This window comes from Trematomus bernacchii, unplaced genomic scaffold, assembly GCF_902827165.1.
Source record: "Trematomus bernacchii unplaced genomic scaffold, fTreBer1.1, whole genome shotgun sequence".
In the NCBI taxonomy this organism is placed as follows: Eukaryota; Metazoa; Chordata; class Actinopteri; order Perciformes; family Nototheniidae; genus Trematomus; species Trematomus bernacchii.
Window position 1 is genome coordinate 9,980,443 of NW_022987739.1, and position 60,948 is coordinate 10,041,390.

Below are 60,948 nucleotides of genomic sequence, written 5' to 3' on the forward strand. Positions count from 1 at the left end.
AGACTCTGCAGCTGTTTCACAAATCCCCTCAACATCATGATTGTTCAGTGGAGAATTGTCGGTATTATCTTTATTTCAGGGCTTTGACATATATTTAAATCACATTTTCTGTTGTTTTTTGACAATGACAAACATAGGCTTGTTGGATCGGGTGGTTATTCTGCTTTTGAATCCGTGAATGGACAAAAACCTCATTATGTGACTGAATTGATACATTACATCTATGGGGCAGATGTTGCCTGTTCCTTTCTTCATAGAGCAGCCCTGGCTTATAATAATTATCTTTATATACAATTATGGGAATTATGTTTTGACTGGACTTTCATGTGTTATCTTCAGAAGCAATGCAGGCTTTAGGGGAGTTATTTTAATCAGAAAATATTATTTGCCTACAAATGTGTAACTTATCAAGAAAAATAAACATACCTAGAGGTGGTTGGTAGGTTTTTATCGCTTTGTTGTAAACAAATAAAAGCAACACACTGTGTTTTGTGATTGTATGTTTTTATCATACTGTCAATGTTTTTGGCGTGATGCTCTGCACAGATCTGACAGCTGCCTGATTGATCAGGAACGACACATACACAAAACCCTTGCCAATCCCCAAACATCCCTAGTCTTCTACCTACAGTACATCTAACCATTTTCAGTCTTCTACCTTAACCAACCTTCTGGGCCAATTACAGCTTTTTAGCCCTTAAGTGTCACAAGTGTGTTGCTTGTTTCTCGAGGCCCAGGATCTCAAACCCCTGCACGTGCCATAACGCACTTCAAAAACTCAGGTAATATTTCTCACCGGAAGGCTGGCTGGCTAAGCTCCCCCTCTGTGCCTGGGAGTTTGTCCTGAGTGATTTACATTGTGTATGAAAGAGGTCGGCTGGCTATGTCTTAATGCAGAGTACCGTGAGGGAGGGAGAAGTGGCCCGTAATGAATTGGTGTTAATGAGCTGTTAACTTTGCTGTGGCCCAAAGCACCACAGTAACCCCTGCTGCTTGGCTTCCAACACAACACAAATATATACAATTCCACACCCACACACATCTAGACACAGCGGAATGCATACGTTTGCTGTGAAAGACATTTTTCAGCACAAGTCGTCCAAGTGCACACATAGACGTCACGTCACCCACAGACTCTCTCACACACTCACTCCTACACATGTTCACTGTCACGGGCGTACATGTACGTGCACACATACTTCCACAAGCACCCGGGTGCACACACACCTCCATCCCAACACATACTCAGTCCATCAGCCTCTCACTCCCAGGCTAACGGACCCCTGGCTCAGAGGCAGTAAATCTTCCTCATGCTGACATGTACTTGTGGATGGCGTACACCCAGCCGAGCTGCTGAGCAGATCAGAGTCGAATAACATTTGCAAATGATTCTCAGTGTTTGCTTTTCCCTAATGGAGCGCCAGGTGGACAGGGTTTACAACATTTCACATGGGGTCAAGTGTCAGACACCAGCAAAGAAGTGTTTCAACTGTATTTGTAAGTCCTTTTCACAGTCACACTAACATTTATAGCATTCACATTTTCCTACATTGAAACCTCATGTCTTCAATTTAAAACTACTAAAATGCGACAGAATGTATACACTACTGTTTGTGAGGTCCTTATGTCACTTTAATGTGTTTCAGGATGTGCTGGATTAAACATATTTATTTTTGTTTTATGTAGAGCAATCACTCCCTCATGTTCTTTATGTGCTGATCGTTTAAAACTCTCTCCAAAATGTCCAAATCACTAACGTCAAAATGTTGTTGACCTGAAATTCTTCAGCTCAGTGTGAGTCCTCAGCATCGGGGTAACACGTATTGCCACACTGTGCTTTTTGTTGAAAACTGGTCCCTGCCTGCACAGCACAAAGCTATACTTATCAGTGTTCCACATTTTTATTTATTTCTATAAAAAGAATCTACATCTACTGTCTGTTAATAGGACTTTATGAGGGATTTCACCACAATTGCAGTGCACCATTAGTTGCCTTTGCACAAACACAATCAAGAGAAGGTCCTCCATGTTTTACTCTGTATATTAATCACAGGCAGGATCCCAACTAGGAGGACAAAGGCGCTCTCTGTGCACCCGCATGATGCTGACTGAGGGCAAATCGACCCATAGCTGATTCTGAGGCAGATAAGCCTGCACTACACTTCCTCACACACACACACACTCACTCACTCAGTTCTGCCGCCCGATGCTTCTGCTATGAGAAACCAACTAAGGAAAAAAAGAGAGATCTGTGTTTTACTCACTGAGGGTGTGTGTGTGGTTTAATATGTGTGTGAGATCATTCTGTTGGTCTAAATGTGCATGCCTTTGTACAAATGTTTACCCCCACTTTAAGCCTGTTGGAGGGAAGAGGCCAATTAATGGAGGATGCTGTTAAGTGATTTTAGGGGCATCGCTGGAGATTGAGGGGAAGGAAGAAAGATGGCCGCCCGCAAGGTGCTTTGATAGTCCCTGACAGCGCTGGTGCTTTATAGCTAGCAGCTGGTCCAGGTGTTAGCCTCTGCCTGAGCACACATACACACACATGCACGTACACACTGCCTGCCTCATTAAGGCTGGCCCTTACAGGAGGGCTCTTTGCGGTTTAGAACTGACTGAGACGCAGTGTGTATTTTCAGCATGTGTGAACACACGTTAAACGAGCTGCTTGCCTGGAAGGGGAGGAAAAAGGGAAAGGAAGGAGAACTTGGGTTGGTTGTCATGCTTAGGCATTCAAATCGCCATTTGTTGTGGCATATAAAATACCCCCAGAAACAACTGGCACGTTTATAGTTTATTTTCCCAACGCTAGCCGGAGTTTTACTGTCTGATGTTTACAGTCATCACGACCACCAAATTTGTGTTGTTGTGTAAGTGACCTTTTACAACGTTGTTATTTTTTCTCTTTTCTTCACAAACCCGGGTGTATTACATTAGCATAAGCATCGACCATGTTTTTACTATGCAGTCTTGTAACGCATGCTGTGGTTCGAGGAAGTGCACACCCTCAAGTCCCTGGATAATTAAAGTGGGAGGGAATTGTTGCCATCTCATACAAAAAAAGGATTTATTCGTTTCCGTTTTGTAATCTCTTAATTCCCTGAACTAGACAACAAAATCCCAGAGAGTCACTTTAATGAAACCCTGTTGAAGCAGTTAAATGAAACTCCGATTAGATTTGTATTAGGGGCACCTCATCAGCAAACCCTTTCCCTATGATGGAAAGAAGTGTTGTGTGTGTGTGTGTGGGTGTGTGTGTGTGTGTGTGTGTGTGTGTGTGTGTGTGTGTGTGTGTGTGTGTGTGTGTGTGTGTGTGTGTGTGTGTGTGTGTGTGTGTGTGTGTGTGTGTGTGTGTGTGTGTGTGTGTGTGTGTGTGTGTGTGTGTGTGTGTGTGTGTTTCTGAGTGTGTGTGTGTGTGTGTTTCTGAGTGTGTGTGTGTGTGCTCTGGGGGGGAGACCTCCTCATGCAATAATTGTAATTTGGCAATAAGTAGCTTAACCAACGAGGGGAAGGAACGTGAGCAGGGGGGTTGGAAATAAGGAGCACCATGGGGGAAGGAATACAAGAGATTATCAGTTTGGAGGGTGCTATACTTCGCCTCCCCTCCTCACCCCCTGCGATGGCACTCTCTTTCCCTTAGTGAGGCCAACATTCACTTCAGGTCAGCCATATCTAATGTTACTGGACCTCTCCTGGCACAGGGTTACAGAACAAAGGTGCACCCTCCATTCATGACCGCGATTCTCTCCCCAGGTCTGCTAATGAACATTACAGACCGGTTCACTGAGAAGCTTAAGATGCTCGCTGCTGGTGTTCTCTCCCCCTGCCGTTTCCCAGGAGGATGACCATCCTCAAAGAAAGTGTTTTCTTTTACAGGCCTTTCACTTTTTGGAGTGTCCATCCTCTTAACGCCAATGTAACATGAACAGGAAATGGGATGTCCCGCCTTCACTGTGTGTGTGTGTGTGTGTGTGTGTGTGTGTGTGTGTGTGTGTGTGTGTGTGTGTGTGTGTGTGTGTGTGTGTGTGTGTGTGTGTGTGTGTGTGTGTGTGTGTGTGTGTGTGTGTGTGTGTGTGTGTGTGTGTGTGTGTGTGTGTGTGTGTGTGTGTGTGTGAGATTAACCTCATGATGTATTTTTTACAGTGGGAACACATAAGCATTTTTGATTACTAGAATATGTTGCAGTGTCTGATGCATAGTCACTTTATTCACTTACCTTTGACTACAGTTACAGTCAGGTGACTTTTACTTTTGTCCTCAAGCCACATCGCTCTTTGTATAAGGTGACAGGAAAGAGGATGCTTTCAATTATGTTTTCAGTTTTTCATGCCGTTTTTGTCATTTGCTGATTAAGTCAACTAAAATATGCATTGTAGTTATAGTATTTACAGAGATAGAGCCCATATTGCATTTCAATTAAAGTTCATGTAGTATACGCTACAATATGTGTACATATTAAGACCCTGGGACATATGTATATATTGGAAGAAATCTGCAGCCCATGATTCAGTGCAAGAAGCAGTGTGCCATAGCTGATGAAAATGCATAGTATATGATACAATATAATTGCATTTAATACCATCGTAAAAGGACAAAAACAAGGCAATGAATGACACAATGTGAAATGAAAAACATAAGAGATGTCGGAGCTCTCATTCATTTTAAGAATCATATATGCAAGGGTTTGAATGCCTGTAGTGACACAGATTCAGTAATGGTATAAAGAACTGAGTTCACAACACCCAGAGGCCAGTTGAGTCCAGCTGTCTACCTCTATTTTTAGTTGCATAATTTGCAACAATTACTCCTTTCATTCTTGACTTCTTGTCTAGTGTGAGGACAATAATGACTGAGACACAAACATCTGTGAAATCTGTCAGATGCGTAGGCAGGGAAAAGTCACCCGGCACCTCTGACAGGACAGATGCTGACTTTACAAACCAAACATAAGCTCTCTCTGTCTGCTCAGACAGCCACAAAATGTTTGCTTTGATCTCGGCATGAATGTGTCTATTTGTGTCATTTCTTAAACTTCTGACAGGAAGTCAAAGCAGGGTTATTCATTTGTTGAAGCAGTGAGTTTTTAGGATGTGGGTTTTCTGGAGGATTCAGATTTCAGATGATACAGTTATCCACAGACTGTCTTTGTTTGTCATTAGCCACTTTGATCTCTTATGAATGCTATGTGTTTTTACATTCCAAATGTGAAACTGTACACTCATCCTCACCAAGTTGAAAGCAGTTAATTATATCACAATATTATGATATTATGACCAGAAACATATGTTATGGAGAGACAGCAGATGTATAAGACTGTTGTATACGTTTGTAGTAATATATCACTTTAATAGCCCTGATATGTTTAACTTTATGTGCTACTGTACATTTTGGCAGGACATAAGACATTCTGCGGAAGCTTCAACAGACATGTCTCCCTATATGTAACTGCATGTGTAGGCGTGTGTCTCTTGATATGGTATGGGAAGACATGGTTAGGCAAAACCCTCGCAGACATGCAGGAACATAACAAAGTCCCCCGGCGTATCCTCACAAACCACAGCAGCAGCATTAATGATAAGCACCTGGATTCCCACAAGCTCCCAGTTAGGCCCAATTGGCGGTAACTGATAAATTGGAATGAGGGGGAGTCAGACTGTAGGGCCCGTGAATAAACCCTTTTCACATGAGGATGCAAAAGAGAGCCGAACGAGAGAGATGAAGAGATCCTTTATACTGGCAGTGTGTTCACATGAGAGGAGACCACACGCTTTAGAAAGAATGAGATAGAAAAAGAGAGAGAGGGACAGTGCCTTCAAATATACTCCCACGCGTCTGGGCTTGTGTGGCCGCCGCACACACACATGCACACGCTACACGCCACATGTGTCCGTGTTCATCCCCCTCCTCATAACATCTACCCTTCGCTCTCTCAATCCGGGCCACACTCCACGCCGACTTTGATGCATTTTTTACTCCATGTTGTACGACAATAATCTTTTTCACCCCTCCTAAAGAGCGGGCCATGGGAAGAAAGGCCCTGCTCTCGACGCTTTGCTTCATCTTTTGCCCCGGCTCTCTAGCGAGACAAAATAGCTTCACCAGCACCACAGTGCAGTTCAACTGCATCTGAAAGGAGACGGGGACCAAATCCCTCTCATACACAACAAAACAACACTGTAGCCTTTTCAGTGTGACTGCCCACAAGGAAAGGGCCTTTTCTGTCTGTGGCGGACACAGTGTCTATCTATCCATCCGCTCCCCACAGATGTTGACACTGTTTGTTGCGGGTTAAGATGCACTCTAAAGAGCATTGTTCCCCTTGTATCTGTTCTGTTATTGAGTTTTTCCTCTCTTTCTGGGTGAGGGCCGGAGGTAGAGAGGGGAGAAAGCGGTGAAAGACCTCCGGATAGCAGTCAGCGCTCCAGGGGGCCTTTCTGCCCAGAGAGACCCCGGCAATGGGCTTCATTGTGGGTAGCAGCAGGCAGCCACCAAGAGCTGTATGCCGGAGGTATTGTGTTGCTGGAGGGACCCGAGTCCCTCTCCAGAACAGGGTCAAAGGTGAGCCCCCCTGCGGGCTGCTCCATACCTGCCCTGCCCCGTCCCCCCTTCCACTCTCACAGGCCCACGGAGACACGGCTATATACAATAGAAACCAGTCAACACACTACTAAGGAGACTCTTAAGATTGAGAGGTAGCAAAGCGGAGAGACTAATTCAGTGCGCTCTCCACTTTTCGATGAATAGCTAATTCGATTAATGGGCCCATGAGAGGGAATAACGAGTAAGGCAGGTCAGAAGCTCCTCTGTGCAGTTTACAAGGCCATGTCTCAGCACTCCAGCATGATACAAATCTTATCGCAGACACAAAACAAAAACCTTTTGATGGCATCTCAGTTATCAGTCTTGTTGATGCAGGCGTGAGTCACAAGGTGGTGTATGTCCCTGTGTGTCTGCAGGTGACTATGTGGCTCTGCCAGTGTGGATACGTAGTTAAGACAACGGGATGGTGAAAGAGCGTGTCAAACATTTGGATCTATGCTGAGCCAGATCCCGCACAAATCGCCTTATCTCAACACCCCTGTGCACCTAGGGAATGCTAGTTCTCATGCACCGTCAGCTTTTTGAACACAAACATACAGCTCTGCTAAATTGCTATAAAATATGAAATGGACCTTCTGAAAAAGTTATTATGATCTTGTTTTTAACAGATTTTATTAAAATGTTCATAGCTAGGTGTACTTCCATTTGTGATGCAGGTCATGCTTTTATTTGGGTACGTTTTCAATTAAAATAAAGTTACGTTACTGCTTATATCAAGTGTGGCCCCCCCCTATTCTGTTAGATCATTGCCAATATAAAACCAGTGTGCAGTAGTTGCCCTATGTAGCCTCAAACAAAAGCTATTAACTTGCCATGTATTTTTGTAGGCTGGTATTTATGTTAATATATTTATTCGCTTGTTTATTCACCTTTTTGTCAGCTGGGACCTCCCCCTGTGGCACTCTAAAGGATATATAGTTATAGTTAATGGATGGATATATGTTTTTGACTGTGGCTGTGAAATTGCTTCTCATTATAATGCAACAAAACCCTCCCTTCCATTCACTGCGGGATCATATTAAACTTTTATGACAGGTTAAAGTGCTGCTAGACTTCCGAAAAGCTAACACAATAACTAGTCTCCGGAAATTATTCATATTATTTTTTATCTATTTCGTCCTAGGAGTTTTTCATTTGGTTTTATCAGTTTTTAGCACAAATGGCTCCACCCAATTGGGGGAAACAAGAGAGAAAGTGCTCTGTTCTGGACACAGAGAGTAATTTAGCTATGGCACCAATGTGCAGTGTTTATGACAGAGGATCCATGCCAGTAGTCATCAGTGATTGGTGCTGTCAGTGGTGATGTATGAGTGTGAAGTGGCATCTCTGACCTCAGATTAACAGTACATTAACCCTCTCCCTAGGCGAAGCCAGCGTGGCTCTTAAACCCTGACCCCCCCGTCCCCTCAAACCACCACAGGGGGTCCACAGTCACCGCTCTCCCCTCCAAACTCTGCAAGATGCCACATTGTGTTCCCTCTGGACTATTGTGTGCAGCACTAAATTATGTGCCTTCTATGTCCCCCAGTTCTCATGCTTACTTCAAGGGAATGCCGATGGCTGCGGGGCTGGAGCTGGAGTGTCCAGTTTGAGTGTCGTCCCAGAGGGGAGTGGGCCACGAGCTGCAGGTAGCTTTCATGACTGCCTGGCAGGCCGGCTCCTTCCCCCAGTGTCCTACTGATCTAAATTTGTTGTCCCCCTCTGTGTGTCTTTTTTAGAGTGTCAACCGCGGGGCCCCTGATGGGAGATTTGTTGATATGATAACTCGATTAGGGTTCCAGGATGGATGACAGTTTGGCAAAGAGCCAGACAGCAGCACCCAGGGAGGCACTGACTCGTCTCCTTAACCTCTCCTCAGGAGGCAACAATTAGTGGTAGTAATTGGTGAATTAGTGGTGTTGCTACATGTATTCTTTACTTCCTTCTCGCTCTCTTTGGGATATGGGTGGACTGTTGGCAGAGTAGCTGACGCTTTGTTCCATCAGCACCTTGTGCAGGTAACAGTTCTATATTCTCCCACTATGTGCCCTTTGAAAACACTGGACAAATGTTTTGTTACTGAAGGGTAGGTTGGCCATGAGGACTCCCTTTTCTTGTTTTCCGTTGACACCCTTCTTTATGTGGCTTGCTGCCTGCAGTTCAGAAAAGTTAATTCAATGAATGCGGCCTTGGACTGCATTTCAAAACCTGGTCTTTTTGTCTGAGAGATTTGCATCATAAAAGTCCGCCGCACAGCTGAAGGTCTTTACGTTTTTATGCTTTTAAAAATGTTAAGATGGCCATAGAAATATACATGCACTCTCAAACAAGGCCGTTACCTCGACAACATGACGTCCCCATTGTAATTTTATGGAAATGAGTCATAACTCCACAATGTCGGTTAATTGTAAAATTCAAGTCTTGGGATTTTTTAGATGTGTATATGTGAAACCTCTACGTTTATTTTCCTGAATGGTAACACAAGATTACTTTTATTTTGAAGGTCTGGTGGGAACATCTATATTTCTTTTTTAGTTATGCAGCTCATAGACATGCATTTTAACATGAAAGTCACTTTGGCCATAATCTTTGTGTGCCATGCATTCAGGTCTACAATCAGCGATAAAAAACAATATTAGAGTATGGATTCTTGATGAAAACTTGAGATAAACTACAATATATACAAAACTATATTGTTTTAAATGTGTCCTGGTTGGTAATTACATTTATTTCATTACTTAATTTTGGAGCAGGATGCAGAAAAGTAAGAACTACATTTTCAGGCAAGAGTACAGACTCAATTAATCGTAACTGAAAACTAGTCAATCTTTACAGTGATCTACAACATTTGTGAGTAGTTTTCCTCCTCTAATAAATTCCTTTAGTGTTTTGGAGTTCTCTGCCAGCCCAGAAAGATCCTACAGGCCCATTCCAGCTTAATTACCTCGCCTCATCTTCCACTGTAGTCTGTAGAGCTTGTCGACTCTGGTGACCCCTGACCTGTCATGCACTGTGGGTTTAGCCTGACGTATTCAAGGTGTTACCATCTGTGCCCCCACCCCTCCATCTCTCGTCTCTCTCTGTGGACAAGTCCTCTGTGTCCTGGACCACTGGGCTGGAAAAGTTGCTTACAGTGGACTGTTTGTTTGGCTTTGTAAACGTCTCAGTCCTGGAGAAAGGATGGAGAGAGAAGTAGCAGGGCTCCTGAAGGACACTTGTGCTGTGTTTCATCTTTTTTTTCTCCTTTTTGGTTAACAGTTCTACAGAGGGCTGTGATTCTCTGCTCCTACGAGTTAACTTGTCACCCACTTGTGACCTCTGACTCTGTGTATCAAAACAGAACAATAGATGTGTGCAAACCTTTACGGGGTGTGTGTGTGTGTGTGTGTGTGTGTGTGTGTGTGTGTGTGTGTGTGTGTGTGTGTGTGGTGTGTGTGTGTGTGTGTGTGTGTGTGTGTGTGTGTGTGTGTGTGTGTGTGTGTGTGTGTGTGTGTGTGTGTGTGTGTGTGTGTGTGTGTGTGTGGGGGGGCGGTTGAAGATAAGAGTAACAAGCTATCTTTTTGTAAAAAAGTAAGTTAAATAGTTTATGCTGCCTGTGAATAAAGCATTGTTTTAAAACTAAGAAATAAGAAAAATAACCTTGTTATAAACTTGACAACTATGCATGTTAGAGGTGATGTAATGGGTTTAAAACATTGATCAAAATCTTTCTATGTGTAGAAATGGAAATCATCAACATTTGTAATCAAGACGCTATAGGTTGCAAAACATATTGTCAATGATGAGGTAAAATCGGTCTGCACTATTAATGTTAAGCTTGTTTTTTAATATGTGAAGAGGGCTGAACAGGTGTAATTTATTTACAAAGATGTATCTAGTGAGCTCTATGTCAGCCAGTGTCAGTGGAAGAAGAAGTGAAAAGATCTAATTAAAATTAATTAGATTAACTGATGAGATCATGTTTAAGAAGCATGATGGCGTTGCTTGTTGAATAGGAGTGTTTAAAGTGACATGAACTGTAAACTCAAATAAAATAACAGTGACGTGTATCTACAGTAAGTATAGCACTTAAGTAAATGTAGGCAAACTTAGTAACTTCGTTAAAAGTGTTTCCAGTGTGTGTGTGTGTGTGTGTGTGTGCGTGCGTGCGTACGTACGTTGGACTGTCTAACGCAGGGCCCTTCTGCATAGTAAGGTGACTGTTCTCATCATTGGCCTAAATGCAACTAGTGATGAAAAGATGATCTCTTCATAGGTCACAGAATTTAGAGCAGCAGAGCCAGCTAAATGTTCAAGTGCAAATCCACCACTGTCATTACTTTTTCAGTCATTTGCATGCCTGAATTTTCCCAAAGCAATTGTGGCATGCTGACGTGGGACTGACGCTCGAAGTCAACTCTTAAATTGAGAAACATCTCATGGAGGGAATTTCAGTGACCTCTGTGTGGTTTGAATGTGACGATCAGTGTACAACATCTTAAGTAGCTAAACCATGTCACAAAGCTTTACAGATGGCGCTGTGGTGTCCACACACACCCAGGACGTTCTCTTTGAGTGATGTGTCATGACACCGCAAACAAGATGAGTTGGCCCAGACACTGAGTGTGCATCCAATGTACTCATATTCATCATGTTCATCATTCCCTCCCCCAAAGGAACTTGTTTTGTTTTGACATGTAGATGTTGAGGGAATATTGTGTTCCGTTCTGGCATCCACTGAGTCCTTCGGTGCACTTATGATGTATTTCATAACATGCAATACATGATGCGTCTTGGGTGGCAGTAACAGAGACTTGGCAGGGTCTTGCTCAGAGTATCAGAGGTGACAAGTAAAACCGGTCACTCTCAGGAGGCAGACACTGACACCTAGTGGGAAAAGATCTGCACACGCTTTCATTGCTGGAAAATAACTATTTTACAGGATTTATTACACAACCCTGCCATCTAATGGTTGTTTAACTGCTTAAGACCTTGTTGAAACTAGGACTAACTTTTTTTTTTAATGGGAACTATTTGATTCAGTGATATTTAAATCCTTGCACATTGATCTACTTTCTGCAACTATTCACAGTAAAACCGTTTTTGTTAATGCTTTATTTAGTCAAGGATATAATCCTGTGTAATCATTTTTGGAATTCATGATGAATCAAACACACACACTTGCAAGGTTTAAAAAACAGTGATTTAAAGTATATGCAAATGACTGGGTTCACAAAAGTATACACTAGCAGTTAAGTTAGTAACAAATACAAGAAAAAAATTGTAGTTATCATAGGTACAAAAGATAAGTCTATTACACACAAACAGTCCACAAGAGTAAAAGCAAAGAACATTTAAAAATACAAATCAGTTAAAGCTTAATCCTACATATTCTCAAAATGTTGCATACACACACTAGCCAAGATAAGTAGTTACATTGACAGAAAATATTAGCAGAGAATAAGCTCTCTCAATAATTCTGCTTGTACTAAAGTGCCCTCTTATGGAAGAGCTCAGTTATTGCAATCACATACTGTGTACAGCATATTAAGAGAGGGTTAGGAGTGCAGTACAGATTATCTGTGGCAATAATCATGATCCACATTTTAAACAGTAGGAACTGACAAAGACTCCATTCCAAGTGAAGAAGGGACATAAATTCAGATGGCACTCCTTCAGGGTAATTACTTTGTCCTAGGTACTTTTGTTATATTGATCATCATGCCATGGTATGTACAAAACACCTTTTTAAAACTTTAACTAGACCAAAAGTTATTCATCCCATACTCTTTCCACTCACAAAGTTGGTATTTGGGATGTTGTGCTGTAATAAAAAATGACTTTGCTTAATTCACTACATCCTTTTTTTGTATGGAAAGTGCAAACCTAGATTATATAAAAGTCATCATGTTGTTAAAACATGTAACCCAGACACACTGCTCAGTGTGAAGTTCTCATTTTTAGGGATTTCCAGTCTAGAGGTGTTATGATACTGTTTTTTGGTTGATAAGCTTGACTCAGTTTACATAGGCCCCAGGATAAAATCTTCAACATTTTAAGACTCAAGGCAATAAGGCGTATATATTTAAAAGTCTGTATATATTTGATCTACTACATAAAATCACTATTATCTTTTATATCAGTGACCTAAATCTGATCTTTTGTTGTTTTTTTACTTTGTATTCATATTGTATTTTACTTCCCCAAGTTTTATGAATGTAAAACATTCCTTGTTTTAATAATAGGTTACAACTACACACAGGGCTGTCCTTAATTTCCATGAGAAGTTTTATGCATATTAGGTTTTCAAGATAAATTGTAAAACATTTTGGTATTTTCCCCATGGGACCACCACTCCCTATGTCAGCCTTTGTGAGGAGACAAACCCTGGCTGAAATGTAATACTTGTTTTTCCAGTTCACGTCTATTGTGTGTTGTTTAAAAGTGGGGCATTATAAGAAACAGCTCCTCCAGTGCTGCTCACTATGACAAAGAAGATGGAGGATTGTGCGAATCTGATGTTAAAAGGTTGGACCCCAAATGGTTTGGGTAACCTGCCTTTTTTACTGCTTTTTGGAACGATTGGTAAGACATTTTCTATACTTAAACAAAACATTTAAATAGTAGAAAATCAATTATACAACCATTTTAAATCATTGTTTTATAGTGCTGATAGACTATATGCGATATTATAAAACCAATATATATGTTTTCATCTTGTATATTATGTTAATATATTTGCATTGTTTTTAATGATGATAACCAATATTGTAATCAAAGATGTTCTTCAAGTGCAACTATGACCATAAAGTGGTAAATACAAATCACAAGACTGTTGACGAGTTGCATTTTGAAAAGGGACAGTTATCAATACCCCCTAATAACTGCCAACCACTTAGCTATATGGTCAAACCCAGCTTTGAATTATATGGAACAAATGAACATGTGTTGACTGTAGGAAAGTTGTTCTTAAAACAGAAATCACAGAAAATAAATGGAAGCACACAAATGGGAAGAAAATGTGGGAACGTCATTTTTATGGCACTACAATTTCTTGACTGCAGAGACTGGGAAAATATCATATCATCCGAATGTGTGTGTTTATCACATAGGGCATGCAGGCTTTTTTTCCTTTAAGAAAACTGCTAGCCATAACAAAAAAATGAAGTACCTTCAATGCTATATTCTTCCTATCTGTGTGAAGCTTTTCAAATTTCTTTTGTTTAATGCATGACAGTTTACAATGAATATCAGTACAAGTATAGGATTAGAGAGACTACAGGCTTTTTAAACTCCAAACATATATCTCAGGTTCTTTGGGGGAATCTGGGCCAAGGAGAACAGCACCCCCCAGGTCATCAGCAGATCAATCGCTCCCTCAGCATTTCTTCACTACAGGTTATCTTTCTTTACTGATTCCACCAGCACACATATTATTCATTTTAAACTGTAACTATTAAACTCTGAATGTGATAATTAGGCTCAATGTCCTGTCTTTATGGTAATATATCCACAGTCGTTCCAATGCTGACTCCAAATGACACCGACATGACAGAAAACAATGTCAGAAGAAGGAGAAGCTCTTCCTTGGGTGACACTGAATACTCTGCTTTGCCTCTCAAGTTTCTGACTGCCACTCATCTTTCTGCTCTCATACATCTGATGTCCGACAAGAAAATCACAGGTTGTGAGATTTTACCAAACCTACTCACTTGACTCATAAGAGCATGATGAGATAAGAAAATGTTATGTGTGAACTGCAGATGGATAGTGCTATTTTTAGATGATAACTGAGCAACGTCATCAGCATTGTTCATCATTTCAAAAGCAAAAATGTTACACTAGTGTTTATATTTATTTAGCTAATATAAAATGTTTAGTCAATTGAGAGGCAGTATCTGTATATGAGCTCTAGTGATGATTAAATATTTGACCAGCTGCACTTGTTAGTGAAACTAAATGATTAGTTCAAAACACTGCACTATTGTGAACTGCTGTATTACTTCTGGTGGTGGGGACAGATCCTGGCAACATTTTCAACCACAAGATGGCAGCAAAATAATATATTTCACCTTGTCTTCTACTGTTCAAAGTCTGATTATTTGTAATGCTACTTTAAGTATTAGTTTTTTCCTATAAAGTTATTTTGCCTGTGTGAAAGCCTATAATTAACAGACCCATCTTCATACTGTGTTTACAATGTTACAACACGTAGGAAAAAAAGTTGCGGGTCCATTGAAAAAAAAACAATCAGAGAGAATGTTGTTGAACAGGTAGACACTTTAGATATAGAAACTGTAGCCAAAAGGAGAAAGAATCCAGAAGGAAGTAGCATGTGTATTCAGCCGCCCCATCCCTCTTTCAGTGACACAAAAGAATCTTCACTTCAAAGATTGAAATTATCTTTTGTTGTATTCCAATTAGTTATTCTTAAAGGAAAATAAATTATATGGTGTGATAATGGTTCGAAGGCTTGTTTAAATGTTATAATTATAATACAATTCATTTGAGAAATTAATTTTGTTTGCAGTTCGTTTAGGTCTCCGTGTCTCTCTCACTGGTCCAGGGGAGCTTCTCGACCCTCAGATCCTCCTTTCCATGAACAAAGAGGTCAGTAGGTTATCTAACACACACACAGTACAACTCTGTGGAGCCATAGAGATTAAGTGTCTGCTTCAAATGGTTAAAACTGTAAACAAATTATGATTTCAGTGAGAGCTGCTACAGATTTCCTTTACGGAAAAAAACAACGTTTTTATTTGACATAAACTACGTGTTAGACACCCACAGAAGCAGTTATTTTGTCAGTTAGTTGGACTTGCATGATAAAACAAGTGCACAACAAACAAAACACCAAACTGATCAAAGTTCAGCCAGTCTGAAGGCCAGATACCAAAACCACTGCGTTGTCTTTGATCAGACTTTCAGGTTTAACATGTATTAATCAGTAAACAATGAACCAATCCAGACAGAAGTTGAAGTCATTTCATTTTAGAAGTGAATACATTTCCATTCATGAGCTTCACATAGAGTGGCCTTTCGGCTAACAGCACCTTGTAATTAAAGAACAGGCATGTGTGGATTAAAGGATTAGTGTCTGGAGAACTCAACAAACTGCTGATGTGGGAGGTTTGAGGGTGAGAGGCCTTTCTGGTGTTAAGAAGTCAGGCATAGCTGAAAACCATTTTAACAATTGAGTAGAAAAAAGGAGGTTAGACAAGAAACTATTGTGTTAAAGGTGTTGCTTACGACCGCCCTCTCTTTGTTTCTTCTTTTTTTTTTTGAGAAGCCAGGAATCTACAACATTGGAGAGAAGGCAGGACTATTTTCAATGAGAATAGTGGGAATAAAGAGAGTGACCTTCGCACCATGATTGCATCACCCACAGTCCACCCCCTCTGTTCCCACAATCACTTCACATTTATGACAAATTGATTTAAAAAAAATGTATATATTTGTTCTTGAATCCCATGTTACTTTTGTTATATCCTCAAGTTAAGTCAAGTGTGTACTGTCATTTGCACATTTAAAAAAGTTGCTATACAATACATTTCTTTCTTTGCCCTCCTCACTGCATGCAGTTGAAAATAAGTTACAAGAAAATAAATACAATAAAATAAATACATAAAAACCGCTTATATGGTATTGTTTAATTTAAAATAACTGATAAGTTATCTATAAAAGTTTACCTTCATTATCTCGAAACAAGCATGTGTGGGTGGCAAACATGTTGGTCCCGCCCACCAAACTGACCAGCCAATAGGAATCGACGCTGAGTCTCTATTCCCACGCTCCTTCGTAGTGTTCTTGTCGACCGTGTGCGTTTGTGAGGCGGCAGTGACCTGACTGCTCGCTGTAAATAAAACGGATTCGCGCCGACGTAATTCCGCTGGGATGGCAGATTTCCTGGAGGACACGCTGCCCGAGGAGGAGAGGGAGTTTAGGAAAACTATAGCTTTGATCGGAGGTAAAGAGAGGATTTATTTGGTCAGTGATGCCGGTAAAAGTAAAGATGTGGACGGGGGTGACTCTGGAATATTGCAGGAGTTTATCAATGACATGTTTCACTACAGCAACGGGGAGTTCAAAAACTCTCCTTCAGGCATGCACGGCGATACTGCAAGTATCCCTGTTTGCGGAAAAACCGAGACTAAAAGCCATGAAATACCACTAAAAGCGAGGCCTACGGATTTGGATTTGGGAGCCTGTCCGGTGGTTGAGGACGTGGAGAAAGGAAATACGACGCGCAATGGCACCGCTAAGAGAACAGCAACGAGGAGAGCAAACATTTACAGCCGAAAGCGAACTATAGACTCTCCTGTCATCATATTCGTCTTCAGACAGACATTTCTAAGCAAAAGTTCCAACGAATTGTACTTAAAAGAGACACTGAAGGACGTAAAGGCACGCACGAAACGTGCCAGAATCGCCAGACCAGCTCTGATTGGATTAATACGCACCGGAGAGGAGAGCGCCGAAACGCATCAGTGTGCGGAACTCCTGGAGAGTCTGATCCGCTCTGTGTTCCACAAACAGTCTCCAGAAACAATATGGGTCGGCTGTTTCATCCCTAAGACAGAGGCCAAAATCCTCAGCATCAAGAAAAACGCCTGCAAAGTCATATACTCATCCCAAACTGCAGGTGTAATAACATACATTACTTATAGCTTTGAAGCTATCAATCACATAGTACATTATTCTTTAAGTGTATTATTTACATCTGTTTTTGTCGTTTGCCCAGACACGATTTTTGTATAGCTCAGGCACACGTCAGCAGAGATTTGTCAACATGAAGTTTGAACCGTGGTCTGTTTGACCAGGGCATAATGCCACTTTGATGAAGCATACAATTGCCAAAATGAAGAATAACCACAACAGTGTATACTTGACACCTTTAAAAACACTTTGAAGGGTTAGCCTATTGTACAGATACCACACAAACCTGCCACTCATACAGGATTGAGACATAATAATATATTTTACAAGTAAATCAGTTAATTAAGAGAACCATAGAAGTAACTAAAATAATATTTTATATGGGTACCTTAAAGTTTAACCTATAAGATAATTGGAAACTCATGAGCATTACACAGTGGAAGTTCCTGCGGGAAAATCTGGCAAACACTGCAGTGATTTGTGTTAGTGCACTCCACAATGTAGGTCAATCCACAACATTCACAAGACCACACATTTATGCACAAATGTTTCTTCCCAGGCATGGCTACAAAGGCCGCGGAACAATGGGAGCATTCATGAAACAATCAGGCCCTTAGATAAGCTGCCAATTTGTTAAATGCTTATTATTGCCTTTCAGATAATACCAGGGATAGAGGGAACCCGCTTCTCTGTCCATTCCAATGTTTGTCCTGGGATCATAGGAGAGGCCAGGCCAACAACTCTTCAAACGGCAGGCAAAGAGGTAGCAGCATCGTCCCAAAGTCCAGTTTTAACCAAACTATACAGACATTTTATTTCCTAAGGATTTTTCAACTCTTTTCTTCATGTATTCTTTAAACCACCTTAGTCCTTTTCAGGGTTGCCAGGAAACTGGAGCCTAACCAAGATGGCACAAAATGGGCAGAAGGCATGGTTGCAGGTTTTTCCAGTCTATCACAGGGCCAACTCGGCAATGACATTGCACATTCACTTTAATGGGCTTGTTTTTATCTCAGATTTCATGAAGTGATGATAAACAAGACAGATGTAATAGAAGAAGCAGATCTAACCAGTTAGCCTGCCAGAATAAGTCTAACTACAAAATATAATGTTCTGGATCTTACTCCACTGTCTGTCCATCTTTAAGTGCAACTGAAAAAAAATAGAAAGGTGGATTTTAGAAATTCAGGAAATCTCTGACAGGAAGCAACAGATAAGGCATGTTAAAAGAAAACGGATTGACTCATTGAATGCATCAGCCATTAGATTGATCATACACACAAGAGTTTGTTAACCCTGACAGACAACCTGTCCTGCTGCAGCTAAATTGTATCATTTTAATTTCACATTAGTAACAATGTTTGCATTGTTTTTAGATCACACCGGAAGTAAAGAGGAGGGTATCCCTCTGAAAACCATTTCCCTGTCGGCTGGACCTCAAGTGGATGGAGGAGACAGCTGATGTCATGACATGTGACCTGCAGCTGCCGGCATATCACTGCAGACAATCATTCTGTCTTAATTTTCAGGAACCAGTTGGCCTCATCTGGTTAGAGAGCCCTATTACATGTAACACCGTTTCTTCATAGTGTTTAATATTCACATCGCATCTAATCAAATGTTCGTAAATAGTCCAATCTGTTGTAATTTAGCAGATGTACAGCTGATGCACAATGGTATTAACTTTCACATAATTTAACAAAACATTTTGAGGCCTAAATAGAGATTTGTCTGTTATTTTAAAACATTTAAACTGCAATATGGCTAAGTTACAGCAACAGTACTCTTTTAACATGATGCATAGTCAAGTACGGGGCTTGTTTGCCAACTGGTCCCACAACTCTAATGCTCTTAAAAGACCCATGTTTTTGTGTCATCTGGAATACACATTAACAAAGCACAACAGACATAAATAGGGCCTTTGTTGATGGGTCTTTTTTTTTTTTTTAACTGGGACGATCCAGCAGGTTAATCCCGCCACAGTTACAGTTGTGCATCTGTTCTTATTTTTTACATTCATTCATTAGAAATGTGTGCCTTAGATTATTGCTTTTCGCAATAGCATTATCTGCGTCTGGATGTAACTGCTTTTCACTCACTATGTATTTATGTAGACTACTGGTCTGTACATTCAAATAAGTATGTAAATAAACAGATTGAATTTTGTGTCATTGTGACATTCATTGGCTATTCGTTCAGACTAAAAGGATATTAAGGGTTTCTGTTGGCAACTGAGAATAAACTGTACTCCTATATTTAGTAATATTACTGATATTAAAGCCCCCAACCCTTGATTTCCATTAACTTTATTATTTACAAATAATAATTATCATATATTTGGATTATACACATAAAAACGAGAAATGTCATACAAGTTGGAATGTCATTTATCATAAGTGATAAATCTATCCAAAATATTCTTGACATGGCATGGGGAAAATGTGCTTTCGGACATGTGCAATATAAATATGATTTAGCATTCCTCAATAGCAAAACATAGGTTAAAAACAAAACATAGCTAGACAATAAATGATAGTTTACATAAATTAATGAAAAGTTAAATCATATATTTTTAAATATATAAATATACTCCATTTACAGCCGATCCGGAGACATTTCAAATTACATACAGAAAACCATTATAAACCAAAACATGTTTTTGTTTTTTATAATACAAGAATACATTGTGTCATATCCTGTGTTTTTATCAGTGTGTGTCAGCTAATGTTAGCAGAGTTTTGACAAGGTATTATTCATTTTTAAACCAAGTTGGTCAGGGTGTCTTATTTTTATATTAACATGAATAATTGTGATATTTGTTCGTGATGGCAAATGATTATCAGTTATGGAAAACAACTGATTCACGATAGGCCACCTTTAGAAAAGCCTGTCCATAAATGGGATCCGTTAAATAACTATGTTGCATAATAGCTTCTTAATGTTGTGGACACTTTTAAAATACTATTATATCTTTAAGTTACTAACATAGAGTACTATAAATCAAACTGGCCTACGAAAACACAATGGATTATAATGTGTATTTTTTCTTTTTAATCAGGCGTAAAAGAGGACAGCCAACCTGGAGGCCCTCTAGGAAGGGACTTGCGGCTTTAGACAAAAAGAAGGTAGCAGCGCTAGCGTTTGTTCCCACTGAAGTGCATTTCAACATACTACAAATCGTTTCTTCTCGTTATCTCCTCTTAAAAATCGCACGGAATTCCACCGTCGATACAGGATCGTGGGGCTGAGGAGGGAATAAAGAGCCAAGATGATAACATCCGCAGGTAGGTCGTAGTAGAGAGTGTTTTTATTTTGCTAGCCGCATCTTGAGCTAGCTGCCATTGATTTAGCTGAGTCACACAGCTAATGTAGCATTTCTCAGTCAGCCGTTGACCGGTAAAGGCAAATATATCCAGCAAAATATATTTTCAGGAGGCAAGAACCCTTAGTAATGTGTCTGTGGTATAACTTTGAGTATATTGTAATCGCTGCACGGCTGTTTTAAATATAGGAAGGTGTACTTGGTTGATGAAACGTCAATGCTAATGACAAGTCATAACTGCACTAGCATGTTGGCTCTTTAGCTTCGAAAACAAGGTGATCAAGTTCATTTGTATATATGTACGGAAATGTTTGTATATATCTTGGAATCAATCCTCAAATAAACACTTGGTAAAATAATAACACCCTCAATTTATTTTACATTTAAGTGTAATTGTGCAAAAAGGACTCTGATTTCAGCATCGACCCTTTTCTTTTCAGTTGTTCTATTTGTTTTTTGCATTTGAATTTCTTATCAGCTGTTGATATAAAATATCCTAACATAACATTTTAATATGTATTACTAACTTACTACCAGTATTTTCATAATGCCTTTTCAAAGCGTACATGTGTGAACTAGACATCTATGTCTGACGATTATGGGGAACTACTTTGTCTGTCATTTAGGCATTATATGTTTTATTTACAGCTTTTTTTTTACTGCCTACATATATTGTATATATTTCAAACCCACACTTGGGTGAAAGTGAAAGAATATGAACTCTAAAGTATCAAGCAACCAATTTTGTTTCTCTCTTTTTTTAAAGCTGGAATTATATCACTCCTTGATGAGGAGGAGCCTCAGCTCAAGGTAAGAACTCTTTTACAGATGATATAATGTAATTGTATCAACTTCCATACAGGCGTGATGTTATATCATATATCAAGTCAAGTCAAACATCTTCAGGCTATCTTCTGTCTGCTTGACCATGCAAGCCTCACATTTTATATTCATGTTTTTTGTCAGCTTTTGGAAATGCTTCACTTGTTTTTTGTATTTGTTTTTCACATAAAAATGTAGTTCAGTGTAGTTGTGCAAAACCGCTTTAGATTTACCTATGACCCAGTTGTTTTTGCTGCGTTAGCTTGCATAAATACATTTCTTCCGTCAACCTCATGCTATTCTTCATGGATAGCATGAACACTCTATGTAACACTTAGAAACTATGCTCATAAGAACAATATTGCAGTTTCACAAAAGTAAACAACATAGTTATGTTTTGTTTATAATGTATATTCATCATATCTGTCTGTTTTTACTTGCAGGAGTTTGCACTGCAGAAGCTCAATGCCATTGTAAATGACTTCTGGGCAGAGATTTCTGGATCCGTAGATAAAATGTAAGTACTATGCTAGACTATAAGAGCTTGACCGCTTTATATGACATACAACATGTACATTAGACAGCACTTACTTTAAGTATTGACACACTCGATGTTAAGACAAAATATAGCAGTGCAATGTGCCCCATAATCGCAGGTCGCATGCAGAATATTCTTCCAGCGTGTATGATTGAGTATAACGGTTTTATAAAGCACATATCTGCATCCTTTCTAATTTCTGCTGCTCACAATTGCTCTGTTGGACGGAACAATTTCATTTAGATGCAAACATTTACTTTCAGTAGTTAAGCATCAAGATGTCTTTGAGGTCAACTTTTTCTTCATCACATTTTTGCTCTTGTGCTCTATGTAAACAGCGAGGTCCTGTATGAAGATGAGACGTTTCGCAGCAGAGCGTTTGCTGCTCTGGTGGCCTCTAAGGTTTTCTACCACCTCGGAGCCTTTGAGGAATCTCTGAACTACGCTCTCGGTGCTGGAGATCTCTTCAATGTGACTGATGATTCAGAATATGTGGAGACCATCATTGGTAAGTGTTTAATCAAAAGTACTTCACCTCATTCAGCTTATATATCAACCAGTGCTTTCTTAGACTAAAGCCATTGAATTACGGATGAAATAACATTTAGATCTGAACTACGTTGATGAGTTCAGTAGAAAACTGGTCCCCTCTTTTCATCCTTTTTTTTGTGTTTGCTACTAGCCAAATGCATCGACCACTACACCAAGCTGCGGGTGGAGAATGCAGAGATGCCAGAGGAGGAGGAGAAGAAAAGCATCGACCCCCGCCTTGAGGGCATTGTCAACAAGATGTTCCTGCGTTGCCTAGACGATCACAAGTACAAGCAGGCCATTGGCATCGCCCTGGAGACCAGACGGCTTGACATGTTTGAAAAGACCATCTTGGAATCGGTCAGTTATTGCTTTTACTGCTAGTTTGAAATATCAACTGTTAGATTTAGTAATAACCAAAAGTCTAGCATACCTTGATAATACCCCAACATACAGAAATGACAGGATTCACTTTATTCAAATACAGTAAACCTTTTTTTTTTTTAAACAGTACATGACTTATACAATCATAGTTCTCACAAAACATTTTCTAAATGAATTACTACTGTACAGAATAATGTATTTCTTCTCATGAAACAAGTTATTAATTGTAACTTTTTTCTCTCCTCATGCAGACTGATGTGAGTGGTCTCCTCGCCTACAGCCTGAAGGTGTGCATGTCCCTGATGCAGAACAAGAAGTTCCGTAACGAGGTGCTGCGGGTGCTGGTCAAGCTCTACATGAACTTGGAGAAGCCTGATTTCATCAATGTCTGTCAGGTAACAATCAGATCCTTAAAAACGTTATGCATCATCTCCCTGAATAACTCCTCAATGTAACAGATATATACAGTAAGTTCTTGATTAGACAGATAGTTTCCAATAAGTTATGTTCGTCATTATTTAGTTTAAGATTTCTGATAAACTGAGTAAAAAAAAAAAAAATCCTGATCACAAACCTTCATTGGAAAGGATACTTTTAGGATACAGTTTCATTGTGGTTTTAGAATTTGCAATTATCAATATGTTGTCATTCCATAAACTGTCAGAACCTTAAAATCCATCTCTAATAATTTGTTCTCCTCCCCTCTCTAGTGCCTGATATTCCTGGATGACCCTCAGGCTGTGAGTGACATCCTGGAGAAGCTAGTGAAGGAGGACAACCTGCTGATGGCCTATCAGATCTGCTTCGACCTGTATGAGAGCGCCAGCCAGCAGTTCCTCTCCTCCGTCATCCAGAACCTGCGCACAGTTGGAACCCCTATCCCTGCAGTCCCTGGCTCCACAAACACAGGCACTGTGCCCACACCAGACAAAGACAGGTGGGCAGGAGAATAAAACACACACATATACCTAGGCTGAAGCTAGGCCAATTACAGTTCATATATGGGATCTGATAGGAAATTAACTTAAACTGTAGACTTATTTGGGTTAAATTAGTCACTAAAAATGTGTTTTGTTTTTTACAGTGATGCAATGGAGACAGATGACAAGGCAGGCAGCTCACCTGCTGGAAAGCCGGTAGAAACGGTACGGTCGTTTTTAGATCGTTTTGTACTGCAGCAGTTTTTTCATACCGTGTCCTTGTAATTTTGCTGTATCTGAATTGAGCAACTGTATTCCATGTACAACTTTGATTGAGTTGACAGATCATTATATTGCTTCATTTATTTTTGTAGAAAGATGATCCAAAAGACCAAAACGCCAAGATGATCAAAATCCTTAGCGGGGAGATGGCCATTGAGCTTCACTTGCAGTTCCTCATCCGAAATAACAACACAGATCTAATGATCCTCAAAAACACAAAGGTAATGTAGCTAACAACAAGATAAATGGCTCACAGAAGACAAATGATTATACTATTGTTTACATGATCAGATGAACCTCAGCTTTAGTTGGCTTTAATTCTTGTTTTCTCCGTCACTCTAGGATGCGGTCCGAAATTCGGTGTGCCACACAGCCACAGTAATAGCCAACTCTTTCATGCACACGGGAACCACAAGTGACCAGTTCCTCAGGTAATTTGGCTGGCAGCATATAATTGTATATTTCGTAGATTACACAACGACATGGAAAAACCTATTTACCCTAAGCAACATTTGATTAAATGTTTTGTTTGACCTTGTAGAGAAAACTTGGAATGGCTTGCGAGAGCGACCAACTGGGCCAAGTTCACAGCCACAGCAAGTCTGGGTGTCATCCACAAGGTACGTTATGTCCCTATGATAATAATATAAAGCAATGAAATAATTTTATTCCATATTTAATTTTAAACATAACCTGCTGTGTTTTTCAGGGTCACGAGAAGGAGGCTCTCCAGTTAATGGCCACCTACTTGCCCAAAGACACTTCCCCTGGCTCAGCCTATCAGGAAGGAGGAGGCTTGTACGCTCTGGGACTCATTCATGCCAACCATGGCGGAGACATCATCGACTACCTGCTCAGTCAGCTCAAGAACGCCAGCAATGATGTGAGTCTTTTGTTTTTGACTTTGTAGGTTCTTTTTTCCATTATAAACTAGAATGTCACAGGCTTCTCCAACAGTGCAACATAATAACACAGATAAACAGAAAAATATAGTGCAAGTAAATAGTAATACAAAAAGAAAAATAGTTTAAAAAAGTGAAATAGTGCAATAAGAGTCTATAATATGCAAGCTATTGGAATGATATATTAGATAAATAATTACTAAGTAGCAGATGAATGTTAGGGATGTTGTTTCAACAGTTCAGGGGCCTCATTTATAAAGCCTTGCGTAGGATTGGCGTGGGAAGGTTGCTTACGTAGGACAAAGCAATTAAATACGCACCAACACTTTCCGATTCATAAAATACTGCGTACCGGCACATCCTACGCCGGTTTCCCTTTTATAAATCACAATCAACTCGAAATGCGGCGCAGCTTTTCCGGGCTTCACGTAACGCCCATATTTGCCTATAAATAGTCAAAGAAACGCCCATTCATTCATTCATTTTGACTGACTGCATGAAGAAGATCGCAGGAAATGACGACAGAACAGCTAAAAAATACATCTCACACCGTGTCAGATTTTGGTTATTTTCGGGAGGTCGAGATAAATCATATTGTTTGGTGGATGCAGTTTGAACCTGAGTAGCAGCATGGAGGTCGGATAGTCACCAAAATAAATAAATAAGTGGTCCGAAAAAGGTTAATGACAAAAAAAATATCCATAGCCTAACCTTCCTCAGGCAGTGTGTTTGTACCGGGGACAGGAGACACCCCCTTGATGAGAAACTGTAAGAAATGATCGGGGAATCCCTCCGGAGTGGAGTCATGACGACTGGATCTGAATAATTGTTGTTGTATTTGGTGGTTTGTGTTCCAGCTGTCGATCAGCAACTATTTATCCATAATCCACCAGTTAAAGGAAATACAACAAATGTGTTGTGTTATATTAGCTGTACAATTTACCACATATGGTGTTCTTAGTTTCCATACCTCCTGTGTTTTACGAGCGACTTATCAAGTAGGCTATTGGCGAACGGCATAAAACATGATTAAACATGATAGTATATAAAACCATGCTCGTATCTATACAACCTATAGAAATGCAAAACGGCGTCAGTTTAAAGTAATTCTGTCCTTTATCATTTATGAGAATACATTTCTTAACAAGAGAACATAATCGAGGGGTGATCAATAACATTTCCGCAGTTTCTCGTCTCTCCCGTTTTTGTGCTTGGGTCAGAGTTTGCGTGGAGGACCGCACATTTTCCCGTCAAGTTAGTTTTTTATAAATCGCAAGCAGTGCGTAGAAACTGGCGTACGCCATCTTTTGTGCGTACGCACCGTTTATAAATGAGGCCCCAGGTGTTTAACAGTCTTATTGCCTGTGGTATGAAACTGTCTCTGAGTCTGGTGGTTTTAGTCCTGATGCTGCGGTAGCGCCTGCCAGACGGCAGCAGACTGAACAGTTTGTGGCTGGGGTGATGGGGGGTCTTTTATAATCCGGAGGGATTTCTTCCTGAGCCGCTGGGAGTAAAGGTCCTCCATGGATGGCAGCTCCGTCCTGGTGATGTTCTGTGCAGTTTTCACCACCCTCTGTAAAGCCTTACGATTGAGGGCGGTGCAGCTGCCGTACCAGGCTGTGATGCAGCCAGTCAGGATACTCTCTATGGTGCACCTGTAGAAGTTGCAGAGTATCCTGGAGTCCATGTTGAACCTCCTCAGCCTGCGGAGGTAGAAGAGCCGCTGTCGAGCTTTTTTGGTGATGGTGGTGGTGTGAAGAGTCCATGTCAGGTCCTCAGTGATGTGGACCCTGAGGAACCTGAAGCTGCTGGCTCTCTCTACCGTAGTCCCATTGATGGCGATGGGGGCGTGTCCCTCTCCCTGCTGCTTCCTGTAATCCACAATCGGCTCCTTTGTTTTGCTGACGTTGAGATGGAGGTTGTTATCCTAGCACCAAGATGTCAGGTTTTCGACCTCCTCTCTGTACGCCGTCTGTGATCTGGCCGATGACTGTCGTGTCGTCTGCAAACTTCACGATGGTGTTGGAGCTGTGTATGGCCACGCAGTCGTGAGTGAACAGGGAGTAGAGGAGAGGGCTGAGCACGCAGCCTTGAGGGGCACCGGTGTTGAGGATCAGGGTGGAGTATGTGATGTTTCCCACCCGCACTGCCTGGGGTCTGCCCGTCAGGAAGTTCAGGATGACAAAATAAAGAACCTTGAACCTTGAACCTTGATTACTGTTCAAGGAAAGGGAACCGGCTGTTGTGAACTAAGTCTAATAATGTCGTTGAAGTCACTGTCAGTTGGTAAAATGTTTTTCTTCTTGTTTTTCCCAGATTGTTCGTCATGGTGGCGCCCTTGGCCTTGGCTTGGCTGCGCTGGGAACAGCCAGACAGGATGTTTACGACCTCCTCAAGTCCAACCTCTACCAGGATGATGCTGTTACTGGTGTGTATGACTTTTTGAATTTCAGATGAAATGCTTGAAAATTCTAATTATGTTTTTTAAAAGAATGACGTTTGGCTTAACAAATTTAGAAACATACTATGAACGTTAATGTATCTGATGTGTATTACATTTAAATAGTACTTTGTATAGTAAATTAATATACTTCAATTGATTTAAAAAACATGCCATTCTGACAATGCCATGCAACCTCTCAGGTGAAGCGGCAGGCTTGGCTCTGGGTCTGGTCATGCTGGGCTCCAAGTCAGCCCAGGCCATCGAGGACATGGTGGGCTACGCTCAGGAGACGCAGCACGAGAAGATCCTGCGTGGCCTGGCAGTGGGAATCGCCATGGTGATGTACGGACGCATGGAGGAGGCTGATACACTAATTGAAAGCCTCTGCAGAGACAAGGTAAGGCTGAGCATGTCACATCACTCTTTTCTGTCAGTTGTTTTATATTCAAACAACAATAAAAGATGCACTACTTTGCATAGTAATACTACACATATGGCATTACACAATCATTATTAATCCCAGAAAGAGGAAAGGGAGTGTATACAAAAATAATCTGTGTAGTTTACTAGGTACTTGCTCTCTATAAACCTTTCATAAATTATGCAATCTTTAAATGTATGATGTTTTGAGTTCTGTACATTTTCCTGTAACTAAGTGTTGTATGTGTATGTCAAGTCACAGCTGATGCGCTTCCTCTCTATAAGGGCTAGATCTGGTCTTAAAACTAGCTCTCCTTGCTCTCTCTGATAGGACCCCATTCTGAGGCGCTCTGGTATGTACTCAGTGGGAATGGCCTACTGCGGCTCCGGGAACAACAAGGCCATCCGACGCCTGCTTCATGTCGCTGTAAGTGTTTTTTTATTTGGCCCTCTCCAAAACACATTATTCAAAGAGAGGAGTATGGGTTTGTCGTTCTGTCAGTGAAACACTGCCAACAGCCAGGGCTGCACATCTTTGCCTGGCATAATTATTAGGGCTGTCAAGTTAACGCGTTAATAACGCGTTAATGCAAAAAAAAAAAAAAGTGTATTTTTTGTCCTCGGCCGCCCCGCCCCGTAGTTTCAGAGCGCATCGAGTTTAAAATACCATCTACAAGCTGATGCTGACAGCCCCGCTCCTGCCGCCCGCTTGTGGCAGACCACACTTCCACGCTCACCGGCAGGCCCGGACTGGCCATCGGGAGGACCGGGAGGGTGTGTGTATGTGTGGCGCGAGAGAGGCACACCTTACGTGTTCTTGTTGTTGTTAGCATCTGGTGCTAGCTAGCTGCGCTAACGGATATAAGGAGCTGTTTTTTTAAAAGAGGAGCGACATTTCGCCGACAACTGCGCCGAGCACTTGACTTTATGCAGGTAGCCAGACAGTGGGACATTGTACGAAAAGTCAGCACACTCAGCACGGATAGTACGCGCAACATGATTGCAGCGTCCAGGCAGCTCCCGTTCGAGCATATATGCCTTGAGCTGCACATAGCTCCAACGATCCATCACAGTGTCTCTCCACACACACACACACACACACACACACACACACACACACTTTATTGTATGAGAGAGGTTCCAGGTTGAATTGAGGTGAATATTTGTAATGTTCAGAGGTTGTTGTGTTTAATATTCATGAGAATATTTGTCATTGTTCAAATGATAATAAACAAACATATAAAGCATATTTGTCCACTCGTATGTTGATATGAGTATTACAAACTTGAAAAATATCCCTCTAAGGTACATTTAGAACAGATAAAAAATGTGCGATTAACTATGGACAATTGCGATTTAAATATTTTAATCGACTGACTGCTCTAATAATTATACAATTCATTTAATAATAAATTATATTTTTATATTGCTTTTCAAGGAATCAAAGTCCCTTTTACAATATAGTATAATAATAACTGTGATTTACGCTTGTTAAAAGATCCACAATAAGTTTTATATAAGTGAAATATTTTGTCTTTGCTTAAACCATACGCTTCAGTTTTAACATATCACATCAGTCTACTGTTTACCTGAGTTTACTGTAGGATCCAACATTGCATCACTATGATGATAGTGAATGTATGTATATGCTAATCGTGGTGCTTTCAGTACAACATGGGTGAGGGCTGTGAACAAAATGTTGTCCTGTAGGTGGCAGCTTAATACAAGCTCATAGGTGGTGTGGTAGTGGAGCATATTCCTCACACTACATCAGGGAGTTAAATCATTGAAGTTATTTGCAAGATATGATGACTCTAGGTTTCCACTTTGGTAATTTGAACTCTTTACTTCTCTTAATTAAGGTGAGTGATGTGAATGATGACGTCAGAAGGGCTGCTGTCGAGTCCATTGGCTTCATCTTGTTCAGGTAAGGACAACAATGCTCTGAACTGTCTGTTTAGTTTGCATAAATACACTACATGCTTTTCTCTATTGAGCCTCATCATCTTGGCCAAAATGTAAACATGCAAAATTGCATCTTTTTAGTTTGGATCATTTTGTTGAATGTGAGAAATGAATTTGTCAAGATGTTCACTAGAAAGTATTGTTTTGGTACAATACTGAAGCTAGTGTTCTGGAATACGTGTATATATTATAACTATAACCAGCCCTATAGTTAACTTTTCATTAGAGATTCACCTGAAATAGATTCTGTTATACGATGTTTGGGGTAATCTCCTACTTGGTCTGATGTGTTTATGGCAAATCTGACACTGAAGTATTTTTACTGGTTCCTGCTTTCCATACAAAGTGTAACTCTTTAACGAACACTTACCTTTGTAGTTTGGTACTGCTGACAAGGTGCTGTTTGCTCAAGCATGAACACCTTCTCTGAGATAGGAGAATTTGGATGCACTGTTGTCTGGAATTTTAATATGTTCCTGGTTTTCGTGGAATGTGTTTTTGTTTCTGAGAAAGCTGCATATACTTGTCATTCCCACATTTTTGTTCCTGGCTATTTATGATATGATTTTGATATCAACCTTAGACTGACATAAATGTACCAATTAGAGCAGGATTAAAACGGAGCGCCTATCCATTGCACAAATATCACGGTGTAAAGTCTAAGCCCAAAAAAGGTATGTTGGATATTTTGTGCGATGAAATGGCAGACATTGTTTAAATCTTCACTGTTTAGAAAGCTTTAGAAGCAGAACAATTCAATTGGTCTCCTCTTCCACAACTTCTTAATGATACAAGCAATGATAACCCCCCCAACATGTACATTAGCACAAAAAAAGACTACTTTCAGTACAAAGAGTTTCTGTTTTTTAACAATGAGACACACTCCAAGCTCGCATACCAAGTCTCAAAGTTTGCTCCACATTGATCAAACACTGTTTATATTTTCTTAATTAAGTTTCCGTTCCGCTGTTTATACTACCATGTATTTGGAATTTAGCATTGTCTTGCTTACAAAACTGCTCTTCAAAAGCATGAAGGGACTGTAAAAAAGTGTTTTTTGCCGAGCACACTGTCCCACAGTTTTCTTACTTGCTCGTATTTGCTGTTTGCCGATCTTTTGATGCTGTCTCATTCAACATTTGTTTGGCTTTACTGTTGTGCTGTTTCATGGGAAAGATATTTGACTTGGTGCTGAAATAAAGTAGCATAAAAGTGTAGACATAGAAAGGAAAAACATGGATGCTGAGAATTGTTATAGTTTTTTTTCAGTTCAGCATAATGGAAAAATATTGTATTAAACACATTTAGGATTCTATTTAATGTGAAATGTTGTTTATTATATACAGTCTTTTATTTGGAAATCTCCTAACATGTCAAAACAGCAGGCCGCAATACATATACAAGAGTGCTTGTCAAAGGTCCAGCAAATACAAGTAACATTATCTCGAGAGTGCAAATGTTGTCAGTTGGAAAATAGATTTGAAAGGTAGACTTGTGTTTTCTCTTAACAAAATATGAGCATGTGGTCTGAGATGGTTTACAGCATATTCAGAAAGCCCAAGTTGAAAGGATCATAAAAGTCATATATATTATACTGTATTCATACATAATTCCAGGTTATCTTATCATGCTTTCATTCCTTACATTTTTGTCTGGTGGCTTGAACTTTTAAACCTTTAATATCATTGTTTCTTCACCTGTGGCCTTTTTGAGTTGACCTGTAAGGTTTTATAACATTCAAAAATGCAAACGGTCTTCTGGTACGTTATAAACTGTCTTTAAACAGCAATTTGACCTGTCTAAAAGGCTACATGAGAAGTATTCTGAACATCTATATACACCCTGATTTAACATAGGACTTTGACTTATGCATTTAATATGTGTATTTGAAATGATTAACGCCTTATTTGTTTAAAGTATATTACTGATGGAAGCAGATGTACATCAGCAGACGGGTTTTAATCTCCTCTTTTTTTATTCTACAGCAATACCCTTTTGTTAAATGATTTGTCAATGAATTTGAAAGTAACCACAGATTCAAAATCATGCATTTTGAGTATTTGTTGTAGGTAGCCTAGCCAAGTTATGTCGACTTAGCCTTCAAAGAGATGCAATGTGGGCAACATAAATCTCACAGATTTAAAGTGCACATTTTTTGTTCAAATCCTCTGTCTATCTCTATACACAGCTAACCTTTTCCTCCTGCTTACTACCTTCATTTTCAGTCAGAAGCATTGTGTCTAATACAATACCATTGACTGACTGCATAGGGGCTTGCCTGCACCTCAGTGGGCTTTGGTAGCCAACGGCTCCAATGCCATTTTTCATGAAAAGTTTAGAGTTTTCTGCCATGGAAGATCGGAATGAAATCCGTGTAAGGGTCCGATCTGCATTCGATGCCCTTTGCTGCCTTCCTGGACCATTAGTAGCAGGGTTTTTGTAATTACAGGTCATATACCGCGTGAATGCTTCCCTGAACGTTTTGTTGAATAGGGTGTAGACCAACGGGTTTATGCCTGATGACACATAACCCACCCAAACAAAGATCTCCATGAGATGGGCAATGACATGAACGTCACAGCTGGTGCATAATACAGAGGTAATGTTAGTGATGAAGAAAGGGCACCACATGACCACAAACAGGAGGAAGACGATGCCTAGCACTTTGGAGGCGCGCTGCTCATTGCTCAGAGTCTGCATTGACTTCTTGCCCATTGTTGACATTCTACGAAAGGATATTTCATCTGCTGTTGGAGAGTTTGACGTGCCTGCAAATGTTCGTTCTTGTATCCTGGGAAGTCTGCTGTCCAGCATGTTGGGTTGCTCAACTTGCGTTGGCGTTAGAGCTTGTTCACTTTGAAAAACTGTGGAGATTGCCAGGTAGCTAAAGCGCTGAGACACCCTTGACTTGAGCAGATACACCTTTTTGCGTAACACCTGGACAGTTAGTAGGTAGATGACCATCATGATAGTCAGAGGGATGAAGAATGCCACCAAGGAGCCAAACATGATAAATTCCCGAAAGGTGTCCGTTTTCAAAAGGCATGTGTGGTTACTGTTGAAGGTGATGTTGTTGGGAAGATGGTTGTTCCTAAGCCCCTTTATCGGAATTGGGATTGCGATACCTGGAAAATGACAAGAACAGTACATATTGGTAAAACATTGGAAATTGTATATTCCTTTTGTAATATCGCTTTTTTATTTTATTTGTATGTATGTGAACCGTTTCTATTTCATTTTCGCACAGACATTCCTGTTTAATTGTACGTGTATGATAGTATTAGTAAGTAGTATCGACAAAAAGTTCATGTTTAGTTAACGGTTACTGTCAAGGAAAAAAAGGCACATTATGATTTGAGGCTTTCCTTTTTGTTTTTAAAAGCAAGTAAACTAATCATCCATCACTTGCCATTATGTTTCTTAAAACTGCTAACAGCAGGAGAGTTGTTACTCTGCATATATACTGGGACTCCGTATAAGTGCTGCTGCCTTCATTCCATCGGAACTTCTGGCTTCGGTCATGAAATGAAGCTCAAATGAAATCAAATCCTTCAGCAAAACCTGCTGTTTTGAGTATTTTGTTTACTGGGCATCAAGCATTTACTCCCTAACCCTCCTTTCCATTAAAAACGCAGGGTGCAGTTTGTATAGTATCTGCATCCGGCAAATAATTCTGGGTCCACAAACCAGGTCTGCCATATATTTTATGTGACGAAATGGACTTCTAGAGAAATAAGTTGTCTAAAGTGAAAACCACTGCAGCGTTGTAAAAGTGGAGGAAATCTGATTTGACATGCTTACCAATGGATATGAGCCACACCAGTGCAATTTTCACCATCGCTTTGGCTCTGGATTTGTATTGGCTGTGTTGGATTGGCTTCTTGATGGCAATGTAGCGATCCAGTGAAATGGCGCATAGGTGCATGATGGATGCAGTAGAAAACAGCACATCGAGGAACAGCCAAATGGGGCAGAGGGGCTCCGGAAGAGGCCAGCCGGAGTCTAAAGAAAAAAGACGAGAAGTGAATTAGTTCAGTTGGACAGTAAGCTGTTGTCTTGCTGTCATCTTTTTTTTTTTAAATAATTAGCTATTCACCTATCTGTGGTTGTGTTATAATTGGTAAATCCCTATAATCTTATCATGATCAAACTGATTTTCTTTTCCCCAAAGATGATTTGGTCTTACAGGAGGCCATTTGCAGGAGGTTTGCAACAAAGGCTAGGATTACAAGTAGCACCCACACAAAATATTGCTGTTTATTTATCCTTATGAGGAATGAGTTTACTGGAAAAAGGAGGGTTCACTTACTGTTTATGGAGCTAAAAGCTCATTATGAAGACGTGCTGGCGACTACGCTCAACAGTAGTGTTTATTTTCAGTTCCAGGCATAAAAATTGGCAAGAAACTATTCTGGCTTTTGTCCTGTAGACCATTAACATTACTAAAAATGTAATATTCCTTTTACATAATTGTGTTTTGTTGTGCCACCCTCCCCTGGCTGCCTACACCAGTTGTCACACTTGGAATTATTGAGTCATAGTTTTGATTAGGTTTCATCTGGAAAGCTTATGCATTGACACATACTCCACTAGTTCTCAAAGTAGATCCTCTGTATGTGTTCTGTGAAGTGTTTTGTCCAATGCCAAATTCAATAAACACTGTAGCTTGCAAGCTCCAAGTATCTGTACAAGGGAACATATTCTATTGCGTTTAATTGAATTATAAACTTAAAAAAGCAAATGTTCGTGATCCTACTGCAACTGGCCAGCACTAGTTATTTGGGTTTACTTTGAAGTCATTCAGAACATACAGTAAGGTAAGAAAATCAGCAAAGCAGTGTGATTGTTTGTATTTTTCAAAAGGTTGGCTTTTGAAAATGTTCAAACCATTTATATTGAAATAGTTTCAGGGAGGATTATGGATGTTCAGCATTTTCTGGTTGCACAAGGCTGTGTTCAGTACCTTGCATAGGAACTCATTCTGTTTGTCAGATTTGTGAGATTGCAAATCTCAACTGCATCATTATTTAATTATATTAGTATTAAGTATACATCTTTTTGATAATTATATGTATATTGTGTAATATAGCACATACAATTAGCTGTTTTTTATCCTATCCAGTTATGTGTTCTAAAACATTGTTTGCTGTGGTTTGTCTTGATCTTTTTGGAGTATTTCTTTTACTATACCTATTGTCAATAGTGTGGCTTGTGTTTAGTAACCAAAACTCCATGCCATAAAACTTATGAAATGGAAAAAAAATACATCTGACCTGCAGCTCTTTTAAAGAAAAGAAAAGAAAATAGAGAGGCAGAGAAAATGATTGTTTGATAAAGCTATTAGAGGTAAAAACCTTGACTCAGTCGGAAGTGTAGTGTGTTGAGGGATGATGCCCTGCAGATGCAACACTTGGGAAAGCAAAACTAAATCATCCCTTATATTAAAAAAAAAAAAAAGAATCTTTAACTTTTGTCACGCAGTGCTATATTTTACATTTACAGCGAATTTTAAATGTGCCGATTTCTTACATTTTTTTTAAGGCGTTCCCTCTATGCTTTGACTTCATCTGCCAAGCAGATGTGGAAAATCCATGACTCGACAGTAATCTTAAATGCATTCCTATTGTTGCCTTGCTTTTTCAGGTTTACATTTAAGATGTTAATCATCTTTGATTTGAAAACATCAGATTTCCACAAAGTCAGAGAAAGTAAAAGCTGCAAAAGATTGAGTCACACTGGACTGCAGTAAGGTTGCTTGTCCCAGCGTCTGGTTCAGAAGACATTTAGTCGACTTATTGACATTCAGCAATGGAGCAGCAAACAAACACAAGTCCCACTGACATGCCTTGCATCATTGTGCTGCCCCCCCTTTCAATTGCCAATCTATTTTCATTACAGTTAATTTAGTTTAAAGGTCATTCATTTGAAACTCAGTTTGCTATCAGCATGCCATACTGTTGGCTCATTTAAAGATTGTCTTCCTAGGGACTGTCTTAAATCCTCAATTACAAGTTAGTGAACACACTCACTTTCAAAATGCTGTTGTTGATTAACACCGTGTAACAGTATAGATGCAATAGTAAATGAATTGCATGGTCTTTACTCATGTAGCCTCTGCATTAGGAAAAGATGAAAGCAGCACCTGTGACCACTTTGACTTGAGCAGGCCTTTCAGCGCTACACCAGTTCTCATGCAAAACAGGAAATGTGAGACAGGCAAAGCCACACATAGACCAGCGTCACACAGTGAGAGACGTAATTTATGTTTGGGCTTATTATGCTTCAGTTGAATTAATGGGGAATACTAGCTAAAACATAGCTTTGTATGGTAAACATTTAAATTGGTAGCATGTCGCTTCATTACCACCACACTGTCACTGGAAATACATAAAACAGTTTTTGTACTGTTGCTAATGTGCAACTGCTCCCACAGCACTGCCAGAGGAAGTAGCATGTTTACTGTCCACTATCTGTGGTTATATTTCCTTCTCATTAATTTGTTGAGTGATAGTCAAGATCGTATCTAGTGTTGCTTACAAACTATTTTTATCCTCTTTGCTATGAGCGAAGTATGCTGGCCTGTTTTCCCTTGTATATTAGAAAGGCAAAGAAAGTAATTCCAAAAACGTTTAATGCTTCCACTCAACAAAAACACATGGATTACTTTCTTGAACGTGTTTTAGTAATGGTTTGCGGGGGTTTAATTTTGTTTTATCGTAATGTCATTTATCGTTTAGTTCAGTATTTCTTTAGATTGTTAACAAGGAATTGATTTGTGCATAAGCAAAGACATGTTTTCTCCCAGTAGGGTAAAGTTTTATTGTTTTTGTATAGCACACGTTTGGTTCACAGATAAGACAGGTTTTCAAACACAGGCCCCTATGCTAAACTTACTGTAGAGAACGGTGACGAGGGCAACGGGCATCACTAGGAGTCCCACCAACAGATCAGCCACGGCAAGCGACATCAGAAAGTAGTTTGTGGCGTTCTGAAGTTTTCTCTCAAGTGACACAGCAAGAATGACCAGGATGTTTCCTCCAATAGTGGGGATGATGACCATGACAATAAGCAGGGCGGCCCATTTCAGCTGAAGCTCAGGCGCTTCCCCTGACAGCGAGCTGTTGGCCTCGGACGGAGCAGGGACTTCTTGAGACATGGTGCTGCAGAGATTACAGCAGGCCTTAGCTTTGGTCTGGGCTCTGATCTTCCTGGTGTTGGACACTCGGTCAGCATGGTCACTGCGTCCTACAGGCAAGGACAGTTCAAGGTCGCTGCACAGGATGCTTCATCCCCATGTGCACTGTACAACAAAAGGAGTAGCTCAAAATCAGCAGAGGATCCACCACTTCGAGGGGGACAAAAAACAGGTCCGCAGCACAAGCTCCAAAGCTGGTAGTAATCCCAACCTTATTGGTATTTTCACAATGAGATGTCAGCAGGGGTCCTCACTTTCCCAGGCCGTTGGTACTCTTTTAATCCTCGGCGGCCACTTAAAAAAACAAACATGTCTGTATAAGGAAAGGAAACATTGGTAACAAGCCTTTCCAATGTATTTTGGGAGTCTAGTTAACTTTAGCTATAAATGTAATATATTACATTTTTAATGGTCTTATATAAAGAAAATTGTTTCTAAACATACACGTGTTAAAGTTAATAAAACACAATGGTTATTTTTAATACAACTTCTGCATTAATCAGGGATATAGAATTTGAATAATCTGAGTCAAATGGATAACACGGAATCAAACAGTATTAAATAAAAAAATGACACTGTTAATAAGCATTATCATGATTCTGTAAGTTGTCTTACCTGCTCCTGTAAGTAGCATCTGTTGTAAATTTAAGTTCCTCGTTGACGTTTCAACTCCATGAGTATTTTTCCGAGACGCTACGTTTTCACCTTTATAAACACTTTAGCAGTATTTCTTGCTGGGAGAACAGTGCAGCTTAACCAATGCATTTCAATCTTAGCACACCTCTTAGTTTAACATATTGTTTAAACTCCCGAATCATCCTTATATTTTCCGCCCTCCGCAAATAAGAACGTGACAAAAAATGCCCTCCTTCAGCGGTTAATCCTAAATCTGTCTCTGTCTGAAGCAGTCCGTGATGTGGAATTTGTTTTCCTTCCACATGTTGGAGGATCCCCCAGTCTTGCCTCGCATCACCTACAGCGATCACAGGTTTAAAACTTTCAGATGTTGTGGCTCCTCCACCTCTCTCCCATTCCCATTCGCTGCCTCTTGTTAACAGCCTGTGATCAGCCGCGCTCTCCCCCGTCTTGTCTGCTCTCTCTCTTCCCCTCCCTCCCCTCCGTCTTGCCCGTGAGTCGCACTCTGTACAAAACAGATGAATGTCTTTGTACTGGCAGTATGCCAGTGGTTCTGGGAGGTAATTTCCCTCAACACAGCCGTCCCACTGTTTATATTTGTCACTTTCTGTTCACTCCTCCATCCGAAGCATTGTTGGGGTGTGTGGACAGGGTTTATGGGGAGAAGCTCTCTGTGTGGTGAAGTACTTGAAAATTACACTTGTACCCCATAGCTGTTTTTAGTTTGTCTTCTGAGCTCAAATGGTCGTGTTGGGAATGTAATTTGAAACCGCTATCCAATTTTCTTATACATGACTTCTTCTGAAATGTATTCCACATTTAGTTTTTTTCCTTTGATCTTTCCGCATAAACTTTGTGTTTTCAATCAGTGTACACTTTGCTTTGCAAAAGCAGATACAAAAAATAGAAATAAAAGATCCTTGGAGTTTACAGAAACCAGATGATGATTCTTAACAATACAATGTGTGAACGCCAGTAACATCTGTGTAACCCTGTGTCTTCCAGTAAAGGGCAGCCCATAGACCAAATGTTCCTTATAGTGATAATTCACTTATAGACAGTGCCCCATAAGAAAGGTTGTTTAATAAATACAGTTATTATGAGTTACCCTGTTCTCTTTTTGCTCCTTTTTAAATGGGTTGCTTGTTAATGGGTTGGCTTTAAGACTTTACATGTGTGATTGCTGGTGAAAATCTGAGTTCCCCCAGCCAATCTTTACTGTTTCTTTCCCATTTGCTAAAAAAAATTCTATATATTTTTTGTTTATGATGCAAAGAACAGCTGAAGGTGTGCTGCTAGCAGTATGCTGACTTCTGCTCTAGCACATCAAATGCATGCCAAACAGGCACATTCTTTTAAATGATATCCAATCTTGCTGACTGAGATTGCAACATCAGTTGTCAGATCTACACATTTTGCAGACTTTCAAACTGCTGTAGCAATCGGCAGTTATTGTTCTTGGGAAACTCTGTATTAGTGTTGGGTTGTATTATGTTCTCTGGGAGGTATGCTAATTAATAAAAAAATAATTAAAACCACAATTCCCCTGATGCGACTTACAATTTCTCTTGTTTCCCTTTTGCTAGACAGTTGATTTCCTTTTGATTTTAATTATTGTGTGTGTGTGTGTGTGTGTGTGTGTGTGTGTGTGTGTGTGTGTGTGTGTGTGTGTGTGTGTGTGTGTGTGTGTGTGTGTGTGTGTGTGTGTGTGTGTGTGTGTGTGTGTGTGTGTGTGTGTGTGTGTGTGTGTGTGTGTGTGTGTGTGTGTGTGTGTGTGTGTGTGTGTGTGTGTGTGTGTGTGTGTGTGTGTGTGTGTGTGTGTGTGTGTGTGTGTGTGTGTGTGTGTGTGTGTGTGTGTGTGTGTGTGTGTGTGTGTGTGTGTGTGTGTGTGTGTGTGTGGCTTCTGTCACTCACCGTAATAGCTGTGAGGCATGCACATATAATCATACAGTCCATTAACCGGTCAAGTAAAAGCCTCGTGAAATTTTGTAACCTTTTTTAAGTAAATATTTCACATATCGCTTCTATGACCAAAGTCTTAAAGCACAAATATGGTAAAAGGGTCGGAGTACAAAAGTACACTGTGGATTGCAGAAGGGTTCAAGGTCTTCATGTTTCCAAAGAATAAATAATAGGTTTTGTTGGATTTAATTGTCCTTATCAGGCTGAATGGAATAGCAAGCGTCACAAGATTAACATGTCATATTTTATTATTATTTCTCATCTGAGGTTTTTAGGCCCAGCGCACATTATGAAGATATTTAAATTAGGCTTGACATTCAGGCGTCATTGCTTCACTGCCTTTTTAAGAATAAACAAATGCAGGATATTGATTCCCTTTTTCCATCCAAGTTCTTCCATTTTGCCTGTGATTAAAGGTAATTGGTTTATCTTTTATCTAGAAAAGCTTTAAAAAGGCTTTAGATTAAATGATTTGTTAAGTTTTAGTTCTCTGTTGATTTTAGACTTTCATCCTGTAATGGATTGATGAAAACACCCTAAATTGAAAATGTGTGTCTGAGGGTTCAGCCAAGTATGAATTAAAGGGAGTGGAAGGATGTTTTTAGGAGTAAGTTCAAGTGCCTTATTGTTTACCTGCTCTTAATGTCTCCCTTTGTCTCTCTTCAGGACCCCTGAGCAGTGTCCCAGTGTGGTGTCACTTCTGTCGGAGAGCTACAACCCTCATGTGCGCTGTGGGGCGGCCATGGCCCTGGGCATCTGCTGTGCTGGGACCGGCAACAAGGTGAGCGCTTTGACCTAAGTTTTTATTTTCTTTAATGGTGTTGAACTGCAGATACAGTGTATTCAAATAAAGGGGCTACCTGGAGGACTAGATGCTTGTCTTAGGTCTTATCTGATTATGGACTTTTAAAATGAAACACCCGACAATTTGGGATTTAACACCGATGTGTAAAAAAAAGAAGTGGGCAAATCTTTAATATTGGTTGTCTTAAAAAAGGAGAAAGCCATTGGTCTGTTCTTTGCTCTGGTTAATGTATCCCCTGTGGCTATTTGAGAATGTACCATGTCTATACTCCAGCTCCCATCCAACATACTCTACATAAGGGTAAACCGGCTCGCTTTGGGTTTCTTCAATTTTTCCCCATTAACTGTGGGGTTTCTTTGGAAGTTTCTTCTTGTCTGATGTTAGTGTCCAAGGACAGAGAGTGTCATACTCATATTCTGTACGAACTGTTAAGTCCACTGAGACAAATGTAAATGTTTGATATTGGGCTATATAAATAAACTTTGTTTGATTGATTTTGTACCTACTGTAGAAGTTGCAGGTTACAACTGCCTCATTTAAACCTAATTTGCTTTAAGACAATTGTAAATCATACAGTGTGATCGAAGGCTAAAGTCCTGCAACTATGAGAGAAGCTATCTTACTTGTAAACTATTGACATTTGCAAAGTTCAGCAATGAGGAGCTCATTAATTGTGGAAAGTTCTGGTGGTAAATTTGCTGATGGAACGGTCCAAATTGGCTCAGAGTCACCAGGCTTCACGATGCCACGGCGTCTCCGAAAGGAGAGTTAAGAAGACAGGAGTCGGGGGTGCTGCCAGTTCCTGAGCTGTCTAACTATGTGGGCTGATCAGACTCAGGTGCCATAGCCGAACCAGAGTCATGGATCACTGCATCATGATCCCTGAAGCACCAATGTTAATGTTTTTGCCGAGAAAAAAGCCACTGCTTGGTTTTTCCAGAAAAGCCCTCGAGCACATTTGGTCCTTAATGAAAATAATGATGTTGTGGCAAGAGAAGTGGGTCACCTATCCGCCATCATCATACACCTTGGGCTTTGGCTATTTTTTTACTATAAATGTGAAAGAAAAAACGGCACAGGAAAACAGTTTTGACTTTGCTTTAGTCGGTTTGTTTATGCTGATTTCATGCCATAATGAAAATCTTAAATACCGTTCAGCTTCTTTAGGGAATTGGATGTTAGCATTGTTCCCTAAAATCCACCCATCATTTCAGAATACTGTCATATGATCCACTTTTTATAAATATGTATGAATATGGTATTTATGTCGTGGTAAAGTGTGTACTGCACTGTTCCAATTATTTATACAAGCTTCTAGACAGTTTTTAACAGTAGTGAATTGAATGTGATTTAAAGTTCACCTCGGACGAGGCCAAGCCTGAAGAAAACAGTCCTACATTCAAAATGGATTAAGAAGATCTAAAGCAACCACATTATGTGTCGTCCTGCTCTGCTGATTGAGCCTGACAGTAAATACCCTCAATTAAACCCCTCGACAGCCTATCAGGAACAGGATGTGGTCGACTGGTGTTGGCTTTACACTCTGAGTTATCGTCCCGGTACACTGCTGTCTCGGCCAGCTGAGCCGAGCGCATGGATGAAACACGGTTTATTTGACCTCCGCTGTCATCATCCTCGTTTGTTTCTCTTTCCTCTGCGGAGCTGACGCCTCTTTCTGAGTCTGGTGGTGTGGGTTACAGCCATTACTGCTCAGCTGAGAACAGAAATAAAAGGAGCAAAGGGGTGGACCTCCCTTATTTCTTCATAGGCGGGTCTTGTCGATAATGTTACTTCGTTCCCCTGGGCAACCAGATGTAGATGAAACTAATCTCATTAATGTGTGGTCTGGATGTCTGTTGATAATTCCTTTTCCTGTATTCAACCAAACGAAAGTGTTCCTTTTTTAGCACACAGCTTCTCTTTTGGCAGATGTAAACATTTTATATATATTATATAAGTGAAAAAAAACATCCAATCAGGTCATGGTCACTAAAAGAGGTCATTAGTGCATCTTCTTTTAAAGCTATACTAAACAAATAACATTGCAAATTACTTTGACCCTCTGATGAAACTTACACTATTTATATATATATATATATTACTTTCTAAAGAAACGTACAACTGCCCAGTGAAATTGTTGCCAAATATACATTTGCCTCATTCACTGAACCACCCCGTATAGAGCTTGTAAACAATCCTCTACAACCATATGTACTGCCAAATTGGGTAGAAATCAAAGGTTGATTATATTAAAATGATGTGACACACATACCTTTGATTGAGATAAACTACCATTTAAACAACATTACCAGCTTTTCTGTTCTGCTTTTATCTCCACAGGAGGCCATCAATCTGCTTGAGCCCATGACCAACGACCCGGTGAATTATGTGAGGCAGGGCGCCCTCATTGCCTCTGCGCTCATCATGGTCCAGCAGACCGAAGTCACCTGTCCCAAGGTAAGATATTAATGTTTGCTTGTTTATTTTACACTTATTTAAACACCTTATTTATCAATGAAATGGCTTTATAGCCTTCAATCAAAACGACATGGATCAAGTCTTTTGTCGAGAGATCTCTTTCATAGGTCTATCTGACATTAAACAGGGCAGGGAAAGACCAGTGCAATTGCTTACTCAAGAGTGAGGACAAAGAAAGGAAAAAAAGGGGAGTTGCTTGACCAAAAGCAGAAGGCATTAAACGGTTAAGACCAAGGGAAAGACATTTGTGTCATGTAAGACTTGAGAGTGACTAGTCCAGGCATAACTGCACGCTCTCACCCTCGGAGCACCTCATACTTTGTCATGGACAGTTAAGATTTGCCAGACACATTTTCAAAGACTCTTCATCTGCACACTGCAACAGTCCTTAAAGCTCAAGGCAGTGAGCAGGATTGTGAAAGAGGCAGTGGAATGTCAGGAGGTATAACATCCACGGCTGTTTATTTCAAAGCCCTGCTCTTTGTAATTTCCAGCTGCGCTTCACAGTTGTTGGCAGAAGTATTAGACCTTTTAGTTTCTCAGTGGTAAATTGCCCAAATTGGCTGCGTACTACCCATCAGAGTGTTAACTCTGTTCCCTGTGGTAATGACGGGACTCCCACATGTACTACATCAGGTGCGTGTGACATTGTGATGAATTATGCTGACAGTGTGCTAGTTTGAAAGTGTCACAGGTCGTAATGCAATATGCTTAACGTAAACCTTCACCTTTTGTTTGATGGGGCCCTGTAACAGAAAGTCACAGACTTGGCAAACAATGCATCCATTCAGCCTTTTAAAGCAGTATTTAAAAGTGTTAGGGGATTCTAGGTTAACCTAGTCTTATTTGTATTGCCAAGAGTTTCCAAGGAGAAAACTAAAATAGAAATGTAGCTTGTTGGAAGCAATACAGCCATCATTTGTGTAATGCTGTATGTAGAACATGTGCATGACAAGTAATCAACTTTAACATGGAGTAGCAATATATTTTAGAGCAGCATCCATTTGTGGACTTGGCGATCAGTCAATCAACAGAAATAATTGCCAACACTTTTGATAATAAATGTGATTTATCACGCATAAATAGATAAAACAATAACTGAACCTGGTGTTTATCCAAAGCATCAAACACAAATTCAGTGTTTGGGTTTGCCATTGGTGTCATAACATCAAGTGTTTCACATTAACACATTTTCATCCCCTCTCTATTCTAGGTGAACCAGTTCAGGCAGCTTTATTCGAAAGTGATCAACGACAAGCATGATGACGTTATGGCCAAGTTTGGAGCCATCCTGGCCCAGGGAATCCTCGATGCAGGTTAGTGTCCAAACAGGAGAGCACAAGACATATTCACCTGTTTACAGAGACTAGTATTTACACATGAGGTCTGGTAACTGGAAGGACACCATCTTGATTTCATCAGAATTCAATGGGTTTTTCCATGGCTGTCACTTGAAACTGAGATCAATCCGGTCTGTGGTCCCACCTGCCTCCATGTCCTCACCCCTCAGGGGGATACCAAAACACCCACATGCTTAATTACTGCTCTAACTGTAATATGGGTTTGTGGTGGTGGTGTGTGTGTGTGTGTGTGGTGTGTGTGTGTGTGTGTGTGTGTGTGTGTGTGTGTGTGTGTGTGTGTGTGTGTGTGTGTGTGTGTGTGTGTGTGTGTGTGTGTGTGTGTGTGTGTGTGTGTGTGTGTGTGTGTGTGTGTGTGTGTGTGTGTGTGTGTGTGTGTGTGTGTGGTGTGTGTGTGTGTGTGGTGTGTGTGTGTGTGTGTGTGTGTGTGTGTGTGTGTGTGTGTGTGTGTGTGTGTGTGTGTGTGTGTGTGTGTGTGTGTGTGTGTGTGTGTGTGTGTGTGTGTGTGTGTGTGTGTGTGTGTGTGTGTGTGTGTGTGTGTGTGTGTGTGTGTGTGTGTGTGTGTGTGTGTGTGGTAATCATGCTCAAGCGAACTCGGAGTAACCATCCCTGGTTGGCCACCCGTGCACCGTGTCTCTGGAACAGATCATGCTAAGGTGCATTAGCGCCTGGCGTCCCCCCCTCAGCTCCGGTCTGCTCTCAGCCATATGGCCCGTTGGTCTCTTGGTGATTACTGTTTGTCTGATGGTCTCTGTGTTTGTGTGTCTGTGCAAGTGTTTGTGGACACAGGCATGCAGCATGTGTTTATGTGCGTGGGGTTCGAGAGAGCTGCACCTCATCACATGGAGTGCTACACACTCGCGTACATGTATGTATACACAAACCCTCAATGCAGCCAGGAGCAGAAATCCATTTTCTTGCACCAACATAAAACCCTGTGTGCCGAGCCAGAGAGAAACCAGCTCTGTTTACACACTGCTGTCCAAATACACCATCAGGTGTTGCAACTTACACCAAGTCAAGTCTAACTGAAGTATTTGCATGTGTACTTGAAAGGAGAAGTGCAGCGCATGTGTTTTTGAGATGTTGTGACTCATGAATGTTTTTCCTCGATCATTAAATTGCCTCGTGATTAACTCAGCCCCGCTTGCGGCGATATCTGATGGTTAATTTTGTTCCGAGCAGATTAGCCATCTTGATGACAGACAGGACCCTAAATCATATATCAAATCAGGCACATTAACCGTAATGAACTCGGCAAACATGCCAAGATGACCCTGCGTGAGACCATCCAGACAAAACCCTGACCACCGGTTTCATTTTTCATGCAGCTGACGCTCTCCCCCCCCCCCCCTGCTCCTCATGCCAAACTCCTGCTCTCTGCTTAATGCATGTTTTCAGTAGGATTCAGTGTGTATCTTACAGTTTAAACACATTCATGCAGGGAACACACCACTCCTGTTTGACTGTCAGACATGCTCAAGCTTGTGTGGTGTGAATGTTTTTAGTATTCTGGTTCTCCTTGGGGGGGGGTTGGCGTTTTTGAGGTGCACGGGTAATTGTATTTAATTTGACGAGCGGAAGCGATTAGAGCTCAGTTTCATGATCACTGGTGCCCATTACCCAGGAAATGTCAGTCTCTTTGGCTCATTCTCTCACCTCTACATGCTCATTCCACATTTACAGACTTTCCCTGACTAATTGATGGTCCATGAAATTAGTTTTATTTTGTGGTTTCTCCAAACATTACATGCCCCTTGTTTCATCTTTTCAAAGTGACACAGCAAGCAGGTTGAATGTTGGTGTTGTAATTGAACACCTTTTTTTAGAGGAATCACTTCTATCCCGTGCCTCCCTCACCAACTCCTTGGAATGAAAATTGGCCCACCAAACTAAGAGTTGGCAAAAACAGCAGGTTGGAGGGGGCCCCCTAGTCAAGTGCTCTCAACCTCTTCTCAACTTTCTAAGAGACTCTTAAGCACCCAGTTGTGGTGCAGCATGCGGACCTTGTGACTCATTCTGGCCGACGTTCTATCCGTCGGCTCGGGATTGTCTGAACACTGGTTCAGATGTCAAGATAAGGCCCTGGTTTTAAATCTCCCAAGTGGCCTCAGAAAAGAGTGGGCGCGCAACAAAGTCAGCAGATGATTTAGCTGGCATTGTCTGTCTGGATAAACCGCTGCTCCCTTGTAACCTTCCATTTTTTTTAAAGGAACGTTTTTCTTTTCATCTCTACACTAATGACGGATTTATCCTCGCTGTCTCCTACCAAGTCTTCCTCCCACTCCCTCTTGTCTTCCTTTTTCAATCCCTCCTGTCCCAGAAAGGCCAAAGGGAGGTTTGTGACTTTTTGGTACGGTTCCAAGTAGCACCCCTGACCCTGTGCTTCACCTTTTTTGTTCACTCTGCGGACACGTTTGACACCTCCAGGGTGCAAACTCCCTAGCACAGAAAACTGAGAATGAGCTCTTTATAATCTAACATTATGGAAACGCAGATGGGAAACGTGTCTGCTATTTCTGGGACATCTGACACACCTTGGAGCTCACGTCTCATGATAATGACCTGACTAAAACGGTTGAATACAGGAAGCTGTAGACAATGCATTCCCTGGAGTAGTTGGCTCACCAGTTTGTCCCTGTAATATAAATCAACATATCGGACAGATTGAAGCCGAACGACGGCCTTCTCAGGGTGGTGACCATCCTGCTCTGTGCCCTCATTAACCTTCCACTACTTCATCTTATAGTACTTGTGCCAACTGTATTTTAATATATTAATGCAGCGGTGATAAAATGATGATTCCCTTTTTCCGAAGCAAGTGGTGTGCGTGTTGCCTTTTAATGGTTCTTGTGTTAAGTTGACATGTGTTGTTTCACAATCAGTAACCAGTATGAAAAGTATTTTAACAATAAAATAGATTTTTTTTGGTATTGTTTACAGAGCAGTTGGCCCCTAACTTTGGACATTTTTAGCTTTTTGATTTTGCACAAGTTTCTTTACACTGAAAGTTTATTACATGTTTAGTACCATTGGAAATGATCAATGGATTCTTAAAGCAGTGTTTCTTGCATAGCTCTCAATATGACTAAACTGAAGTCTAAAATGACCTTTTTTTTAAACTGGTCTATCATCTGTTGAATTTACAACATCATGTAGGTTTGTACCATAACACTGACACCCTCTCCCCCTCCTCTGCCCTCTGTCCAGGTGGACGTAACATGACCATCTCTCTGCAGTCCAGGACGGGTCACACTCACATGCCAACAGTGGTCGGCCTGCTGGTCTTCACCCAGTTCTGGTTCTGGTTCCCCCTCTCCCACTTCCTGTCATTGGCCTTCACACCAACTGCTATTATCGGCCTCAACAAGGACCTTAAGGTACTGAGCTGGCTATACCTGCTGTGAATGGTGTGTCAGAAGAAATGTGTGTGTGTGTGGACAACTGCAGACTGTGACCTTGTTCTAATGCAAATTAAAAGACAATAGATTCAAGGTGCCTTTTTATTGTCATCCTGAATCACTGGGTTGCACAAACGCAATTGAGTCCATTTATGATACACATGAAAAACAGTAGTGTGTTCCTGTAGTGAACTTTTAAAATGTGCAACAAGGGAACAAAGGAAGCAGCAAAAAAACTGTGGTTTATACTAGAGGCAAATGAAATGGCTGGCTTCAACATTTAACAGCAAATTATCCTGCATATACATTTTCAATATAGCAGGGATTAGTTAAATATTGTTTGTTTATATTGCACACATATTTTGTGTTGAAATATAACTGCCCTGGGGGGAAAGTATGGCTGCTGAATGTGTATTGGCACTGCATTGGGTTTGAAAATATTTAGTTTCTTGCCTTGGTAACGACTGTCACCAGCAGTCTTTCCATAACAAGACTCTCCTGAATGTGGACTTTTCTCACACACGGATGCCACGGGATTACTGTGACATGTTGGGGTGTTTAACAGACATTAGATGGGCATTATCGCTTTAATCATAGGCAGATCAACAGCACCTGGCAACACACACACACACACACGCACACCTTGTGTATACACAGGAGCATAACGTTGGTGTAAAGCCCCAAATAACCCACCAGGGATGGAGTGCAGAGGGGAAAGGGGGGGGGGGGGGGGGGCAGTGTTTAACAGACTTGGTGCTGCACCCTGCCAAGGCTCGTCAGCACCTGTTTAACTACACAGCACGAGTCTTCACAGACCATTGGACAAATGACTTCCTCTTCAAGAAACAAACCTGAAGGTTGGCTTCAAAGAGCGCACAGGAGAAGCCACTTACCAGCCTCACGGTTTCAATTTATGCCTCCATACTGCAGTCTGAAATATGTGGTGTTAACAAAAAAACACCCCCCCCCCCCCCCCCCCGCTACCTATAGTCTAACAGAGCAGCACAACATGCCAAGTCATTTAGTTTCAAAACACTGTTGTAGTTTGAAGGCTAACGCTAAACAGAAGGCACCTGGTGCTGCTCTGGCAGGAGATCTTCTTTGATGTTTGTCCAGGTAAAGATGACAGAGCACTTTTTTTAATGTGTACTTAAGGATCAAGTCTGCAGCTAATAAGTGATGGTGAAGTGAATGTGAAGGGAGTTTAAAACTGCTTTGCTGGTAACTATTTTTTATTTTTTTTTTTTCTAAAATGAAACCGGGTGCCTGTTAGAAACCATATTGGTGTTATATTTATGACATTTGAGACGATGAGGTTGTGATTTAATTGGAATAAATGTTAGCTCAGAGAGGGGGCGGTACTCAAGCTCTCCTCTGAAAACAGCATTTATTAAAGTTGTTTTTAGGTTCAAGAGACCTCAGAACTGACCTCAGAACTGGCTGATCATCCGTCATTACCTCTTTAAAGGATAGGTTGGCAAGAAAGCCTCAAATTAATAAACGTATAGCGTAGCACTTGAAATTTGACGTGGAAATGTGTGGTGACTTCCCAAACCGCTGTGTGTCGTCTGAAGTGGCTTTGTTTGACTTTCTGGAGGATGTTACAGGTTTGTTTCCTTGAAAGTGGATCCGACGTGTAGATAAAGTCACTAAACATCTTCTCTCTTTCTGTCTTCCTGTTCAGATGCCCAAGGTGCAGTATCGCTCTAACTGTAAGCCCTCCACCTTCGCCTACCCCCCAGCTCTGGAGGTTCCCAAGGAGAAGGAGAAGGAGAAGGTGAGAACATGGCAACTTAACACATCCGCTTGTTTTGTTGTTTCTGACACTATCGGTTAAAGAAGGCAGACGTAGTTTCATATTCATTTGTAAATAAGTTTTTAACCCACGCTGTCAGATATATATATATATATATATATATACTTTTTCTGCCTGGCATATTGATTATTTCAGCATCTCCAGCATATGTTTCTTGATTGCTCGTTTCCCACTGCTTTTATTTTGTGGTCGACTTGTTCTGTACACTGTTAGTCGTGTTAGTAGGTGGTCTGATTGTGGATGGTTTTGTCTTACATTGTCTGTATTCTCTCCCTCTCTGCATGGCAGGTCTCCACGGCTGTTCTCTCCATCACCGCCAAAGCCAAGAAGAAGGAGAAGGAGAAGAAGGAGAAGGAGGAGGAGAAGATGGAGGTGGTGAGTGGAAAGGCACAGCTGTCCAAAACACCCTTTCTCCCCTCATTGCCAATAATCTTATCTTATTTGTTTTTCGACCCTTCATTTGAAAAGGAGTCTAAACTCACAACACATCTCCTTTGCCAAGTGATTTATTTTATTGGGTTTATTTATTCAGAAAGATTAGTTTGGAGTAGTGGGTTTAATGTACTGGAACAGAGAGATCTACCCTGAATTATCCCATTTTGTAGGTGGTCTGTCGGCATAAGCTCAAACAAATTGACTATTTAGTACCTTGCAGTTTATCTGAAGTGAAGTTTTCAATTATGTTTTACAGTGTTTGACTCCAAGACTGCTTTGAACGCAGGGAGTACCTGCTCTTGTGTTTAGAGCAAGATTTTGTGAGACAATTCTTGGTGGACTTCAGTCCTTCAGGGGTGGTCTTGGGTCATGCTCCCCTTTTTTTTTAAAAGTATCCCACAAGGCAATGCAGCTTCAGCATGTGTCCTGGTTGTGTTGTTTTTAGTAATGACACATCACTCACCTGCTGATATGCAGATCCAATCATAAATAAGCAGATATTAAATGGGGAATCGGATCCATGCTGCCAAACACGCTACCTTTTTATTTCTTTTCCCAACTCGGTGAGTCAGTGTAACTCTCACTGGGTTTCTCTGGGCGTCAGCAGCACGTTTGATCCGCTCGGCCGCGCTACGTCTCAGCTCTGCTGCTGAGAGACGAGCTTGGAAATGTCTGGCCCGCTCACATCTCAGATTTTTGATTTCATTTGGCTTGACTCTTTGAGAAGGCGGTAGAAGGAGGAGGTATCGACTCTCACTGGGGTCAGACGGTTCATTTTCTGGACCGTTTTATAGAGCGGACTTAAGTTTGGGAGATTTATTTATGCTTAGCTCAGCTATTCACAGCTTCACTGTGGTATCTTTTTATTTCTACTCTAAATATATCAACACTCAAATATGTTGGGTAGAATGATTGAGATAGAAATGGCAAGAAAAAGTAAACCTAGTAACGATAAATACAGATGATAGTGATATTAAAAGGCTATTTGAAACACTGATTTCATCAGTAAAGTATTTAAGTGCGTCTGTAAATCACACCTGAAACCGGGCTAGAGAAGACAGCCGAAGTGTTTCAGAACATCTGCAGGAGATGACGGTCTAGGTCTGGAAATACAAATCCTTTTTTTTGTTGCTAGCTCCAATGGCACCTTCTGTCCTTCCATGTATTTGTAATGAATCCTCCCGTGTATCGGCCTGATAACAAATCACTGGCCATGGTGCCAGAGTAGTAACAAAGAAACATCGAAATCCTCCAAACTGTCTTGTAATGTCATAATTCAACTAGAAATACTGATTCTGATTGTGGTGGGTTTTAAACTTTTAATTTTTCAGTTTCTGAATTAAATGTATGTTTTCAATAAATTCAGCAATGACGCAACCGTACAGATTGTTTTTAAGAACATCCTTAAGTTGCAGGACATTATGAAAGGTAATCACAGTAGGCCTAATGGAGAACATGCTTCTTCTGTCACAGGAGGTCCAGGAGGCAGAGAAGGAGAAGGAGAAGGAGAAAGAAAAGGAGAAAGAAAAGGAGAAGGAGAAGGAGAAAGAAAAGGAAAAGGAGAAAGAAAAGGAGAAAGAAAAGGAGAAAGAAAAGGAGAAGAAGGATGAAGAAAAGGAGAAAGAAAAGGAGAAAGAGAAGAAGAAAGAGGCAGAGCCAAACTTCCAGTTCCTGGAGAACCCGGCCAGAGTGATGCCGGCCCAGCTCAAAGTGCTCATCATGCCCGAGACCTGCCGCTACCAGCCCTTCAAACCGGTAACTATCTGTCTGACTGTCTGTCTGTCTGTCTGAATGTGGGTCTGTCTGTCTGTCTGTCTGACTGTCTGTCTGTCTGTCTGAATGTGGGTCTATCTGTCTGTCTGAATGTGGGTCTGTCTGTCTGTCTGTCTGTCTGAATGTGGGTCTGTCTGTCTGTCTGTCTGAATGTGGGTCTGTCTGTCTGTCTGTCTGAATGTGGGTCTATCTATCTGTCTGTCTGTCTGAATGTGGGTCTGTCTGTCTGAATGTGGGTCGGTCTGTCTGTCTGTCTGAATGTGGGTCTGTCTGTCTGAATGTGGGTCTGTCTGTCTGTCTGTCTGTCTGTCTGTCTGTCTGTCTGTCTGTCTGTCTGAATGTGGGTCTGTCTGTCTGTCTGTCTGAATGTGGGTCTATCTATCTGTCTGTCTGTCTGAATGTGGGTCTGTCTGTCTGAATGTGGGTCGGTCTGTCTGTCTGTCTGAATGTGGGTCTGTCTGTCTGAATGTGGGTCTGTCTGTCTGTCTGAATGTGGGTCGGTCTGTCTGTCTGTCTGAATGTGGGTCTGTCTGTCTGAATGTGGGTCGGTCTGTCTGTCTGTCTGAATGTGGGTCTGTCTGTCTGAATGTGGGTCGGTCTGTCTGAATGTGGGTCTGTCTGTCTGTATGTGGGTCTGTCTGTCTGTCTGTATGTGGGTCTGTCTGTCTGTATGTGGGTCTGTCTGTCTGAATGTGGGTCTGTCTGTCTGTCTGAATGTGGGTCTGTCTCCATGTAAATGTATTCAAGAGGCCATAGTGGAAAGTCTTGCCAATAGCTCTTTAACAGGGTTCCCGCGGGGTCTTAAAAAGTCTTACATTTGATAATCTGAATTTAAGGCCTTAAAAAGTCTTAAATATGACCCAAAAAATAAGAAAGGTCTTAAATATGATTTAGAAGGTCTTAAAAATGATGGGATTTGAAAGGTACTTCTGTGTTGCGATCGCGTCTAAATGTGTTTTGGGGGAAATGTCCGGGCTGCAAAGTAACCAGTACAGTAATAGCCTTTCAGTTCCTCCCAACAATTTGTATTGAATTAAATCAACATGGAACCAGTAATCACTAACTTTGTTTCCCCCGGCCCCTTATCGGAAAACACCCAGCTAGTAACCTAGCAACCAACCAAGCTTCAGCTAGCGGCAGTCAGAAACCTTGGTATCTTCGAATCTACTTACAAATAAATATGGGGAAGTGTAAGTTCAACCGTATTTGGTTGGAAAACATCAAATGTAGTGCTTGGTTGAAACCAGTGATGGGGAACGCGTTTGAAGCCCGCTGCACCTTTTGCAAACAAAATTAGCGTTTGTTTTGCTAATGCAGCGTTAGCTAGTGCAGCAGCTCCCGCAACAACATCGGGGGACCTCCGGGTGACCTTTGGGTCTACGTCAACCCTAAAAGCGGAGGTGCTGTGGACGCTAAATACCGTAGCTAAACACCAATCATACAACAGCATGAAGGCAGCAGAGCTCTGACTATAGCTCTTGTCACTCACACACACACACACACACAAACACACCCACACGCTTACACAGACACACACATACACACTTTTTTGTCTAACACGCTAACACAGTTCTGTGTACTGTTATGCTGTTATGTTCAGTCATCGTTCTTATGTTGAACATGAATACATTTACTTTGTAAGTAATTATGGGACGTATTTCTTCTTTCATAGCAATTTTCCTTCATACTTTCTTGCCGTGAAATAGGTCTTAAATTCTATTCAAAGTGGTCTTAAATTGGAGTAGGTGAAACCTGCAGGAACTCTGTTTTAAAGGCGAACATAACACACAACAAAACCCACCTGAGTTTACCTTCTTAAACATCGACAGGACATTTCAGGCTATGTTTTTTTTAAGTTCTTCTCCATTAAAGAGCAAAAGCCTCTTCTACCAATCACCATGTGACAATGACATATGGATCCTTGATGGAGAAATCCCCACATAAACTGTAGGGAGATGAACAAATGAAATGCAACAGTCCACTACCAATGCTTGAGAATGGCTCCTGCAATAGTCCTTCACCAATAAGGTGTTAAATGAACTTTTATCTGCAGCAATACGAATCTACGGACATCAATCCAATAATATTCAACATGACTTTAATGAAATGTAACATCGTAACATCCCAGAGGGGAATTTTCCTTTTCAAAATAAATGGAAATAAATTCAGGATCCAGCCCGTCAGTTGATTTTGGCCTCGGACACACTTCTCCAGGTCCCCCACCCCCCCCGTCTCTTCACTTTTATAAACCGGAGGGCTGCGGTCCTGCTGTAAATGTTGACAGTTTTCCGCAGTAAATGGCAGGATGGCGTGCGGTCGCCCAATAAGCTCTCACCCCGTCCTGTAAAGAGGAAGCACTGTTTGGTTTCGTCCCTCACAAACTCAAAATTGTAGGTCTTGCATCTAATGCCAAAATGGTGTCTTAGCTCGTCTAAAGTGTTGTAATGCTGCTGTCCTTTTAAGGGTTTGTTTTTACATTCACAGAGGAGTTTAGGAAGTGAAGAGGTTTTACAGATTCATCTTAAAATCTGGTCAATGTCGGGGGGTTCATTGAAACCTTATTTTGTGAATCAACTTGCGTGGTAACAAGTTCCCGGTCTTTGATTGTTCATCGGAGCTGAATGATTCCACAAATTGATTAAATAAACTCCACTTTTGAGTTTCAAAACCAAAACAACATGGTCCACATCCTGTTTCTCCCCTCGTTGTACCAGTTTGTTTCAAATACATATTGTAGAACTGCATCATAGCTTTTCTTGACCTCAATTTCAAATGCATTCATAGGGTCTTTATCAAGGCAAGATTACGTACTGCTTTTGGGCCCCAGACCCTCAGTGTTACCCTGTGGTGTTTGTCACATTTGCTTGGTACAACTGCACCACTCAAACATATTTATAACTAGTTTAGCTAGCTCCAGGGGTAGATAAACTAGCTAAGCGTTAGGTCCATATGTTTGTATGATGGAGACCCAGAGTAAAAACAACATGTATTTTAATTGTACTTATGCTAACTACTACTACTATATCCCTTTTTGGAGTGGTGGTGCATCTTCCTAAATATATAAGAGCTTAATGAAGTTCTACTCTTTACTAACTAAACACACACAATGCACAGAAATGGGGACACATGGTTAATGAATGTGTTTCGTTTTACTCTGGGGCCTCAAGAAGGTTTATCTGGTCCTGATCGTTAAATACCATTTGGGCGTTTCAACAGAGTAAGATACTCAGAGAGGAATTTCTAACGGTTATGACACATTTTCTCTCTAGCAATTTAGTGTGCAGCTTCATTGAAGTTAGACCCGATTAATCTTCTCGTTATAACTGATTTTAATTTCTTTCCAGCTTTTACATAAACATCCCTTCCAGCAGTGAAGAGTGATGTATAAACAGATGCAGTGCACTTTACATTTTCTAATGTCCATCAGCCAATGATGGCTCTGCACCCTTTCGCTGGATGTTATTGGCTGACTTTCCTCCTGTCTGTCACCAGCTCAACACAGGCGGGATCATCATCATGAGGGACACCAGTGAGGAAGAGGAGGAGCTGGTGGAGCCCGTCTCCGCTCACGGCCCCAAAATCGAGGAGGAGGAGCAGGAACCAGAGCCCCCCGAGCCCTTCGAGTACATCGACGAGTAAGAGTGCTCTCACGGCAACGGTATGCATACCTAAGCTCTTGTTATTCATTCATAACTTCAGCAAAGTGAAGTGTCTGCTGATATTCAACAGTTTCTCCGTCGCTCTGTCCAACCCCCGTTCAAGGTATGGTAGCTAATTCTCTTCAGAAACACTTTTTGTTATATTCCATGGAATGCTCTTAACATCCGATAGCAATGAATATATTAAATGCTTTGACAATAAATACATAAAAAAAGAGGGCAGAGCGTCTCTGATCTGATGCTTAATGACTCCTGGAGGCTGATGGTGTTTGTGTTAGACGTGTTGCTGCCTGCATCCCATGTACGAGCTCACTGTTGATGAGACCAATGAGGTGTCAATGACCAAATTAAGGCCTCCTTGCATACTCTGTCACTTCTTAATGAGGTTCAAGTGCTGTGTGATACAGTAAACACTGCGGCATCACGGTCAGCTGACTGTGTGTTTGCCAGAGAAAGCAGCGGTGAATGTGACCAAGTTGTATTATTAGGTCGCAAGTTTGATGAAGATAAATACATGGGATGAGTCACAGTACATTTGAGTAAATATTATTTGAATGACTGATTTCTTGCCCGTAAGCCCCCACATAGGTGTGTGTGTGTGTGTGTGTGTGTGTGTGTGTGTGTGTGTGTGTGTGTGTGTGTGTGTGTGTGTGTGTGTGTGTGTGTGTGTGTGTGTGTGTGTGTGTGTGTGTGTGTGTGTGTGTGTGTGTGTGTGTGTGTGTGTGTGTGTGTGTGTGTGTGGTGTGTGTGTGTGTGTGTGTGTGTGTGTGTGTGTGTGTGTGTGTGTGTGTGGTGTGTGTGTGTGTGTGTGTGTGTGTGTGTGTGTGTGTGTGTGTGTGTGTGTGTGTGTGTGTGTGTGTGTGTGTGTGTGTGTGTGTGTGTGTGTGTGTGTGTGTGTGTGTGTGTGTGTTCGCTGTGAGGCATGCACATATAATCATACAGCACGTATATACTGTACGTACATTAGAGGACCAAGTCTGTACTGATGTGAAGCTCAATTGCTCCTGAACATCTCAAGTACAACTGATATGTAGAGTGTGTTGAACTTGGGACAAAAATGTTGTTCTATTCCTATTTGTTTTAACAACAATGTAACAAGAATAATTATAGCCTTTTTTTCAAAAGAGTTTTCACAAGATATCACGTAGGAAAAGATGCACATGCACTTTTGTGAGCCATAAACTCGGTTGTTTTGTGGCAATTACTCTGTTGCATCATTCATTTTGTTATACTTTTATCTGGTATGACTGTTTAGGATGTACATTTTCTTTTGTGACGTTAGTAATCACGAATGTCAGCATACAGCCATGATGTCACTGCTGTCACATGTAATCCTAATTGTGTATTTGGTTTTGTATTTATTAGTTTGTTATTAAACTTGTGAATCACCTCTCACGGCATGTGTTCCTCTCCTCAGGCATCGGGAGAAGTGGGGTGTCAGCATGTTGGTCCAGCGTCTCCCTCTGTGCATCCAGCTCATCATCCTCGCTTCACTTCCTCTTTTACACGTTTCTTTCCTGTTCTGCCGCCTCATTATCCAGACAGGGAATGTTTTACACCCTCAAATTGTATAATTTTCTGTCCGTACAATAAAAAATGATATATATTGGAAGCTGGAGAGTGTCTGTTTATTTAAATGGTTTTTTCACCAGGCGTGCAATGAGGGAATTTCTCTAATCCCATACATTTAGACTGGTTTACATTCTCAGCACTCAGCAGCCGCCCAGCCGTCTGTCGGTCTCTCACAGCGAGCGAGTCCACGGTCAAACACTAAACAACTGTGGGTGGCAACGTGGGGGAGGGAACACTTCTGGGTGTCTGTAATATTTTTTCTGACTTTTGACCTTCTAAACAACAAACCTTTTGGGCAGATCAGGACGGAAACGTTATCTGTTTTTTTTTATTTGCTAAAGATTGGTTCAGTTAAAATTGAGACTTTCTTTCTACTGAAACTAACATTGTTGATGTACTCCAATACTATACCAATGCATACTATGCCATATGTATGACACTTTTGGGACATTTTATTAAAATACTACATAAACCATTATTTTATGAAGGCTTTTCATTGTTCACGATGTACTATTACGTTTTCCGTTCTTTATTAAGAAACTATTTTTTTTTGTATGGTGTTCCAGACACAGATTTGTTTTAATGGCATCTTAAATGTTACATTTCATTATTACAGTATGGCATTTTTATGAGAGATTATACACAGATTTGTTAAAGTTTTATTATTAATGAAATACCTTTTAGGATATCTGTACAAAATGTATTCATATATATTTATGGCATGACATATTTATGCGGATGATTAAAATGTATGGTAAATGGACTGAATTTATATAGTGCTTTTTCTTAACCACAAAACACTTTTTTCAATACATGTCCCACGAGGAGAGATAAACATTTACACACACAGACATTGTTCATTCATGTAATCGGGAACAATTTTGGGTTCAGTATCTTGCTCAAGGACAACTGCAAATGCTGGGGATTCGTACCAACGGCCCTCCGATTGGTTGAAGCCACTCTACCTCCTGAGCCTCAGCTTAATGGAAACTTAAGCAACATTCTTTTATGAATGTTATACATCTTAAAATCCATCCTAAGGTACATTTTCAATCCTAAAATTCACCTTGTAATCTCAGCAGCTGTAGCAATGTACTTCTTGTGGTTTTTGTCCTTTAACCCAAAATCAAGTTTATCATCTCCGAGTGTCCATTTTTCCAACTCTAAGTGTGATTATATTTGGTAAATGAAGAGTCACCTGGAAATGTGGTTTGGAAAGCATTCATGAAATGATAACACAGGCAGTTGTTTTCTGCATGAAATGTGATGGAATGCCACTTGTTTGATTTTTAATGCGTAAGACTGGTGGAAAAAATGTCTGCTGTGAAGTAAGTGGTCGTCCACTCCCATCAGTGAACAGCGTATGTACATGTTGGCCAGACACTTAGTCTAATCAACTCCTCCCTTCACATTCCCACATTCTTGGTCATGGAGAACTGTTTAACAACATTAAACCAAATCTTTCCTCATCCTGGTCATCTATGGTTGCAACGCAGAACACACTCCACTGACGTCCGTTTCACTTTGACCTTAACGACCAAATCCATCATTCTTATCACTCAGCGTGTAATCCTGAGGACGAAGCATCTGCTGAATGCATTCCTCCACGTGCGATTTTACACATCCTAAATATAGAGATGAGCTGAGCCAGTGGCGTAACTATCGACGGTGCAGCCGGTGCAACTCACCGGGGCCCCGAGCCGGCAAGGGGCCCATGCAAAAAAAAGAAAAAAAATATTTTATTTTATTTATTTATTTGTAGGGCCCCAATGGCATTGACTGGTTCACGCAGTCTTCAAAGTAACCAAGCAACCTAAATTAATTTGTAATTTGTCTGTCCAATGACCTTGCTCCCTTTCATGTCATGTGATACCTTGCGTGACGAGCGAACCGTTTAATCAACCTGTAGCCTACTGTACTGTAGCTAGCAGCAGCAAGTTCGGCAGCATTATAACAAATCTAATAGCTTGCATTTATAATGTACAGCAATCCAAAGCACAAGAGCAGCGCTCAAAAGAGAAAGGACAATAGAGAACAATGAGATGTAACAGCTGAACTGACAAAATTAGACCGTTTTTTTGTCATACATCGTCCTCGAAATCGAGCGCTAACGTTAGCAATGTTGATGTGCAGCGGCAGCCGGAGCCGGAGGCTAACGATAGCTCACCACCATCATTGCCATCTAGCTCCACAAGTGAAGCTGTATCCGTGGCCGTGGCTGTGCAACCTTCTTCTCCAGCCAGTCACAACCTTGTTACGCCACTGAGCTGAGCGATTAACTTTCTATTAGCACCCCATTCCTGGAGACACAACACAGAGTAGTCTCCACAGGAGGGAATGTGGAGATTTACTGCAACCTACCCCCTCCTTTCCTCCTCATCTCTATGTTTCCGTGCTATTTTCCAGCTAAGATGAGAAGAGGTCTGCTGCAGCCTTCACTTCCCGTACGTCCATGGGTGGGATGTAGATGTTGATCTGTCTGTGTGTGTGTGTGTGGAAAATATGCCGACCACGTCTCATCCTTCAGACTTTCAAACCATCATACTCACACTTTTCTGTGATGGAGTGGACTTCCCTCATACCTTTGTTTCCATTCCTTGTAAACTCACATGCGATACAGATCAGTTATACACCAAGGAACCCCGCAACGCTCTCTGATGTTTTGTTAAATCAAAGCATGTGGTATGGCCCTATGGGACTCCCATATTTAACATACTTGGTGCCACAGGCAAACTAGTTCAGAGCCCTGTTTTAGACATGCTAGCCTCAGTCTGTATTTATAATAATAATACATTGGATTTTTATAGCGCTCTTCCTAATGCTCAAATACACTTTACATAAAATCAGAAATGAAACAGTAAAAAGAAAAGAAAAAACATAAACAGTAGTCCTAATCCAATTGCGAGTAAAGTACATTATGCTGACACATTTATGGCAAAATTAGTCGGTCCACCACTATAGCTGAAACTGATATGATTATTGGAATCAAACCTTTACATTTTTTTGCTTACATATCCCTTTCCTTAACCTCTGAAATTGGACTTGTGCTTTTTAGGAAGTGTGAAAGATGTAGCCCCAAGTTTCCTTAAAAGTACAACTGGAACACACCAAAGAAGGCAACAAGAAGCCGATGTTTGCATCCAGTTCTCACAGGCCAAGCTGTGGACAGGAGACGAAGACAGGCAGCCAATCAGCAGCGACTAATGTCTGTCAGTACACGGGCAAACTCAACATCAGAAAGGAAGAGGAGAAGGGTGATGGTTGGTGTGAGCAGACAAAGCATGGAGTCACCGTCTGTGGATGCAGCGCGGGTGACGGTGTCAATGACAGAATGAAGGGTTCAGCAGCGCTGTTAAAGCAAACAAGCGCCCCCATCAGAGAGCTCATTGGTCAGCTGGGGGAGAGTGTGGCCTGCGGATGGGGTCGAGGCCTCGGGGGTTTTGGCTGCACTGGAGGCCCAGCGAGTGATGCGCTGCTGGTCCATGACAGGGCAGACTGTTCTGTCCCATCTGGATGGAGGGTCACGCTGAACAAACTGGGGTGAGAGGGGGGGGGTGTGGATTTTGGCCTCCAGCTCGTTTTATCTCTGAAAGTTTAAAGATAAAGACCTCCTATAAGGAATGGGCAGACTGGAAAGCAGAGCGTTGATATAAAAATGTCAATTTTCTTGACTTACTCCTTTTTAGGAATTCCTATGTTAGAGGTTTACTTTTTGTGAACTTTCACACTGCTGCATCTGTGTCTAAAAAGCTGGAAATCACCCGTTTCTGTTCCTGCGCCAAACACTGAACTAAAATAGTCCATTCATGGACTACTTTAAACCACACTTTTTATGAGAAAAAAAGCTTTTTTCAGCCTTTACTCACAAAACTGTGCATTGTGTGTCTGAATTTGATTTATTTTGGCATTAAGTGTTACAAATAATAATAGAAAAAGATTGACAGATAAAAACATATTATACAATAGTTGTTAGTTGCAGCAGTAACACATTATACAATTTTTTTATGGAATTTGTGCCAGTTTTAGATAAAACTGTATACTTAATACAGCTGGGCAAAAGGTGTAGAAGTATTGATCATGTCTATTTGCAGCAGGTAGCTTTAGCCTTGTAGAGT

At 40.9% G+C, this 60,948-nt stretch overlaps 3 protein-coding genes across 4 annotated transcripts; 2 read left to right on the top strand and 1 right to left on the bottom strand.

Moving 5' to 3' along the window:
* Positions 1-16,385: 16,385 nt before the first annotated feature.
* LOC117495158 lies at positions 16,386-19,380 on the top strand. Its single transcript, XM_034146277.1, has 3 exons — positions 16,386-17,200; positions 17,873-17,977; positions 18,591-19,380. The coding sequence occupies exons 1-3, from the start codon at positions 16,453-16,455 to the stop codon at positions 18,674-18,676; spliced, it is 939 nt and encodes a 312-aa protein (XP_034002168.1). The 5' UTR covers positions 16,386-16,452; the 3' UTR covers positions 18,677-19,380.
* A 938-nt stretch (positions 19,381-20,318) lies between these two features.
* On the top strand, positions 20,319-57,311 carry psmd1 (proteasome 26S subunit, non-ATPase 1). Its single transcript, XM_034147693.1, has 25 exons — positions 20,319-20,498; positions 21,303-21,346; positions 21,802-21,875; positions 22,235-22,404; positions 22,579-22,787; positions 23,063-23,206; positions 23,522-23,748; positions 23,896-23,956; positions 24,106-24,234; positions 24,356-24,444; positions 24,555-24,633; positions 24,723-24,896; positions 27,232-27,343; positions 27,559-27,755; positions 28,110-28,205; positions 29,641-29,705; positions 40,203-40,317; positions 42,682-42,798; positions 44,033-44,135; positions 47,388-47,557; positions 49,263-49,355; positions 49,683-49,769; positions 51,303-51,584; positions 55,095-55,260; positions 56,679-57,311. Exons 1-24 carry the CDS (start codon positions 20,483-20,485, stop codon positions 55,239-55,241), a joined length of 3,000 nt encoding a protein of 999 aa, XP_034003584.1. The 5' UTR covers positions 20,319-20,482; the 3' UTR covers positions 55,242-55,260; positions 56,679-57,311.
* Positions 31,076-38,510, bottom strand: htr2b (5-hydroxytryptamine (serotonin) receptor 2B, G protein-coupled). 2 transcript variants are annotated; one of them, XM_034147694.1, is made up of 4 exons: positions 37,554-38,510; positions 36,638-37,232; positions 33,545-33,745; positions 31,076-32,868 (listed from the first exon to the last, which is right to left on the bottom strand). In XM_034147694.1, the coding sequence occupies exons 2-4, from the start codon at positions 36,897-36,899 to the stop codon at positions 31,922-31,924; spliced, it is 1,410 nt and encodes a 469-aa protein (XP_034003585.1). In that variant the 5' UTR covers positions 36,900-37,232; positions 37,554-38,510; the 3' UTR covers positions 31,076-31,921. The 2 variants fall into 2 exon arrangements, with proteins under 2 accessions (XP_034003585.1, XP_034003586.1); XM_034147695.1 differs by having other exon boundaries at positions 36,638-37,251.
* Positions 57,312-60,948: the final 3,637 nt, after the last annotated feature.

Excerpts from the sequence above, each read along its gene's own strand:
- psmd1 (XM_034147693.1), top strand. Across the intron at positions 29,706-40,202 it reads ATTGGCTTCATCTTGTTCAG|GACCCCTGAGCAGTGTCCCA; the intron begins GTAAGGACAACA and ends GTCTCTCTTCAG. Across the intron at positions 49,770-51,302 it reads AGGAGGAGAAGATGGAGGTG|GAGGTCCAGGAGGCAGAGAA; the intron begins GTGAGTGGAAAG and ends CTTCTGTCACAG.
- htr2b (XM_034147694.1), bottom strand. The coding sequence starts at position 36,899 with ATGTCTCAAGAAGTCCCTGCTCCGTCCGAGGCCAACAGCTCGCTGTCA. Across the intron at positions 33,746-36,637 it reads CCTCGTCACCGTTCTCTACA|ACTCCGGCTGGCCTCTTCCG; the intron begins GTAAGTTTAGCA and ends TTTTTTCTTTAG. Across the intron at positions 32,869-33,544 it reads GGTGTGGCTCATATCCATTG|GTATCGCAATCCCAATTCCG; the intron begins GTAAGCATGTCA and ends GTCATTTTCCAG.
- LOC117495158 (XM_034146277.1), top strand. The coding sequence starts at position 16,453 with ATGGCAGATTTCCTGGAGGACACGCTGCCCGAGGAGGAGAGGGAGTTT. Across the intron at positions 17,201-17,872 it reads ATACTCATCCCAAACTGCAG|ATAATACCAGGGATAGAGGG; the intron begins GTGTAATAACAT and ends ATTGCCTTTCAG. Across the intron at positions 17,978-18,590 it reads TTCAAACGGCAGGCAAAGAG|ATCACACCGGAAGTAAAGAG; the intron begins GTAGCAGCATCG and ends CATTGTTTTTAG.